Source organism: Dasypus novemcinctus, chromosome 26, assembly GCF_030445035.2.
Source record: "Dasypus novemcinctus isolate mDasNov1 chromosome 26, mDasNov1.1.hap2, whole genome shotgun sequence".
Lineage (NCBI taxonomy): Eukaryota > Metazoa > Chordata > Mammalia > Cingulata > Dasypodidae > Dasypus > Dasypus novemcinctus.
In genome coordinates, this window is record NC_080698.1 from 46,477,299 (window position 1) to 46,549,387 (window position 72,089).

Sequence of the window (72,089 nt, forward strand, 5' to 3'; positions counted from 1 at the left end):
TTAGCTGTGACTACTTCTAGGGGATGGAATTGTGGGTGCTGCTTATTATCCTCTGTTACTTGAGGGAACAAAACAAGAGGAAAGGAGAAATAAGATACCAGACATCAGTGCACCTCAAATCAGCAAGGAAATCAAGGTTTTAAATTTCAGATGAAAACTTTGCTCAATTTTCCAATTTCCTTAAGCTGAATCAGAGGAAGGAAATAGGGCAAGCTACCCTAGTCCTCTTCCCTGGATGGGAATCATGAGATTCTAAAAACTAATAAAAAGTATAAGTCAAGTATCTATTATTTCTTAATGTGGTGATTTAAAGTCAAGCTTTAGTTACTTTAAACAATAAACCCGAAAGTGAATGGCTCTATCAAAATGCACAACTCCCCATTCTCATTAAGTGGCACCTTTTAGTGTTTCCTGGTCCCCAAAGCTAAGGCAACAATTTCCTAGGACAAGGAAACCACGGAGATACAGGCCATAAAAGGACCTTATATTTTTGGAGCCCTTTATAGCTTACCTACCTCTCTCACATACATGGTTTCCTGTATATTACCCCACATTCATTTCCAAGTTTCAATGGATAGAGCGAAGCAAAGTCCCAGCGTAAACACTGAAATGCAGCAGATTATTACTGGGTTCCACAACAGCCTGCAGGGTCCACATCATTGTTCTAATTTTGGAGATGAAGAGAGGGAGGCTCAGAATGGTGACACTTCTTGCCTCAGATCACACAGTAGATATGACTTGAACCCAAGCATTCTAAGCCTTTTCCTTTGCACCAGCTTCTCTCCAGGTGGCTGAGTGGCCTTCAGCCAAGAGCAATGCCTGGAAGCCTCCTGTGAAATGACATGTGCAGCATTCCAGGATGGTGATTTGTGTGAAAGCAGTATGCTGGGCATTCTCTTTGGTTCTGCTTTCCTTTTCTGAAACTTTATCCCATAGGGATCATCAGAGAGGTGCACAACTGTTAATGAACTATTATTTATTACAGAGGCATTTGTAAGAGCAAAATATCAGAAAATAATCTAAATGCCCAACAACAAAGGAACGTTGAACTAGAGGAGGTTTCTCTGGGTAATGGAATACTAGGTAGCCACTTAAAATGCTTTCAAAGAATGTCTAATGGCATGAAATTGAACACTTACAATATAAAGCTGAACAAAAGTAGGTTGAAAAATATGTCAAATTATAATCACAATTATTAAATAATGAATATCTCATGGAAAAATGACTGCTTCTTGCAATGCATAAAACAGGCTCTAAGTAAATATTTGCTTAGTGGACTATTTTCTTTTTTTAAATAAAACAGCTCAGACTCATGAAAAATCTTTTCTTCTGACTTCTACCTGCAAAGCCCCGTTATCAAACCACATTTACAAAATTACATTCGTTTTCATAATAACGTTGTTCCTAATCAAAATTGTAATACATGCACACAGCAGAAAACTTGAGAAAATAGATGAATGAAAAAGCAGTGAAAGCACCAATACATTTCACATTTACCCCACCCAATGTAACCCCAAAGATAGCCACTCAAACCCTCCTGTTTTTCTCCTAAGCTAGTTGCTCTTGACCAAGTCTTTAGATCCTGTATTTAGTATATATATAATTTTATGAACAAGAAGCAAGATATTCCTTAATTTGACAAGCTTATTTCATGACCTCTTGTCTTTTGTTGTTCAAAATGAACTAAAATTTAAAAGTAAATAACCCTATCAACTCACCAATGCTTCCTTCCACAAGTACTATGTAGGTAACTCTTTTTGTCCGATGAATGAATAAATGAATACATAAAAGAAATAAGTCTGAATTAACGAATGCCTGGCCAAATAAATGTTTCCTGGCCTGGAGGAGTGAGTTTGAATGGCCCTGACTGCAGAGCTGTTTTCTGGCCAAGAATCAATTAACAGCAAAGCAACACAAAGAGGTCTTGACATGGGAGTATTGAACTATTGTTGGCAATTCATGGTTTTGTAAGCACAATTAATGCTTTGCAGTACTTTTTTTTCCTTTTGCCTGATGGGCTTTAAACTATTTGGCTTCTAAGTGTACATGTTGAATGAGACAGCAGGGAAGAGAAAAGACACCTGTGAAGGAGGCCTAAACACCTTCAGTTCACTAGAGGCACTCTGCACTGGACCGTATAGCCCATGTTCCTGAGGTCCCTGACCTGGCCAGGGCTTTCTCTATGACATCGTGCTGCCTCCCAGAGGCAAAGACGCAGGTATCTACACACAGAGTTATCCCCCTTACAGCCTTTCCACTCCACCAACACCAGTCATCCTGCTCTCACTCACAAGGATGGAAGTATTAAGAACAGAGTTCCAACATCATGTTGTTCATAGTCTTACCTTATGAAAAATGGCATGATCCGTGATTTGCAAGCTCAGCATTACTTCATGAGACCCGCCATTCCTTCATAACCATCATGTTGATTATCATTAAACATTTACTGTTCATTCATTCAGTACATATGTAACAAATGCTGGAATGGTTCATTTTATGGGTCAACTTGACTAGTGGATTAGTCAGCCAAAGGGGTGCTGATGCAAAGTGCCAGAACTCTGTTGGCTTTTATAAAGGGTATTTATTTGGGGTAGAAGCTTACAGTCACAAGGCCCTAAAGAATCCAATTCAAGTATCATAAGAGGTACTTTCTCATCCAAAATCATTTGCCACATATTGAACAAGATGGCGGGCAATGTCTGCAAGAGTTCAGCCTTCCCTCTTCCTCTTAAGGCTCTGTGGGTCCAGCTTCTTCTGATCTCAACTGTAGGCTGGTAAACCGCTAATCTCTCTCCCTGGGGCTCATTTCTTTCTGGACTCAGCTTCTCTGTTCTCTTCACAAGGTCAGCTGTAGACTCTCAGGCTCATCTCTCATCCTGGTGACTCTGCCGTGTTTAATGAGCTGTCTCTTTCCTCTCTGTTTTATCAGCCCACCAAGTGGACTGGGACCCAATGGTGAGTTGCACTCTAATGACATGGTTCAATCAAAGCCCTAATCTTAATTTAATCAGACATCTCAGCTAAATATAATAAAATCAAAGGTTATCAAGCCCAGAGGAACAGACCAGTTTTCAAACATAATCTCTCTTTTTGGAATTTGTAAATAATCTCAAATTGTCACAACTAGGTTATGGCATCCAGCTGTTTGATCAAAGACTGGCCTAAATGCTGCTGTGATGGTATTTTGTAGATGGGATTAGCATCTACAATCATTTGACTTTAAGTAAAGTTTACTTCCATTACCCAATCAATTGGAGGCCTTAAATACAAAGATCTGAGGGTTCCAAGAAGAAGGAATTCTGCCTCTAGACTACACCCTCCATTCTTTCCTGAGTTTCCAGCAGAAGGAATTCAGACTCCAGACTTCAAATCAACTTACTGGAGCTTCCAGCCTCTAGGTTGCCTGTGTTAGTCAGCCAAAGGGGTGCTGATACAAAGTACCAGAAATCTGTTGGCTTTTATTTGGGTAGAAACTTACAGTTACAAGGCCCTAAAGAGTCCAACTCAAGGTACCATAAGAAGTACTTTCTCACCAAAGATAGTTGCCAATCGCTGCAAGGGTTCAGACTGCCTTACTCCTCTTAAGTTTCCATGGTTCCAGCTTCTTTCGATCTCAGCTGTAGGCTGGCATAGGGCTTATTTCTTTCTGGGCTCAGCTACTCTAGTCTCTTCACAAGTTCAACTAAAAACTATCAGGCGAATGGCTCATCTCTCCTCCTATGTTCTTTCTTGTGTATCTCCTTCTGTGTGTCTTCTTGAGTGTCTATTTATATAGCCCACCAAGGGTGCAGGGACTCTACCTTGAGTCATGCCCTAATGATGTGATTGAATCAAAGCCCTAATCTTGATTTAATCAAATAAACCCCAAACCTTTGAATTTAATACAATCGAAGAGTATCACACCCAGAAGAACAAATCAGTTTACAAACATAATCATTCTCTTTTTTTTTTTTGGAATTCATAAATAGTATCAAACTGCTACACTGCCCTATAAATTGGACTCTCCAGGCTCTACAATCGTGTGAGCCAGTTTCTTATTATAAATTTCTTTATACACAAATATCTCATTGGGTTCATTGTTGTTGTCGCTTTGGAGGACCTAACTGCTAAAATGCCTACCATAAAAGTCCCTATGCAGTGCTGGGAGAGTACAACAGTATAAGATAGACCAGGTCCATGGCCTCATGGAGTCCACAGCTGTAGCAAATCCTGGCCTGTTTGTCATAATCCCACTACCGAAACAGCTCTCTCTCTCTCACTGCTGGCATAAGTTTCCATTTCTCTTCTGTCTACAACCCAGCTCTTATTATAAGCCTATAGAGGGAAACGGACTTTGGCCCAGTGGTTAGGGCGTCCGTCTACCACATGGGAGGTCCCCGGTTCAAGCCCCGGGCCTCCTTGACCCGTGTGGAGCTGGCCCATGCGCAGTGCTGATGCGCGCAAGGAGTGCCGTGCCACACAGGGGTGTCCCCCACGTGGGGGAGCCCCACACGCAAGGAGTGCACCCATAAGGAGAGCCGCCCAGCGCGAAGGAGGGAGCAGCCTGCCGAGGAATGGTGCCGCCCACACTTCCTGTGCCACCGATGACAACAGAAGCGGACAAAGAAACAAGACACAGCAAAAAGACACAGAAAACAGACAACCAGGGGAGGAGAGGGGAATTAAATAAATAAATAAATAAATAAATAAGCCTATAGAGAGAAATTTATTGTCTTAACAGCTCCAGCCAAACCAGCCCAAATTAGCTTTAACCACCAAGATACGCACAGTTAAAAGAAGGTTAACCTAGGAGAAAATTTCACCTAATTATAAGAGTAAAACTCACACTCACTGAAACTGCCAGTGCTAACCCACTAGAATAGTCTCTCCCTCATTAACTTGTTCAAACTTTCACTTTCCTCTTTTAAAAAGAATGAGGGCCTTATCTAACCCAAGAATGAGTTCCTGCTTTCCTCTTTCCCCACAGAACTGAGACTAGTGAAGCATGCACAAAACTTAAAATGACCCTGAGACACAAAATACCCTGTGAGCGTGATCAAAGTGTGCAGGAACAACAGAAAAGAAAACACTGGACCTGAGAGAAAGCAGCAGGTCTGACCTCTGACTACCAGCCCCAAACCCCTCAGCCAATAATAGCCAACTTGCAATCCCTAATCGGAATGTGGGCACAGCCAATGATAATAACCGACTTGCGATCATTAATTTAAATGTCTACTAACCAATCCCACAGTGCCAATAGCCCTGATCTCCCTAACAGCACGTCCCTTTGTTTAATCCAGTAAATATCCCTCGCTTTTCTGGAACAACCCCTCCTGTCTTCACAGGCTAGCCTTTACTAAATAAACTTTTTTTCTTCTCAAATCCCCATGTCTACTGATTAAATCTGAGCACATTGGGCAAGAACTCACTCTTGGTCCATAACACAGCCCAGGGTGGGGAAACAATAATAAAATAAATTATCAGAATTCTCTGACAGAAAACAGTAGGGCAGATAGTGGGTGGTCAGGGAAGTCCACGTGGGGAACATTAATGTGCTTTAAGGAAGAAGGTGGTGCCCCAGCTGCCGGAGTGCTGTCAGCTGTCAGCCCCTCAGGGATTACCCCAAATGTGGAGCCACCTCCCCGAGCTCACACCCATGGAGACTGAAGGAAGAGGCAGTATAAAGGCCTGGCCATCTCAGCCAGCTGGAGATGGTTCTGGAGGCCCATTCCAGCTCCAGGGCTCCCCTCACACAGCCAAGGCTGTGGCCAGCCTGCATTACTCAACTTCTCCCTCTACCCACTGCTGCTGCGTTCCCCTCCATCTCCCAAAATGGAGCCCAAAGATGTAGCTAATGAGCATCCTTCATGCTGAATTCCATCTCAGAGTCGGCATCCAGTTGAAGCTTGAAGGACGAGGAGGAGCCAGAGATGCCAAGAGCCATGGAAAGTCTTCCTAAGGGAACATCAAATATCAAGTCACTGACGCATGAGCAAGTGAATATAATTAAGGCCCAAAGATACAGCCTTTGTGACTTGGGCACAATGAACAAATAGGAGTGCTGAAAGATGGGATTAGAAAACCAGGCAGGACCCAGGTCATGCAGGGCTGTGTAGACCAGGATAAGGTGTTTAACTTTTATTCCAAGAGTGAAAGGAGACAAATGAAGGGTTCTAAGCTGACAAGTGGCAAGTGATGAATATTTTAAAGAGTTGGTTCCAGTGGCTTCCTCTATGCAAGTCTGTTGGAGCGCTGGAAATGCAGAGGCATAAATCACTACTCCAGCTGTTCTCAATACACAAATTTGGACAGACAACAATTTTTTAAGCTTTGTTCCAAAGATAACTTTACAGAGCCAGAGGAGCCAGAAGATGTCTAACATGTAATGAGCAGCTACTGGCCCTAACAACCCTTCAACATATGCACAACAATCTTCATGTAGCAGAAGCAGCAACGGGGGCCAAAGGAAAGCAAGAAGGTGACCCAAATGCACAAAGTTAAACAAAGATCCAGGAAAGGACTCTAGGTCTTCTGGCTCCCCTTCCAACTTCTAAGCTCTCCAAGATAGTCTATGTATTATAAGGCCACAGATGATCTCAGACATTTAAATTACCAGTCATTACCCTTCTATGTAATTCCCCCATCATTTCAAACAGCTAAACTTGCACCAAAATAATGCTCTGCCTGGGGTGGAAAGGATGAACCCAAATACAGCTTACTGTATCCAAATTATTTTCTGTCCTCAAGAATCCTTGGCCTGCTCAGGAGCTTCCCTCCCAGCAAACCCCATCTCCACTGTTTCCTGGGAAGGGCTTCGCCTTACAAGTTGCTGACTGAAGACAAAATCCATTATGTGTGGGTTTGCAATTACCAGCCAGGTTGGCTGTTGAATATATCTTGCCATTCCACCTATTGTAATTCAGTGTAAGTGGCTGAACTTTCAAGAGCTTCTCCCTCTGTTTTCCCTTGATCAGGAACAAGATACCAAGGTCAGTGCCTACAATTGAAGGGCTTTTACAACGTGATGTGAAGGTCAGGAGAGTGTAACTTATTCCCTCTTCCTTCCTTCCGAGGCTTGCACAATGAAGATTTCTAATGCAAATGATGTAAAAGGGCAAAGGTTCCCTCTTCAGAAACCTCTGGGAAAAACCAAGGGCAGCGATGCATTTTATCATTTTAGGAAGTGAGATTCCTGCGATATTGTGAAAGGGAGAAATAGAATTCCAGCCCCATCTCCACCTCCAGGGAAACCCAATCAAGGCATGTTCTTTGCTTTATTAGACATTCTGTGTCTTTTGAACAGAACTACCCGCAAAATCCTGAGCATGCTATCCAGGAGGCGGGAGAGAGTCCTTGTGGAGGTTGCAATGTTCCAAACTGTTTCAAAATCACCATTCATTAATTGTGCCCCAAAAGACCTCGAGGCAGCTTAAAATATAGAATACATACAGAGAGGATAAATCCACCAGGACCTTAAATCGCAGTAAAAAGGAAAGAACTGAGAAATACCCATATGAGAAAAATAGTCAAGTTGCTGGGATTTTCTGAGTGTATTTTCACAGAGTTGGTAGATCATTTTCTAATTTTCCGGAATGGCAGACTTTCTGCTCCAGATGGGCATTTCTTCCAGGGCTGGGCTGCTTCTGTAGGAGTATATGTGTTTTTTTTCAATAAATTTTTAAAATTTCATGCATCACATGTACAGAGGACGGTAATCAATAGAGTGTGCCTTGAGGAAGTTTCACGAAGGGAGCACTCACAATACGCCAAGCAAATTTAGAATTTGGACACTGCCCAGCAGCCAGCAGTCCCTGTCATGCCCCTCCCAGCTTCTACCCTCCCCCACCTCTTCTGCAAATGTAACCACTATCAGAACTTGTATCACTATAGATTAGTTTTGCCTGTCTTTGAACTTTATATTAATGGAATCATGCAGAACGATTTTTTTCTCATTTGAATTCTCTTTATTTCTCCAGAATCAACTCTACTCACCTAGAAAGAGAGGAAAAGATGGAGAGAGGCAGGAGAGGGAAGCAGGGACCCAGGGGAAACCCACCAGTCCAGTCTCTGCAGCCGAGTAGGTGGGGCTGAGTGGCCACCGGGCCACTAGGATCTGCCGACTCCTCCTCCAGTCTCCCAGATGATTCCACTGACCTTTGGAAGCCGAAGCCTCCTAGATATGGAGGAGGCAATGCTTTGAAGTTCTTATAGGTGAGGATATCCTCCAGCGGTGAACCCTGCCAAGACCCTGCTGCAGCATCTGCTGACCCCCGTCCTCCACTGCCCTAAGCCCTTCAGCCCAGCATGCCGCTCATGCCCAGCAGCCTGAGACTGCTTTCCAGGTCCAACCTACAACTGTTTGTGCCCAGCACCTGCTCATCTCCCCCATTGTCTTTTCGGACTTGTGATCTTTTTTCTTCATGGAAAATCTACTGAGAGCAGACAGGCCTCTTTGCATGTTTTGATCACTGCCTCTGCTGCTCACCACGTGAGGCGAGAGCCTCTCCAGGTGCCTTTACTTTCAAGTTCAAAAGCAGAAGCTCTGGAGCACCAGACGCTGACTGGGCTGGAATGTCTTCATTCTTATGGAAGGAGGCCAAGGCTGGTTCCCTCCAAACATCAGAATTTCTGGCTTTGATCTGTGCTGGTGTTGAAGTCACTGTTTCCTGAAGAAATAGGGATGTTCTTCTTCCTCACCCCATTTATCTAGGTTTTCTTTTGTTGCTTGTGCTTTTCCTATCACATCCATTGCTAAATGCAAGGTCGCTAAGATTTATTCCTACCTTTTCCTCTAAGAGTTTTATAGATATAAGTCATATAGTTAGGTCAATGATTCATTATGAGTTAATTTCTGTTCATAGCATAAAGTAGGCATCCATCTTCATTTTTATTATTGGAAATGCAATTATCCAATAGCTATTTCTTAAAGAGACTATTCTTTTTCCATTGAATGGACTTGGCACCCTTTTCTAATATCAATTACCTGTAGACGTATTTAGATTTATTTCTAAACCATCAATTTTATTCCTTTGGTCTATATGTCTGTCCTTAGGCCAATATAACACTGCTTGGATTAGTACAGATTTGTAGTAAGTTCAGCTTTTTTTTTTTTTAGCACAACTTTCTACTTTATTTCAATACAATTTTTCTACATGCAGTCTAGTTTTTCAAGGGATTTGATGACTTAAAACAAATGTTTATAGACTACTTGCAAACAGTAAAATTTAAGTAAAATGCTTACATTTTTATTTGAATGTAGGAAGTTTTGAAATACAAAATTGTTAGTCCTCTGATATGTTACTTTTGCAAAATTGTCTTGGCTATGTAGAATGTCTTTGCAATTTCAAATGGATTGCAATATCTGTTTTTCCAATTCTGAAAAAAAAAAAGACTTTTGGAATTTTGATAGAGATTGTATTGAATCCATAGATTGCTTTGGGTAGTATGGACATCATCCAGTATGGAATTTCCTACCAATGAACACAGTTTGTCCTTCAACTTATTTAGGGCTTTAATTTTATTCATGAATGTTTTGTAGTATTTAGAGTACAGATCTTTCATTTCTTTGGTGAAATTTATTCCCAAGATTTTATTCTTCCAAATGACATTGTATTTGGAACACAATGGCTCCTTATGAGGCCATTGCAAGAAATGGATCAGTCCAGGCTGTGGGTCATCCTCAGTGGTTTCTCCTCACTTTCTGCTTTCAAAACCCTCTACACTTTTAAAAAATATTGAGGATCCCAAAGAGCTTTGTGTTTATATGGATATTAGCTATCTATAGTTCCTTATGAAAAAGTAAAACCTAGAATGCCACAGTGGCTTCTACATTTCTAATTTGAAAACCTGTAATAGATGGCTTTGAAAGAGCTCAGAATGTCTGCACTGGAAATATCCAACTCATTTTTCTGTAACTCTGCACTATCCATCTCAAAGTGATACCACAACTAGAGTGATATCCTGGTTCTCTGTGAAAATGCTCTGTTGCTTAAAGCATAATAAGGTACATTATTAGCATCTATAATGCTGAGGGAAAGATCACTTTCATCATATTTTTATTTCTTATTTTCAGTTTTGCCCAGTTTCTTCGTTGTATGTTTCTCCCTCCCACAAGACAGAGATCTCAACGATATATCATTTTTCACATCTTTATATGTAGACAGTGAAGCTGTGCATTAAGAAAACCAGTCTTCTACCCTTTCTTCTTTAAGTCAACAATCTGTGTGCTCTATGTCCCTCTTATTCAGCAGGGTGATGGTGTCCAGGAGGGGGACATGGCACTGACACCTCACAGGAGGAAACAGAAAAGTCCCTACATGATTGTCAAAAACTTCTTTGAAATATGTTATAGCTACACCGTTTGGTTTTGCAAGTCTTAAGTCTTTTGTATACCTCAATTCTTTCATTATTGATTTGATTTATGAAGTGTACCATTTTTAGTACATTCTCATTTCTTTCTGTGTATATTTTTGTTTGTTTTGTGGTTATAGGGGGCTTAAATTTAACATCTTAAATCTATAACAGTAAAGTTTTATTTGATAACAACTTAACTGCAACTGTGTGTTAGTCCAGGTTCTCTGGGGAAACAGAAGTGATAAGAGATATCTGTAAATATTATGAGATTTTATAAAATTATCTCATGTGACCATGTTGATTTACGAGTCCAAATTCCATTGTATTAGGGGTTCCCTAGGGAAACAAAATCTATTCTTCATTTATTATGAGATTTCTATAAAATTGTCTCTTGTGAATGTGGGTATGTATAGGTCCAAATTCTGTAGGATAGGCTGTAAGCCAGGAATTCTGATGAAGTTCCTTGATGAGTTTCCCAGAAGAAGCTGGTTATCTAAAGTAGAGATGGGAATTCTCTCTGTGACAGCTGAAATCACTTCTTTTAAGGCTTTCAAATTGAATGAGAAGTCTCTTGTTGCTGAAGGCAATCTCCTCAGTTGATTGTAGATATCATCAACCATAGATGCAATCAACTCACTAATTGACTATTTAAGTCCATGAAATGTCCTCACAGTAACAATTAGGCTAGTGCTTATTTGATTGAAAAACTGGACACCATTACCTGGTCATGTTGACAAATGAGCCTAACAATCAAAAAATGCATATAAAATTCTTGGTTGGCAATTATTTTCTTTCAGTACTTTGAATAATTTCATCCCACTGCCTACTGCCCTTTTGCCTGTCTGCATTCTGGTGGGATATCAGCACTTAGTCTTACTGAGACTCCCTTGTATGTGACATTTTGCTTTTTTTTTTTTCAACTTTCAGAGTTCCCTCTTGATTGTTGGTATTCATCATCTCATTATAACATATCTGGTCATGGATTTTTTCAATTTCATCCTATTTGGGATTCTTGAATGTGTATGATCATGTCTCTTGTTAAATATTGAAAGTTTTCTGCCACTATTTTTTTAAATATTCATTATTTCCCTTCTCCTTCTGTGACTTCCATAATGTATATACTTATAAGTTTGATGGTGTTCCTCAGCTCTCTTAGGCTTGACTCTTTTTTTTTCCATTCTTTTTTCTTTCTGTTCCTCTGCCAGATTCATCAATTATCTTGTCTTCAGGTTCACTGAATCTCTCTTCTGCCCACTCAGACCTGCTGTTCAAACCCTCTAAAGAAGTTTCTATTTCACTTATTGCGGGCTTCAATCCTGGTATTTTTCTTGGTCCTTTTGATAAATCATATCCCTTTATTGCGATCTCATTTGTTCATTTATCTTTTTCCAGATATCTTTTAGTTATGTTCCCAGGTTTTCCATTATCTCCTTGACCATATTGAAAATCATTTTCAAAAAGTCTTTTTCTAGTATGTCCAAAGGCTGTTCTTCTTCATTGATGATTTATGGATTTTTATCTTCTTCCTTTTGAATGGGTCATCATTTTCTTTTTGTTTGTCTTGTAATAATTTATTAATTAATATTAACATTTAGTGGGTTAATTCTGAAATTTAGTCCCTGAACTGTCTGTTCCTTAAGTTTGTATCGCTAGTGATATGAAAACTATTTCTTTGAGAGCTAGGAAGTAACAAAAACAAATAAATCAACACACACACAAAAAAAAACACCTTTCACAGTCTTTGCAAATTGGCTCCCCCCTGGCTGCTGCTCTCCTTCAAAGTTTTACCTTCCCATCAAGAAGAGTAGCCTGAGGCAAAAGTGAAATGGAGGTTCCTTTCCATATTTTCTGACCCTGTGTCAGGGCATTAGGAATTCCTTCATTTATTAGAATCCATATGCCTGCTATAACCAAAGAACTAGTCTTTTCCCCCCTCCCTGTTGACATCCTAATATATATCTTTGCCTGTACTTCTTTGCCCAGGCAACTTGGACTTCATTGTTTCTTATACTGTATTAGCTTTCTGCAAGCTGCTACTGCAAATTCTGTCAAGCCAAGCAGAGATGAGATTCCTGGTTCAGTTTTTCAGGCTGCCACCTGATGGATTGGCATTAGCATCCCAGTATGTGCGTAGGGGTTACTCTGCTCCCCATGGACCAGTGCCAGGGATTGACAATGGGAGTACAGGCCAGCTCCCCATCACACCAGGAAAGAGATGGGGAAGGGGCCAGCAAGGTGCCACGGGCTGCTACCATGTTTAAGCCTGTATTTTCTTGATTCAGCACTTATCCAGTTACTGCAACTCTTTACCAGATATTTGGGGAAGATGACTCTGTTGATATTTTCTAGTTGTTCGAACTTCTGTGAGAGAATGGCACCATGGACTGTTATGCTACCACCTTGGTCAATCAGAACACAACATCTTTTTGCTCCTTCGCTCAGTTCTCAGTCTAATGAGATTTTCTTTGCAACCATATGCCAAGCAGGATCTTGCAGTTTCTTTGAGCAACAGATTTTCTTTTTTTTTTTTTTTTTTTTAAATTAATTTTTTTTATTGACTTTGTAATAATGTTACATTAAAAATATATATGTGAGGTCCCATTCATCCCCACCCCCCCACCCCCCCTCTCCCCCCCCAACAACACTCGTTTCCATCATCATGACACATCCATTGGATTTGGTAAGTACATCTTTGGGCACCTCTGCACCTTGTAGACAATGGTCCACATCATGGCCCCCACTCTCCTCCATTCCATCCAGTGGGCCCTATGAGGATTTACAATGTCCGGTGATTACCTCTGAGGCACCATCCAGGGCAGCTCCATGTCCCAAAGACGCCTCCACCTCTCATCTCTTCCTGCCTTTCCCCATACCCATCAGCCACCATGTCCACTTTTCCCAATTCCATGCCACCTCTTCTATGTGGACATTGGATTGGTTGTGTCCATTGCACCTCTATGTCAAGAGGAGGCTCAGATTCCACATGGATGCTGGATGCAGTCCTCCCATTTTCAGTTGTAATCACTCTAGGCTCCATGGTGTGGTGATTGTCCTTCTTCAACTCCATCTTAGCTGAGTGTGGTAAGTCCAATAAATCAGATTGTAGGTGCTGGAGTCTGTTGAGGCTCAGGACCTGGCTATCACATTGTCGGTCCAGAGATTCAAATCCCCTAAATATATCTTAAACCCCAACGTTAACTGCACCTCCGGCACATTAGCATGAAAGACTTATGAAGGGAGATCCCATCTGAGTCCAGATTCATCACACATAAACACCATTTCCAAAGAGGGGCCATCTGCCCTGATAGTTAACCCCATCGGCCATGACCATAACTCTCATGGGTCTCTTTAGCCTTCAAAGGAACCATTATCTGGGGGTTGTATCTGCTTTATCTGTCTCTCTGACTCTGCTCAGTTGTGCATGAGGGCAATCCTTCTGCCAGCCTCCAGACTCTTTTTTAGAAACTCGTAGCCATATAAACTCATTTCTCCTTTCCATTTCCCCCTTACTTTAGGTCAAACAGCATTTTAAAGTCATGGTATTTTATGTAGACATGGATATTCTGCTGATCCGCATTGAACCTTCCGTATAAGGTCCTTTTCCAGTTGCATCATCAGTTGGTATTTGATAGTGGTCCCTCGTTGCCAGGGAGGCTCATCCCCGGGTGTCATGTCCCACGCTGGAGGGAAGGCATTGCATTTACATGCTGAGTTTGGCTTCGAGACTGGCCACATTTGAGTAACATGAAGGCTGACAGGAGGAAATTCCCAGGCACAATGTTGCTCTAGGCCTTGTTCTTATTTTAGGTTTATCAGCTCACAAGCATAGTCATTAGCATCAGGGGCTCACCGTTGAACCCTCACTCCCTCCCGGTCCCCGCCGCTGTACCTGGGAGACTATCGCTGCTCCCCTAGGGACCACGACAGAGCACCACTGGCCAGGAACCCAGTACCCCCCCTGCTGTGGTTTCCAATTGTTGCCACCATGAGTATATCCAATCATTGCCATGCACCCTGGACATATGTTCTGTATAGCTCCCTGTCAGCCATATATCACCTGTCATTGGTATCCCATACCAGTATTCCTCCTTTGCCATTGTTGAAACACTCTGTGATCCAGAACTCCCTGAAATTTGAGGCCCAATATAATGTCATGGTCCCTTACTAGGGAATGGCATATAGCGATGGGTTTAAAGGATAGATAAAGAACTTGGATAAAGTTAAATAAAGAACTTAGATAGAGAATGTTGACTTGAAAAAATTTCCACATCCTATCCTTTTTTTTTTTCCCCCCCCCCTAATTATTCAGCATTTCTTCATAGGAGTCCTAGACCACAGCAATGCATATATACAATATACAGCACTCCCATACATCCATCACAAAACCTTTTCCCTTCCACAGCGATACTCTTACACCCTATTCACATCATATTTACTTAAAGTGATGTACAGAGTCTGAGATATTAGCTTTCTAACAAGGTAATATCTGTGCTTACATTATGGTGCATACTTTAGGATACACAGTTCTTTACATTTTTAGTTATCCTATGTTTTACATTATGGTTTACATTATCAGTCTATCATCTCCTATATGTTATGGTGTAATATTACATGTTTTATATCCATCCTTGTGTACTCTCAAGAAACTCCTCTCTTGCCCCCCATTTACTTTGGTTCCACACATTTAGCGTCCATTTTCCCTTCCACCTTGGTGCCCACAGTGACAGCCAACCTCCGTTTCCTGAGGAGCCACTTCCAGAGATAGATGGAATAGTGTTCAGGGCCTAACCTGCTCAACTGCCCCAATGCCCTGGGAGCCACCCTTTCTCTCGAGGGATAGAGTTCCCTCTATTTGGTGGCATCAGTCCTCCCCAGGATGTGGGTCCACCCCCACTCTCACTACTTGGGATTCTACCCCATGGTGTCACCCACTCTGGCAGAATGAGCATTTAGACATTCCCCAGGAGCCCGTCCTGCTTCAGACCCTCCCCTCCGAGCATTCTAAACAGGTAACCCTCTTTATTATATTTTATTATGATTTTCTCGGCATTTTACTCTCCACCACCTCCTGTCCCTCTCCTGTGTTCGTATGCTACCCCTCCCTCCCCCCACTTTTGGGCACCGTTACCCAACCGTCCCTCCCCAGCCACCCTCAAACCCGTAAAGCCCCAACAAAAGGTAACCCCTTGCCCCCATTTTATCTCTTCTTTGTGTTCATACTTACCACCCTCTCGTCTTAAATTGCACCCCTGCAGACATCGGCTCATATCCTTCCTCCACCCTCCGATTTCCTGTAAGCCTATCGTTCAGTCTCTTGCTATCTAGGGCAGCTTGGTTATTTCATATCATTGAGGTCATGTAGTATTTGTCCTTCAATGTCTGGGTTGCTTCACTCAACATAAGGTTCTCAAGATTCATCCATGTTATCACATGTGTTTGTAGTGTGTTTGTTCTTACAGCCGAGTAGTATTCCATTGTGTGTATATACCACATTTTATTGATCCACTCATCTGTTGATGGGCATTTGGGTTGATTCCAACTTTTGGCAATAGTGAACAATGCTGCTATGAACATTGGTGTACATATATCGGTTTGTGTCCTTGTTTTCAGTTCTGCTGGGTATATACCCAGTAGTGGTATTGCTGGGTCATATGGCAAATCTATGGCTAGTTTTTTGAGAAACCGCCATACTGTCCTCCAGAATGGTTGGATCCTTCTGCATTCCCACCAGCAGTGGATGAGTGTTCCCCTTCCTTCACATCCTCTCCAGCACTTGTATTCTTCTGTTTTTTTCATAGCTGCCAATCTTATGGGTGTAAGATGGTATCTCATTGTAGTTTTGATTTGCATTTCCCTGATAGCTAGAGATTTGGAACATTTTTTCATGTGCTTTCTTGCCATTTGTATTTCTTCTTCGGAGAAGTGTCTGTTTAAGTCTTTTTCCCATTTTTTAAATGGGTTGTTTATCTTTTTATTTTCAAGATATAGGAGTTCTTTATATATGCAAGTTATAAGTTTCTTATCAGATATATGATTGCCAAATATTTTCTCCCACTGTGTGGGCTCCCTTTTTACTTTCTTGACAAACTCCTTTGAGGTGCAGAAGGCTTTAATTTTGAGGAAGTCCCATTTATCTATTAGTTCTTTTGCTGCTCGTGCTTTTGGTGAGATATTCATAAATCCATTTCCTATTACTAGGTCCTGTAGATGTTTCCCTACACTGCTTTCTAAGGTTTTTATGGTCTTGGCTCTTATATTTAGGTCTTTGATCCATCTTGAGTTGATCTTTGTATAAGGTGTGAGATGGTAATCCTCTTTCATTCTTCTACATATGGCTATCCAGTTCTCCAGACACCATTTGTTGAATAGGCCACTCTCTCCCAATTGAGAGGGTTTGGTGGGTTTATCGAATATTATGTGGCTGTATATGTGAGGTTCTATATCAGAGCTTTCAATTCGATTCCATTGGTCTATGTGTCTCTCTTTATGCCAATACCATACTGTTTTCACCACCGTAGCTTTATAGTATGTTTTGAAGTCAGGTAGTGTGATTCCTCCAATTTCGTTTTTCTTTTTCAGTATGTCTTTGGCTATTCGGGGTCTCTTTCCTTTCCAAATAAATTTCATAGTTAGTTTTTCTAGTTCCTTAAAGAATGCTGCGTTGATTTTTATTGGGATTGCATTGAATGTGTAGATCAGTTTTGGTAGGATAGACATCTTAATAATGTTCAGTCTTCCTATCCATGAACAAGGAATAGTCTTCCATTTATTTAGGTCTTCTTTGATTTCCTTGAACAATCTTGTATAATTCTCGTTGTATAAGTTCTTTACCTCTTTAGTTAAATTTATTCCTAAGTATTTGATTTTTTTATTTACTATTGTGAATGGTATTTGTTTCTTGATTTCCTCCTGATCTTGCTCATTATTGGTGTACAGAAATGCTACTGATTTTTGCGCATTGATCTTATAACCTGCGACTTTACTAAACTCATTTATGAGTTCTAGAATCTTCGTTGTAGATCTCTCAGGGTTTTCTATGTATAGGATCATGTCATCTGCAAATAATGAAATTTTGACTTCTTCCTTTCCAATTTGAATGAGCAACAGATTTTCATGCTTTCAAATGCCATTGCTTTCTTTTGTTCCAGACAAAAATACTCCTCTTAAATAATCTCTGAATTTGAAGGGTGAATAAATTCAAGGAATATGACTTTTCATTCAAATGAATAAAAAATAATAAAAGCTAACTCAGAAGTATCACATACTTCATACTAGACTCTATTTGAAGCATTTATATAAACATATATCCATCTTCTCAACAGCCCAATCAGGTGGGTGCTACATTTTTTTCCGAAGAATAATCTGAGACACACAGAGGTAATAGCATAGTTGGGATAAAAACCCAATGCTTCTGGGAAACGGACTTGGCCCAGTGGTTAGGACATCTGTCTACCACATGGAAGGTCCACGGTTCAAACCCCAGGCCTCCTTGACCCATGTGGAGCTGGCCCATGCACAGTGCTGATGCGCACAGGGAGTGCCCTGCCACACAGGGGTGTCCCCACACAAAGGGGGTGCACCCTGTAGGGACAGCTGCCCAGCAGGAAGGAAGGTGCAGCCTGCCCAGGAATGGCGCCGCACATATGGAGAGCTGACACAACAAGATGACGCAACAAAAAGAGACACAGATTCCCGTGCCGCTGACAACAACAGAAGCGGACAAAGAAACAAGATGCAGCAAATAGACACAGAGAATAAACAACCGGGGTGGAGAGGGGAGGGAAGAGAAATAAATAAATAAATAAATCTTAAAAAAAAAAAAAATCCCAATGCTTCTGACTTTCAGTCCATGGGTATAATCATTACATTATGCTGTCTTTTTGAGATCAAAATTAGCTATAAGTTGGCCTCTTGAGAGGTAACACAAATAACGTTTTTGACTGCCTATTTCCTATTTCCTATATGTCAAGAGCATAGTACTCCTCTTTTAGCCAAAAGAGAAGTATTAATATCCTATACAGATATCCAGACCCAAACGTTCTGCAAGACAAATGTTGTCAGTTGCTAGCTTCTCTCCAGATTTAAAGTTAAAATTTTCAATCTTAAGTTTTGACTTAAATGCATGATCTGTCCAGAATGGCTCTAAACCTTAGGTAACCACATGAAGTCTTGTTCCTTCCCCAAAATACCAACAACTGTTTCAAAATGGTTTGTATATATTGGCTAAATAAAGTAAGTAGAGGCATTAGTTGCCCTTCAGCAGGGGTTCTTAACCTTTATTGTTCCACAGACCCCTTTGCCAGTCAGGTGAAAACCATGGACCCCTTACTAAGTCCACACTATGTTGTGTATTATTTAATAAATACATCATACCCACACTAACACGTCCCCATAAGTATAAGTTTTTTTGGAGTTTCAATTCAAGTTCACAGACCCCTTGTTAAGAACCCTACCCTAGAGCATGATAGACTTGTTTCCCATGATATCCATGGATGCCCATTACCTAGATAACTGAGACAAGACCATATATGAAAATGGCAGGGAGACCTTCTCTAGGGCATTTATTCTAGACAATGCCTAAACAATCACCATGAGATAAAAGACCTCTAATCAGAACCCAGAAGGTTTAAAGGATCTGGTAGGTAACTCTGTAAAGATTTAGGAATGATTCATCCTGATCATGCCCTAGAACATCTGGCTTTGGAATACTACTTGAAGAAAGGAGAAAGATTCTGCAGTAAGCGACAAAAAACCTTCAGAGAAATTTTTGAGCCCTGGAAATACAAGATAACTATGGCCCGAAGCCTCTCTTGCCTCCCAAAGAGAGCACCAAGGTGGAAGAATCTTGGATACATGGATGCAAAATCTCCTTATCAGGAGCTAGTATGACCTTCCCAGAAGGTCAACTAAATATCACCCAAAAGTGAAGAAAAAAGCTTAGGTTGGTGCATCCTACCTCCCTACATTCAGTGTTATCACTCCTGACCTTTCTTTAGCCAAAGAAGAGAAAGACAATTGCTGAATGGAAACGCAACAGGTAGTAGCCAAAACAAGAAATCAAGACCCTTGACACTATCTAGTAGTTTTGGGCCCACCAAAATGTGATTGAAACTTGAGTGAAAGTGTCAGAGTGATTCCTATTTGAGATTAGCCTGGAACAAGGACTACAGATGTAGTGACCATATGTTCTGATTTGTGCCTGTTGTTCAGGCATCCAGATGTCACACTCTTTTGGTCTCAAAGTGACACACTTGCCTGATAAATCCAACTATAGACTTCTGACACCAGGCAAGATGGAATAGCCACATTCTTCTCTAGTCCTCCCTCTTACAACAAAAAACTGGACACAATACAATAAACATTGGAAGACTCTGAATGTTGAAAAGAAAAAAGTGAGTTGGCCAAGAATATCAGGACTTGAGGGAAAATGTGGTAAGTTCCCTGTGTCTCCCATATATCCCAAATGGGACACTAAAGAAACCCACAACCAAGAACCAACTGCTACAAAGAGGCTTGCCCCTATAGTCAAAAGACCAGGAAAGGCACAACAAAAACTTGAGTGGTTGGGTATTACCAACCACTCAAGCACCAAAGGAAAGGCTGTAAAAGGTGTCAGAAGGGCTGAACAGGGAGTTGAATGTCCATCTCAGCAGGTACCTCAGCAGAGTGAGGCAGTGCAAGTTGGTCTTTTGCTTTTGTAAGGGTGTGGTCAGCAGGCTGCATCAGGGAACTCAACTCCCACCCTCACTCAGCAACAGTAAGTAGTTAGAGCAAGGCAGTGCTAAGCAACATTTTCCTTCCAGAGTTTCATAATCCCAGTGTTTTGGTTTGCTAAAAGTTGCTGTGAGCAATATTCCAGAAATGTGTTGACTTTTATAATGGGAATTTATTAGGTTAAAACCTTACAATTGAAGGCTGTGACAATGTCCCAATCAAAGCATCATCAGAAATGCTGTCTCACCAATGTTCAGCTGCTGGTGATCCTAGACTCCTTCTACAGGGCAAGGCCCACGGAGGCATCTGCTTCTCTTCTGGGTTTATTGCTTTAGCTTCTAACTGCTCCATCTGTGGCTTCCTCTCTCCTGTTTCTTCTCTGAGCACCTAGCTTCCTTCTCTCTGTCTCTGTGGCCTTGTTCTGTGTGTCTGCTGCTTTCAGTCCTCCATTTATAAAGGATTCCAGCAAGAGGACAAAGACCTAACCTGGACCATGCCTCACTGAAGCAATCCAATTAAAGTCCCCACCCCAAATGAATCCAATCCAATCAAAGGATCCCATAGCCAACAGTCTTTTTTACAGAATTGGAAAGGCCAATTATCAAAGTTATATGGAAGGGTAAGAGGTCCTGAATAGCTTAAAATGTCTTAAAAAAGAACAAAGTTGGAGGACTCACTTCCTAACTTTAAAGCATATTACTTAGTTACAGTGATAAAAACAGCATGGTACTGACATAAAGATGGCTATGTTGACTAATGGAATAGAATTGAGAGTTCAGAAAAAGATACTCAAATTTATGGCAAAGTGATTTTTAACATGGCTGTCAAGCCTTCCCAACTGGGGCAGAACACTCTTTTCAACAATGGTGTGGGGAAAACTGGATATCCATATCCAAAAGAAAGAAAAGAAGACTTCTATCTCATACCTTAAACAAAAATTAACCCAAAATGAATCAAGGACCTAAATATAAAAGCTATAGCCATAAAACCACTAGAAGAAAATGTTGGGAAATATCTTCAAGATCTTGTGATAGGAAGTGATTTCTTGGATGTTAAACCCAAAGCATGAAGAATGGAAGAAAAAATAGACAAATGGGACTTCTTCAAAATTAAACACTTTTGTGTTTTAAAGGAGTTTGTCAAATAAGGAGAAAAGGCAGCCTACTCCATGAGAGAAAATATTTGGAAACATATCTGATAAGGGTTTGATATCCATGTATATAAAGACATTGTACAACCCAATGGTAAAAAGACAAGCAACTCAATTTAAAAATTGGCAAAAGACTTGAACAGACATTTCTCCAAGGAGGAAATACAAATGGTGAAAAAGCACATGAAAAAAATGTTCAATATCATTAGCTTTTAGAGAAATGCAGATCAAAATCTGAGCCTCAGCAGAGTTGCAACACCTACTTTCCGGTTTGTTGGACTTAGCCAGGTCAGTTGACAGAGAGGTGAGAATGGTCAGCCACTATACCAGGGAATTGAGAATGTCTACAACTGCAAGCAGGAGAATCACATCCATCAGTCATGTGGGATCTAAGCCCCCTCTCTATATAAAAGTGGAGTGGACATTGCCATCCCAGAATCCACAGAATGGAGAAATATAAAATGGATTTGAGTGGAATTGCTGGTATTCTACTATAGAACTGTTGTGACTCTAACAATGGAAGTGATTGTATCATTGATGTGGAGATGGTGGCCACGGGAGTTGCTGAGGGCAGGGACATTGTATATCCTGCAGGACATTGTATATCCTGCCATAACCCACTGGATGGACTGAGAGAGAGTGTGAACTACAATGTAAACTATGGTCCATGTGGTGTGGCAGTGCTTCAGGGTGTATCCACCAAATGCAATGAATGCAATGACTGTGCCTTACTGATGAAAGGGATGTTGATGTGGGAGGAGCGGTGTGGCGGAGGGGTGGGGCTAGGTGGGATATATGGGAACCTCTTATTTTTTTAACATAACATTTTGTGTGATCTATTTATCTTTTAAAAAAAGAAGATTAAAAATAAATTTAAAAATAAAAATAAAAAAATAAACTACACAGAGATATCATTTCATACCTTATAGAATGGCCATTATAAAAAAAAAAACAGAAAACTACAAGTGCTGGAGAGAATATGAACAAATAGGAACACTCCTTCACTTGGTGGGAATGTAGAATGATACAACCTTTGTGGAAGACAGTTTGATGGTTCCTCAAGAAACTAAATATAGAACTGCCCTATGATGCAACAATCCCATTACTAAGAATGCATTCAGAAGATCTGAAAGCAAGGATGCAAACTGATATCTGTACACCAATGTTCATAGCAGTATTATTCACAATTGCTAAAATATGGAAACAACCCAAGTGTCCATTAAGCGATGAGTAGATAAAGAAAATGTGATATATGCATGCAATGGAATATTATTCCGCTATAAGAAGAAATGCAGTCAGATGCATATGAGAACAGAGATGAACCCTGAGGTCATTTTGTTGAGTGAAAAGAGTCAGACACAAAAGAACAAATATTGTATAGTCTCACTAATATGAACTAAAATGATGAGAAAACTCACAGAGGCAAACACTAAAGTATAGATTACTAGGTGATAGAATGTGGGTCGAGAATGGGAGCTTATGCTTAACATATGTAGAATTTTTTTAAAAGGCATGGATGGATTTTATTTATCACCCTATATCTACAGTTTAATTTGAGGTAAAATATAAGCAGCACATAAAAATGCCTATTTCTGCTACCATGTAATATAATTCTCCATTGTGAATATTGTGATAGTTAATGAAAACTCTATGCCATCACATACTCTAGGATTTTCATATAGGTGGTTTTTCACAGCTCTTATTATTTGTGAACTCTTAACACATGTAAGATTCTCCTACAACTGGCATAGGTATCAGAGGGTGAAAAATTAGCTTATTGACCCCTTACATTCCGCACTGGAGCCTCAAAATGTTACAAGCAGAATTGTAAAATGATGAAGGCAATGAAACCTCCTTGAGCTTGATCCAAGTTGGCACAGTGTTTCAAAAAATTCCAGTATGTAGAATTTTTAACAAGGTTTATTGTAAATGTGTGGAAATGAACAGAGTTGTTGGTAATATATGATAGTGAGTATAACTAACACTGCTGTTTTATAAATGTGATTGTGGCTGAAAGGGGTAGTCTGTGGATGTAATATTTCAATTGAAAGGAAACTAGAGAATAATGTAGGATTGTATAACAGTGATTTCAGTGGTGGATGAAGATTGTAATTAATAGTATAAGAATGTTCTTTTTTTACAAAGTTTTAAGAATATGGTGATACATGGGAAAAATACAACTAAGGTAATTTATGGACATAGTTAACAGTAATAGCATAATATTTTTGCAGCAATGGCAAAGAAGATATTATATCAGTTCTAAGGGAAAACAATAGGAAAATGTAAGAGAGCATGGGAGCATGGGATTTTTCCTTTGGGAGTAATGAAAACATTCTAAAATCGACTGAAGTGATGATAGCACAACTCTGTGATAAATATGAGAGCCACTTTGAATGGATTTTAAAGAGCATGGGACTGTATAACATAATAAATCCTGTGGTGGAAGATGGACTGAGGTTAAGAGAACAAAAATGAGAACATTCTCTCATGAACTATAACAAGTATATAATACTAATACAGGATGTTAATGACCAGGTTGGTTGGGGGAAAACACACCAAATGTAAGATCCTTGCTCTAGTCAGTAATATTATTTTGATGATGCTCTTTCATAATTTGTAACAATTGTTTCACAATAATGCAAGGTGTTGGTGGTGAGGTAATATATAGGAGCCCTGTATGATAACATGCATGTTTGTTTTGTGAGTTCACAACTTCTACTATATGTTCATGTATGGATGATAAAACTCAATAAAAAAAGTTTAAAAGAAACTTAAAGGACAAAAGAAGTCACTATATACTGATTAAGGTGTCAATTCAACAAGAAGATATAACAATTATAAAATATATGCACCAGATGGCAAAGTACCAATATATATGAAACAAATAATGACAGATCTCAAGGGAGAAATAAACAGTTCTACATTAGGAGTAGGAGACTCAATGTACACTTTCAAGAATATATGAACCTTCTATACAGAAGATCAATAAAGAAAAAAGAAGACTAGAACAATACTGTAGACCAACTAGATCAAACAAACCCATCTATTTAATAGAACACTTCACCCAACAACAGCTTCTCTAAAGCACATGGATCATTCTTCAGGATGGACCGTACGTTAGGTCACAAAAGAAGTCTCACTAAATTCAAAACGATTTAAATCACCTAATGTATCTTCTGCAACAATGGGATGAAACTAGGAATTAATAACAGAGGGAGAAATGGAACACTCACAAACATATGGAAATTAAAAATCAAACAAACAATGGTTCAAAGAAGAAATCACAGGGAAATTAGGAAATAATTTGAGGCAAATGAAAATGAAAAGAAAACACACCAAAACTGATGGGATACAGCAAAGACAGTGCTGAGAGGAAAATTTATAGCTCTGCAGGCTTACATTAAAAAAGAAGAAAGATCTCAAACTAGAGCCTCCTATGAGCCATTAAGAGCACCCTCCTTCCTCTACAATACTAAACCTTTTTGCCCACCTGTAGCCACATCCTGCGTTCCTGCCTCTACTCCTGGGGCATCTCTGTGCCCCTTCCCAGCCCTCGCTGAGCAAAGCAGCCCCCTGGGGCCCTGCTGAGGCCCAGAGACCCTGTGAGGTGACAGTCTAGGTGGTCAGGCAAACGCTCTAGGGCAAGAGAGGAAAAACCCGCCACTTCAAAATAAAACAATACAATCTTGGGAAAAAATCATCGACCCAACGACGATTTAAAACTGCTACTTTGAAAACCTTCCAAGTCAGTCAGTTTTTGTATAAAACTTAGAAAACAGAAGTTTGGGGAATATATGTAAAGATATGAAGAAAGTAGGAAACATGCACAACTTGTTTTTCTGAGCATAATTGTAAAATTCAAAGCATGTGCAAAAAAATCAAAGCATCCCATTTTGCTGTGGAGACTGAAGGAACAAGCGTGGATGTGGGCAGGACAGGGCAAAGGGGAAGGGGCAATGGGGTCTGAAGTCTCCCCCTAGGGTCAGGACAGGGAAGAATCATGAAAGAAAAAGGGCTGGCTGGGGCCCAAACTGCAACCTGTCTTCAAAAAGGTCAAGAGGCACAGATATTTTCTGCAGTTGAGAACTCAGGAAAACAAACGTAAGAAGAATAAATGCCGTCTCCTCAAGACCCTCAGACTCCATCCGCAAACTGTGCTCAGGAGCCTCAAAGGTTTGAGTGACATCTTTTATTTCATTGTTTACTTCAAAGTTGTCTTTAAAACTAAGCACACCGGAAAAAGGAGCCTAGAAAGGGGCTGGCTGTGTGTTCACAGACTTACAAGCACCACAGAGTATGTGCTAGTAGGGCGGCTCAGAAGACAGTCATAAAGAAATGGAATCATAAAGTCAAGTGGTTATTTTACGAAGTTCTAGACAAGTAGATTTTTTAAATATTCTAATGTAAGTTTAAACATCTCCCTTTCAACAGTCATTCTTGCAAAAACAATTTGGTAGCACAAAGAGAAAAAATGAAGAAACAAACATAATACATAAACCAACATAATACATAAAACATAATCATCAAAGGTCAACATAAGGCCAAAGGTAAAAATACAAGCATCACAGAAGCTGAAGACATGGGGATTTGGATGATGTACCTGATGCCACAATGACATGCCTGAGGCAAGACAATGAACAAATGGCAAGCCTCGGAAGCCCCTCTCACTGAGCACGCTCAGTAGGGCTTGCTCTTTCTTATAAGGTTTGAGCTATGCTTTAGGCCGCTTCATGCTGTTCTGAAGCCTTTTATTGGCAGGATGGCAGCTTGAACGGAAACAGGACTGTGGTAACTAACAAAACTGAAGCACTTCCTCAGGTTTATCTGCTTGTCTATGAAAACCTTGTCAGGCACGGCATTCCCAAAGGGCATAACCATCTGTAGCAGGTCCAGCAGCACCAGGACTCTGCTCTGTCAGCAGACTCTGGTTGTACAGAATAAGGAGAACCAGGGCAGAATATGGCTGGATCCCCAAAAAGGCTGAGTGAGAGCCTCCATCGTGCTCCCAGTGCTGCTGGAAAGGCTGCTGCTGCCCAGGCCGCCCTCTAAAGCAGCCACTGCTGCCACAGAGCCAGCATTGAGGCCAGCTGTCCTTCCAGCTAATGTCTTCAGGGCTCCAGGAGAAGCTATGTGTTGACCTACCTGCTGCTGGAGCCAGGTGAAGATCCTGAACTGGTGAGATCGCTGAAGGGACGCTTGAGTGTAGTGAAAGCAATGATACCACTTGGTGTGTTGTGAGCTGCACTAGCTGCTGCAGTTAGGGCAGTCAAATTCTGTAACTGCATTGCATCTAAACCCTCCCATTGAGTGGAAGCTTTTCAGGGTGTTGGGGTTCTCAGAAAAGGGGGAATGCTGAATGAGTGCTAAACACTGGGGTCCAAGAGTATTTAGAACACCAAGGTTTCTCCACACAGATACTACGCTAATTTGCTGTATCTGTGACTGGAGCTGCTGTGGCATTCTCTTCTGTTCTTTGTCCTTCTTTGTATCAGCAAATTTTAACCTCCAAGGAGATGAGCATCCTTCCATGGTCTGTGCTTTGTGCATCACCTCAATTGCCATCTGTGCCACAGCTCTAGTTGTAAAGGTCACGAATGCACAACCTCAGCTCAGGCCATCAGGTCCCCGCAGTATCCAGCATGTATCAATCTGTCCAACTGAAGAGAACATGATGTGGATGTCATTTTCAGTGTACTTCTGGGAAATTATACCAATAAGCAGCTTCCTGTCTTCCACTGCATTGTTCTCCTCACTATCAGCAAGTTTCATCTGTATAGGATGATGCAACCCTGGGAGGACTTCCATGTTGTGAAGGGCATTCTGTGCATCTAAAGCAGCTTTATGGGTGTAAAATAAAACAAAATGGCACCCTTTGCTCTGGGAAGGGTTTGGCTCCTATCCTTTAGGACACTGATTTCATAGACAGCACCATACTGTTGCTGCCTCCCTTCACCCCTCCTCCTAGCCTTTGTTATCTCCCTTTTCCAGCCGTTGCTATCCTTCACCGCCTACCTCATAACTGCCTGCACAGCTCCGCCTATCCACTACCGCCCCGTAGTTCATCCGCCCCCGTTCCTACCCCTCCCTTGACCCGACCTTATATAATCAAGTGTATTTCCGCAATAAAGTGGACTAGCTCACTCTCACAGGCTGTCTCCGTGGTTTTTACCGCGCGTCCCCCACACCTGGAGAACCTAGGCCTACGCGCTGGCCTAGGGGCTCACCGCTGAGCCGTGGAAGCCCGCCCGGTCCTCGTGGGTTGCTAACTCAAAGTAGCAAGCTCAAAATAGCAAGCCCACAGTTGGGGGCTCGTCCGGGATCCTTTCCTTCCACCGCCCTCCGGCCCCTCTCTGCTGCTGCTGCTGCTGTCTACAGGCGACCATTTCAGCTCTCCAGGTAGGGACCCCATCGCCGTCTTTTCTTCTCCCACTATGGGCGCCTCTCTCTCCTCACACCATACCCCTCAGGTTCGGCTTTTAGCCGCCCTGCTTGATACCAATGGAGTCTGCGTTTCCCTGAAACAGCTCCAAAAATACTGGGACCTGCTACTCCCTTTTAATCCGTGGCTCGCCACCTGCCAGCTCTGGAGCCCAGACACATACTCTCGACTCATAGATCGAGTCACCTCCACCATAGAGCATGAAAAGCGGTCTTTTCCGCCCGGCCTGCTGCCTGCTCTAGTAGCCATACGCGCCTGTCTCCTTGGTGCGCCGTCAGAAGCCATCCGAGACAAATCGGTTAAGCAACCCAATGACTATGAGCCCGATGATCCTGGCGACACAAATTCTCTGTCTGACAGCTCGCCGCCGCTCTCGAGCGCGAACCTCCCCGCCCGCGCTCCCCATGACCCGCAGAAGCCGCTTCAGTAGCTCCTCAAAATAGCAGACTTTCTCCCTCTTCTTCCACCTCTGCCCAAAATGGCGCACTTCCGGCTTCTTCTTCACCTATATCCGAGCCCGCCGGCGGGAACAAAGGCGCTTCCTCTCACCTTGACCCGCCCCTCCCTGTCCCGTCATCTTCCGGCCCTGCCCCGGAAATAATGCAGCCGCCATCTTGGCCGGAGCCCGGAAATGACGCGACTTCGCCGCCATCTTGGCCGGCGCCCGGAAATGACGCGACTTCGCCGCCATCTTGGCCGGCGCCCGGAAATGAAGTAACTACACCGCCATCTTGGCAGGCGCCCGGAAGTGATGTAGCCGCTCCACCATCTTGTCCAGCGCCCAAAAATATCCCGCCGCCAGTTTGTTGCCGCCTTGACGCTGCTAAGCCATCATTCTCTCATCTGTTTCCCGCTACCATTCGTCCCTCGCCACCACCGTATGGCAGCAGCCCCCCACCTGCTTCTAGCGAAGCACATTCTCCCGCCCCCCAGCTATACCCGCTCAACCCGCTGCCCACGCAGCAACGCCCTCAAACTTGGCTTCCCTTCACAGCAGAAGAAGTTAAAACTCTTCGTAAAGCCGTTAAAGAAGACAGCATTGATAGCCCATATGTTCAACAACTAATAGAAGAGTTGGGGGTTCAGCTTGTTCTTCCCTATGATTGGATTTCTCTAGCTCGTTCCATCCTTCAGCCAGGCCAGTTCCTTGAATGGCGCGCTCACTATCAAGTAGCTGTTGATCAACAAGTAGTGGAAAATGTTCGAGCGGGTGTCCAAGATCCAGCTGATGCCTACACAGGGGTTAACAACTATGCTGACCCTCGTTCCTATGTGAACATAGACCCAGGGTTTTGGCTCCGAGTGAAAGTTCTCGTTCAGCGGTCATTCTCTTTAATTTCCACCAAACAACCCACCAAGTTCGCGCAAATGCTTCAAGACTCGCAAGAAACCTTTCCGGCATTTGTCGCCCGCGTTATCGAAGCATGCCAACGTAAAATTACTAACGAAGATGCTCAGTTTGCGTTAGCAAAAGAACTCATTCTCGATGGGTGCCTCGCACCCTTCCGAGCTGTCATCCTTCCTATCCGCGACAAGCCGATGCACGAATGGGTCCTAGCTTGTCGAGACATTGACCCACAGACTAAAGCACTTACTGCTGCCTTCGCTTCCACCATGGCTGTCTCATCTGCCTCCACTTCTGCCTGCTTTCGATGCGGTCATCCCGGTCATTTTGTTTGCAAGTGCCCTCAACCGGCAGCTCCCCGCCCTGCCGTAGCACTGCACAGACCAAGAGGTCCCCCCACGCCATGCCCGCGCTGTGGTAAAGGGTATCACTGGGCCCGCGACTGCCGCTCAGCGCAACGTTTTTCTCAGCCTTTAAACTTCCAGTGGGGCAGGCCTCAGCCCCTCCCCCAAGAGGCCCTCCACAAAGCTCCAAAACCCTAATGTGGACCATGCCTATCAAACGTCACCAAAAACCTTCACTAGAACTTAAAATAGAGGGACAATGGCTTGACAGACTCTTAGACTCGGGTGCCGAAATCTCTTGTATTCCCTTCGAAATCGCCGCTTTTAATCACTAGCCCCTCGAAACTGGCCCTCAAGTCATCGGCACCACAGGAGCTGCTACTTCTTAGAAAACATCTCAGCCTCTGCATTGGAGCGACCGAGAGGGTAACGAAGGTCAAATTCGTCCACTTGTCCTCTCTTCAGTCCAAACCATCCTGTGGAAAAGAGATGTACTCAGCCAGCTAAAAGCTCGAATCACCACAGAAGCCTTCTTAGCTGCGCCGCCCCCCCCCCCCCTTATAGGGGCCACTGCTCCTGTTTCAAAACCTGACCCTATCCCTCTGGAATGGGACACAGAGGAGCCCATCTGGGTCGAGCAGTGGCCCTTGCCAACTCACAAACTACAAGCTCTCTCTGCCCTCGTTGAAGAGCAACTATAGGCAGGGCATATTGAGCCGTCTACCAGTCCCTATAACTCGCCAGTTTTTGTCATCAACAAAAAGAACACAAGTAAGTTTCGCCTCCTCCACGACCTTTGAGAAATTAACAAGCATATTAAGCCAATGGGGTCACCTCAGCCTGGTTGCCCGCATCCCACTGCAGTCCCCCAGCATTTTTATGCAGCCACTATTGACATCAAAGATTGCTTTTTCTCCATTCCTCTTCACCCGCGAGACTGTCCACGGTTTGCGTTTACAGTCCCGCGTACCAACAATCAAAGAGCAGCACTCCGATTCCAATGGCGAGTACTACCACAAGGCATGCGGAACAGTCCAACTATATGTCAGCTCTATGTCAATCATGCCATTGAGCCGCTACGCTCTAAGTTCCATCCAGAGCACACATACATCATCCACTATATGGATGACCTTCTTTTAGCAGCAAGTTCTAACACACTTCTCAATGATTTACTTTCTGCAGTTATGACAAACCTCTCAAGTCTTAGATTAATAGTGCAACCTGACAAGGTCAACCCCCAGCCACCTTTCCAGTTCTTAGGCTTTCATTTTCATCAATATATTCGGCCCACCAGCCCGCAAATCCATGTTTCTGATCACATGACGCTGACTGAGCTCCAACGGCTTTGCGGACAAATCAATTGGCTTCGATCAGCACTCCCCATCACAACAGCGCAAATGCAACCCCTTTTCGAGCTCCTGCAGACTAAGTGCAGTCCATCCGCTGCAGTCGTTCGCCCCATCACCATCACCCCAGCTGCCAAAGAAGCCATCCAACAAGTAAATGCTGCACTCCAGCAATGCCGCCTAGAGCGATTCTCTCCCGATCTCCCAATCCTTGCCTTAGTTTTGCCAACACCAGTCACCCCAACGGGTCTCCTATGGCAAGATGGTCCTCTTCTCTTTCTACACACGTCAAAAAGTAAACTCCCAAAAATCTGCCCATTTACAAGGGCTTGGATCACATTAGCCACTGACTTAGTACTTCTCTCCATACAAACGTACAGCGTCCCGCCACACACCATTGTTTGGCCCTTTGATGAAAAAGAAGTTACTTCCCTTATCATGAATAATGCTCAAATGCTGAGCCTGATAGAGTTCTTTCGTAGCTCCTTCGACAACCACTATCCTCATCATCCACTGCTGCAAGGTGTATCTCAATTAGCATTTTTCAACCCGTTCCGTCCGCTGCCCGCAAGAAAGCCAATCCCCTTTGCCATCACTGCTTTCACTGATGCCTCAAAAAGGGGCTTCGCTGCTGTCATATATGTGCCAGGAAAGCTTGAGCCATGACAGTTGATGTTTGCCAATCACCTTTCTGTTCAAGTGCGTGAACTCTTAGCTGTCGCTGCAGTCCTCAATCTTTACCCAGACCAGCCTCTCAACATCTTTACAGACAGCTTGTACACCTTACAGGTATGTTGCAGCCTCCCACTTGCTACCTTTCTACCCAGCGACTCATCTATAGACCAAGCACTCGCCTTTGTACAGCGACTGCTTGAAGAAAGGCAACAACCCTGGTTCATCGCTCATATCAAAAGTCACTCTGGCCTGCCAGGACCACTGACTCAAGGAAATGCCCTTGCTGACGCCTTAGCGTCCGGCCGCCATGTATACCCAGCTGCCATTCGAGAAGATTCCATTGACAAAACAAGACTAGGAGACTTCGTCAACCAAGCCAAACTTTTACACTCTCAATTCCACTTCTCTGCGCGATCTATCCAGAGGCTCTTTCCAGACCTCCCCATCGAAACATGCAAACATCTTGTGCGTTCCTGCCGAACATGTGCACCTTTGCTACCCCTTGGACCCTTGCAGCCCCGCGGAGCTAATCCCCGCGGCCTGCGGCCTAACTCCCGCTGGCAGCTAAACGTCACCCATGTTAGTGCTTTTAGGCGCCTTAAATATCTTCATGTTGCAGTTGATACCTTCTCGCACCTATGCTATGCCGTGCCCCTCACAGGAGAGAGTGCCAAACATTGCATCAAAGTGCTTCGGCAAGCCATTCTATTCATGGGAATTCCCTGAGATCTCAAAACCGACAATAGACCAGCCTATCGCAGTGCCACCTTTGCCAGCTTTGTGCAGATGTACCACATCACACATCATTTCGGCATCCCCTACAACCCGCAAGGGCAAGGAATTATTGAGCGTACTCACCAGCAGCTCAAGCTACTCATTCAAAAGGAAAAAGCTTCCTCTCCCCACAAGGCCCCTGCCGACATCATTACTGCCTGCCTTATCCATCACAATCTCCTGACCTTCGATGACAAAGGACTCTCCCCAACCCATAAACATTGGGGACCCATGTGGCAACCTTCGCAAGTTCCCCTTGTTCATTGGAAAGACCCCGCCACAAACCTTTGGCAAGATCCAGCTCCCTTGCTAGCACAGGGGAGAGGTTTTGCTTGTGTCTTCCCAGACTCCGAGCCACAACCGCTCTGGGTTCCTGGGCGCTACATCCGGCCTGCCACCGACCCCAAAGTTCCACCGAATGATGAACACACTATGCCCTCCGTAAGAGACAACATTGACTGCAGAGGCCCAGATGTCGCCCCATTCGCTCAAATCCAGCACCAACCAGCCCCTCCCTGAAATGTTTATATTAGATAAGTGCTCTCTCCGAGTTTCCTTCTGCTGATTGTCCCTCCCCTATGAGGGCTCTCTTCTCCTTTCTTTGTCTTTACAGATTCCCCAAAAGGACTCACCTCTGCACAGTCTACAAGAAGAGCCTTATTGCCGCCTCTACAACCTGCTGCTGACAAGTGCCTAACCTCCACCGAAACGTGCCTTACAACTTATCAGAGAAGAACTCTCAGTGCAGATGCTCTTCCCACTCCCCTCGCACCCTCACCCACTTTTATACTTCTTTTTTATAGTCTTCATTTTTTTAACAATCTTTTCAGCTGTCTGTCTCGCGGCTACAGCCCCAGCAGATTGGAACCTCCGTCAACGCTTTCTCCTTGCTGTCGCCTTTCTACTTCTAATTGGCGTTTTCACCTCCCTCGTCGCCCTCCTCCCATGACCACCATGCGCCCCCAAGTAAATTCACTCGAGCCTACCTCTCCAACACCACCGTCCGTGAGAACCACACCAGCTCCTTCTCGCCACGAACGACGTCGACAACGCTTCCTTGCCCGCCGCTTAAGCCGTCTTTCCCTTGAAGATGATGACCCCATCGAGCGCCAAGTTCTCCAGCTCCTCCGACAGGCCCGCTCTCTTTACACCCCCGCCTCCTGTTCCCCTACCCTTCCCTACCTCATCCATCTCCTCATTCTCATGTTGTCTCTAGCCTCCTCTGCCCAAAGCTCCTCATCCCATCAGCCATTCAACTGGACCTTGCAGAAATTCCCAGAAAAACGCATTCTCGCTTATAATGTTACTAGTGTCGCTCCCTCCTTTCTCACACACGTCTGCCCTCTTGCTGGAATTTCCTTCCGTCCCGAATGCCAAGTAAGCAACATCAGAAAAGCGAAAGTAGGCCACCACTCCTCCTCATCCTGTCGAGGCGGGAATACAGCATGCCTGCTTTCTCGAAACAACCGTCTCCTTGGCCCTCAATTCAACCCTGTGTCTGGTTTTTACATCTGTCCTGCTAGTGCTCGAGGTTGTCATGACCCATCACACTTCTACTGCCCTTCTTGGGGATGTGTGACCATGGCCCATGGATGGTCCGGCACCCCCAACAGAGACCCGTATCTCTCTCTCCAAGTAGCCAACAATTCCCGTTGGGACTTCATTTGGCTGACAGTAAAAAACCCAAACGACGATACATGGCTGGCCGCTCGCCCCTATGGACTCCGGTTGTATATGAGCAACTATGATCGTGGCGCTTTGTTTGAAATCCAAAAGCGTGTTGTCTCCGCCCCACCCTCTGCTATTAGTCCCAACCACATCCTTAACCCTCCTCCCTCACCCACTGTTCACCTTCTTCCGTCCTCATCTACCCCCCTCAAAATCTCTTCCACCTCGGCCGCCGTCGTCCCTTCTACAAGCCCCACTTCCCCCCCCCCGCTTCAGGTATACAACCACATCCTCTCATCCCCTCTAGTCCCTACTTCATACTCCTAAACGCCTCCTATTCCTCTCTCAACGCCTCCCACCCCAACCTCACTCGCTCTTGCTGGTTGTGTCTTTCCCCCAGCCTCCCCCTCTATGATCCACTTGCTATCCCTTCACCACTCTTTACTTCCTCCACCGACGATTCCCCCTCTTCCTGCAATTGGAATCAATCTACTCATGTCCCACTCACTTTTACGCACATCTCTTCCAAAGGTTTATGCATTCACCCCCATTCCTCCCACACTCCTAGCCTTACTGCCTGTACCAACTATACCTCCCCAAACATCTCTGCCAAATACTTAGTTCCCCTAAACACCACCCAATGGCTCTGCTCTTCCACCGGACTTACCCCATGCTTATCTGTTGCCACACTTAACAAGACCAAAGAAATGTGTGTTCTCATCCTCCTCACGCCTCGAGTCATCTATCACACTCCTCTACATTTCTTTGAAGCCTTTGACCACACTCAAGAAGCTATTTACCTCCACAAACGCGAACCTATTACTGCTGTACTCACTGTCACTTCCCTCCTAGCTACAGCTGGAGCTGCCACTGGTGTTGCAGCCCTAGCCACACAAGCCTCCGCCCTCCAAAACCTCAGACAAGCAGTAGACTCTGATATCATCTACCTCCGAGATGCAGTCAAATATCTTAAAGACTCCCTCAATTCCCTTTCAGAAGTTGTCCTGCAAAACCGCCGAGGCCTTGACCTCCTCCTCCTCAAAGAAGGTGGCCTATGTGCAGCTCTGGGAGAAGAATGCTGTGTCTATGCCAACTATACCGGTTTAGTAGACTCCAGCTTAAAAGAACTTGAAAAAGGTCTCAACCAACGCCGACTTGAACGAGCCCAAACTGCTGGTTCCTGGGGCTTCCTGCAGCCCCTCCTCCCCTATCTCCTCCCGCTAATAACCCCAGTTCTGCTCATCATCCTAGGTCTCACCGTTGGTCCTTGGGCCATTCGACGAATCATCCGCCTTGCCAAAGATCACGCTGACAGTGTATTTTCCTCGTTTGTTCAAATCCATTACCACCGTCTTGCTACCTCTGATCTCGCTCCTCAATCTCGCCCTTGTCCTCGCCCCCCTTCCCACCGTACTTCCCGCCTGTGAAGATGCTTGCTGTGAAACTCCCTGACCTTAGCCGCCGGCACGGGTTTGTTTCCCTCAGCGTAAAGGGCTTGGGTGCACCCTCCGCCCCCCTTTATTGCTATACGTCTGAGAGTCCTTCGCGGTTAAGCCAGCCACACCGCTATCCACCCCAAAAAAGCGTGCGCAACATCATGTTAGATATTTCGTCTAGCACCGGCACGCACCGACCCTAAGGGCTATGCATACATTCTGGCCAAATGATATGTCATTTGCCCATCGCCAGTCAATTCTACCCCCTTTTTCTCTCACCCTCCACAGCCCATCCCCCTACTCTCTCACGCCCCTTTTTTTTTATAAAACAAAAGGAGCAATTGTTGCTGCCTCCCTTCACCCCTCCTCCTAGCCTTTGTTATCTCCCTTTTCCAGCCGTTGCTATCCTTCACCGCCTACCTCATAGCTGCCTGCACAGCTCCGCCTATCCACTACCGCCCCGTAGTTCATCCGCCCCCGTTCCTACCCCTCCCTTGACCCGACCTTATATAATCAAGTGTATTTCCGCAATAAAGTGGACTAACTCACTCTCACAGGCTGTCTCCGTGGTTTTTACCGCGCGTCCCCCACACCTGGAGAACCTAGGCCTACGTGCTGGCCTAGGGGCTCACCGCCGAGCCGTGGAAGCCCACCCGGGCCTCGTGGGTTGCTAACTCAAAGTAGCAAGCTCAAAATAGCAAGCCCACACCATACGGTTCAAAGAGTTCCCTCAAGTCTCCTAAGGGCCCTAGAGACATCCAGACTCTATAGGCAGGACAGACTACTCAATAGTTTGGCACCCTGCCAGTGGGTCTTACCTTGGAATTTATGCTCCCCAGTGTGAGTTGGACTCATTTGTGGTTTCCCTGCACATGGCTCTTCTGCCCCTTCTATTTGAACCCAAAGTTAGTACTCAAGTTGATAGGTGTATGTCCAAGAGACAAATCTTTGAACTGCCCATGTGCCATTTGGGCCCTGAATCTCAACAGAATTGCAACACCTACTCTCCAGTTCATTGGACTCATCCAGGACAGCCAACAAGGAGGTGATGATGGGAAACACCCATCCTAAGGAACAGAGAGAGTCTTCAACTGCAAGCAAGATAGTCCCATCCATCTCCTCCAATGGATTTTAGCCCCCTCTCTATTAGAGGCAGAATGGGCATCACCATCCCAGAATCCTTAGGATTGCGGAATGAGCATTGGACTAGAGTAGACTTATACTGTTATTCTATTATAGACTTACTGTTATTCTAGCAATAGAAGAAATTTTATCATAGATGTGGAGGCAGTGGCCACTGAAAGTTCTGAAGGGAGGGAGAGGGAAAAACAGATGTAATATGGGGGCATTTTCAGGACATTGGAATTGTACTGAATGACATTGCAATGATTGATACAGGCCATTATATATCTAGTCATAATTTACAAAATTGTGCAAGAGAGAGTTTAAACTTTAATGTAAACTATAATCCACACTTAGTGACAATGCTCCAATATGTGTTCATCAATTGTAACAAATGTACCACACTAATGAAGGATGTTGTTAATGTGGGAAAGTGGGGGAGGGAGAAAAGGTGGGGTATATGGAAACCTCCTATATTTTTTATGTAACATTTATGTAATCTAAAGGTTTTTTTTATTTTAAAAAAGTACTAAAAAAAAAAAAAGTTCCCTCAAGTCCTTCTCAGACCAGGTCCTTAGAACCTGGCCCACAAACAGCTTGATAGGATCAAGATCCAGTTGGTCTGAGAGGTGATTGATCTCTTTTGCTCAATAAAATGATTGTGAGATTCATCCATATTGTTACACGTAACAGTAGTTCATTTTCATTACAATAGCATATTCCCTTTTGTGAATATACAATAACCACCCTATTGTGGATGTACACATTTTGGTTCTTTTTTTTTTTCCAGAACCCAGCCAGCATGAATAATGCTTCTATGGACAAACTTGTGCATCTTTTGAAGCATAACTGTATGCATTCCTATTGGAACAGAATTGCTAGATCCCAGGGTATGTGTACAATCAGCTTCAGTAGATATTGCCAAAGAGTTTTCAAATAAGATTGTACTAATTTACATTCCCACTGACAGGGTTTGAGAGTTCCTATTACTCTAACATATATTTTTAAGGTTTGACTGGTTTTGAACTTTTATCAAGTAATGCGTGTTCATAGCTTTAAAAAAAAAAACAAATAATTCCATGCAGCTTATTATGCAAAATAGCAGTTCTCTGTCCTATCCTTAAGTTGTGCTCCCCAGAGCCAAGCATTTCCAACTCTTTTAGCTCTTTGTGTTTCCATATACATTTATTTTTCTCAATGGATTTTTAAAGAATTGTCTATTGTTTTCCTTCTATGGAAAAATTAATTTTCAGCATTCTCACACCCTACCTCCTCACCCTCCCCGCATACATTTCCCTTATGCCACAGCTTTATTATAATGGGGGTTATATTAAATATCCACTTTTTAAACAATTACTGTATAATTGTTATTCACCGATAAAACCACTTGCATATTAGGATTGCATTTCCTTTTTCATACAAATTTTTGTTTTCCTGAAAGTTAGCAATTGCCTTCATTTGTCATCTGCTTAGTTTTCCATCACCTGTTTTTTCTCAAACTCTCTGACAGAATTATAAAGTCACCCTCAATCAGGTCCACCTCCTTCGGGAATCTATTAGTACTGCGTTTTCCCTTTGAAGATTTGCTGCTGTTGTTAAAGGCCCTGTCCTCCTGCTTTCTGAGCCTCCAGAACAGCTGTCCTCCTAGAAAAACCCTTCATTATTATCCTAGAAATTCTGCAAACATTCTCCAAGCTGGAGCCCCACCCCTGAAATCTCACGTTTACTTTCTTTCTTAATTCCCCTCGCTCATTGAAACAAACCATATACAGTATTTACATCCCTGGATATAATTGTTTTGAGTCCTTTTATCCTGCCTTGACATTTGATCAATAATTTGGAGGTATATGGATTTCTAGGTTAGGAATCATTTGTCTCATTTTTAAAAATATTGTTTCCTTGACTTTTAGTTTCCCAGTTTGCTGCTGAGAAGTCAGGTCTCATCCTGATTCCTGCTCCTTTGATGTGTGCCCAGTTTGCTCCTCTCTGAGAACTGTCATCATCTTCTGTTTTTCTCCCTGGTGCTCTGATGTGGACTTGGTGTGAACTTCATGAAGGAAACTTTTCAACATGTAACTCAAGTTCTTCAGTTCTTTCTCACACACACATAGTTTTAATCCCTCCCCTTGTGTCTCTGTTGGTTGGAGTTTGAACTTACTGATTTTCTTAACATTTCCCTCCAATTATCAATGGCTTTGTTCTTTTGTCCTACTTTCTAGGAGATTCCCTCAACATTAACTTCCAACTTTCTTTTGATTTTTTTTTCATTTCTGCTATAAATTTTTAATTTCCAAGAACCCTTTTTGCTCCAGTCCTTTTCCTAAATACCATCATATTTGTTTCATCAGTGAAATGTCTTCTCTTTTCTCTCTCAAAATATTAATTTTAACGTTTTTATTAAGTTGCCTTCTGCTTGCTGCACTGTCAATATATTCACCAAGTTCATGTACTCTCAGTGTTCATTTTGGTCTTTCTGACTTGGAATAAAAGCTTTCCTCCAAAGTCCAGTGACCCCTGCACATCCACTGACATTTAAGAGAGAGACAGTACAAAGGCTGATTGGAAGTTCTTTGTGAGTAGAAGGGGCTTTGAAGACTGCTGGGCATTACTAGAAGGTGATTAGGTAGAAATGTGGCTAATTCATTAGAAGTCTTTCTCTCAGAGTGGTCAATTTCTCCAGAGAAAAATTCTCTCATTTCTGCTACTGTTCTGCAAATGGAGAACTATCTCCCCTTATTCCATTTTTTTTAGTTTTTTTTAATTTCTCTCCCCTTACACACTGCTCCCCCCCCCGCCACCCCCATTTTCTGCTCTCTATGTCCATTTGTTATGTGTTCTTCTGTGTCCACTTGCATTCTTGTCAGTGGCACCAGGAATCTGTGTCTCCTTTTGTTGCATCATCTTGCTGGGTCAGCTCTCTGTGTGTGCGGTGCCACTCCTGGGCAGGGCTCACTCCTTGCACATGGGGCTCCCCTATGCAGGGGACACCCCTGCATGGCACAGCACTCCTTATACACATCAGCACTGCATGTGGGCCAGCTCACCACATGGTCAGGAGGCCCTGGGTTTGAACCCCAGACCTCCCATATGGTAGGCGGATGCTCTAGCAGTTGAGTCAAATCCACTTCCCCCCCGTATTCCATTTTAATTCCTCAACCCAGCTTTCTGTTGGCCCTAATTTCTCAAGTCTGGGTAAGATGGAAACCTAAGTGTCCGTCAACTGATAAATGAATGAACAAAATGTGGTATAAACACATGATGGAATACTCTTCAATTGTAAGAAGAAAGGAACTAAGGAAGCACATGACAACATGAATGAACCTTGAGTAAACTTATGGAGTTAAACTACAGGTACTGGTTATTTGGAGACAGAATGTGGGCTGAGAAGGGGGAGCTGACCCTGAATGTATGTAGGATATTTAATAAGGCCAATTGTAAATATGTGGAAATGGATAGAGTTGATGGTAGCACATTATAATGAATATAACTAATGCCGTCGATTTATAAATGTGAATTGGCTGAAAGGCGGAGTCCAGGGGGTTAATGTTAATTGAAAGGCAGCTAGAGGGTAATCTAGGACAGGGGTTCTTAACAAGGGGTCCCTGAGCTTGAACCGAAATTCAAAAAAGCATTATTCTTGTGGGGATGTGTTGGTGCGAGTGTGATATATTTACTAAATAATGCACAGTATAGTGTGGACTTTGAAAGGGGTCTGTGTTCTTCACCTGACTGGTAAAAGGGTCCATGGAACAAAAAAGCTTAAGAACCCCTGATCTAGGGACTATATAAAATAGAGATGAGGACTGTGGTTAATAATATAAATACAAGAATGTTCCTCTATTACAGGGTGTTAAGACTATGATGATATATGGGGAAATATAACAAATGTAACTTACAGACTAGTTAATAGTAATATTGTGAGATTTTTGTAATAAAGGCAAAAATGGTACTATATCAATGCTAAAGGTTAAAAAAAAAGAATATGGAATTTGGTTTTCTGAGATATGAATATGATCAAGCATTTTTTTCCTTCATTTTCCTCATTGACAAGGAGACCTTGGTCATGTCATTTAGCCAATATGTGCTCATTAATTTATCTTTCTGAACACTAGAGAAAGAACTGAGTTTTATTTTATGATTAAATAAGAAAAATGTGCCTGAACAGAATTTTTGAAAGAATTGCTTCCATAATTTGTTAAGCTGCCTTTTGTCTGTTATTTTATTTTTTGAAGTTGAAAATAGAGTTTACTTTTTAAAACATGCCAGTATAGCCTCTTGAGAAATTAAAGTTTTCTCAACGGGTTAGACTCATCAAGGCATTCTGCTGACCATCTTCCACCACCCTAGGCAAGTAGCTAGACCTTTGTGTCTTTAAGGAATGGACTTTCCACTCCAAGAATTTTATGTGTTTAGGAGTGAAAAAGGAGAAATTGGCAATGTGACTCTCTTTGTTGAGAAAGTTGGCAAAAGGCAGCTTATAGCAAATCTCCTTATGGCATTTTTCTTTCTAGAGTCAATCTGAAAATCTCAGGAAGGATTCTGACCCCCCACCATTGTCCAGAGGGATAAGGCTCCAAACAGACCCAACCTGGGTTACTCTGTGGCTAGAGCATGGTCTGTCGCAGCAGGAGGTTGGTGGAGTGCAGCAAGGCATTCTGAGGCAAGCAGCCACTGGATTTGTGTGTACTGCCCTGCTGCACAATGGACTTTTCTAGATATCAAGCGATTGTGGAAAGATGCATATACAGAAAATAAACTGTGGTAAGTAGAATAATGGATTCCCAAAAAATATCCACATCGTCATCCCTAGAACTTCTGGATATTATGCCATCTGGCCAAAAATGACTTTGCAGTTGTGATTAAGTTAAGGATAGCAAGCCTGGTAGATTATCCTGGATTATTTGAACAGCCTTGATGCAATCACATGTGTCCTTATAAGAGAGAGGCAGAGGGAGATTTGACACACAGAAGAGGAGACAGAAGTGTGACCACAGAAGCAAATATTGGAGTGATGTGGCCACAAGCTAAGGAATGCTGGCAGCCACCAGAAGATGAAAGAGGCAGCAAATGGATTCTCCCTGGAGCTTCCAGAGGAGCGTGACCCTGCGGACGCCTTAGTTTCAGCCAGCCCAGTGAACCTGATTTTGGACTTCTAGCCTCCTTAGCTGTGAGAGAACAAATTTCTATGTTTTAAGCCACCAAGTTTGTGGTAACTTGTTACAGTGGCCATGGGAAACTAATACATATTTTGGTCCCTGGAAGTTGGATGCTGCAATAACAAATACCTAAAAATATGGAAGTGGCTTTGGAAGTGGGCAATGGGTAAAGACTAGAAGAATTTTGAGACACATATTAGAAAAGCCTAAACAAATTGTTGTTGTAAATATGGATGTTAAAGGAACTGCTGATACAGGCTCAGAAGGAAATGAGGAACATGTTCCTGGAAACTGGAGGAAAGGTGATCCTTGTAATATAGTGGTGGAAAGTTTAACTTATTTGAGTCCTGCAGTTGTGTAGAAAGCAGAACTTGTAAACAATAAACTTAGATATGAAACTAGGAGATTTCAGGGCAAAGTGTCAGAGGTAGGGCCTGGTTTGATTCTAATAAAATGAAAGAGTAAAGAGATAAGGGAAGAACTGTAAAGCAAGAGGAAACCAGGACATGATGACATGGGAAATTCTCAGCATATCCTGATTCCAAAAAAAAAGATAAAATTAGGAGATTCACTGTGAGGAAAATATGCCCTGGAGAGAAGGTCAAGGGTGTGGCTGGATAACCTTTTGCTAGTACTGAAGAGATTTGGCCTGCAATTCCTGGATCCCCTTGACCATTTCAGCAGTAGTCAGGCATTGAGATGGGTCCCAGAAAGATCTATGGAGGGCCCTCTTGTCTAATGGCTTGAATCCCTGTGATATATACTGGAAAGCCACAAGGTTTTTGAAAATGTTCTATGAGCAGAGATACTTAAGGCTTGGACTAGAAGGGACAGAGATGAGACAAAATAAAGGAAGTTTACCAGACTCCCAAAGTTATACAGACAGGAAGCATCCTGTTATAACCACTCAGCTATAAACATGTACTACTCCAAGAAAAATGAAGGAGCGGCTCCCAGGATGGAGCCCTGGTTCCAGAGGATGGAGCTGCAGGCCACAGAGTGTAATTCCAGGCCTTGAAACCTTGAAATAGGCTAATGGAATTTGGTTTGCTGGATTTTGAAATTGCTTGGGCCCCACGACTCCTTTCTTCCTTCCATTTTCTCCCTTTTGGAATGGGGATGCCTGTAACTGTTATTCTGTGCCTGCCCCACCAGTGTATCTTGGAAGGAGATAACTTGTAAGCAGGTTTCACAAGGTCCCCAGGTGGAGAGGAATGTTTCCGGGGTTGGATCCTACCCATCATCTCACCCATAACTGATTTAGATGACTTCATTTATGAGATTTGGGACTTTTGAGATGATGATATTTATGTGGCATTTTGGACTTCAGTAGATGCTGTAATGAGCTGAGGTTTTTGGAGATGTCAGGATAGAGGAATTAATTTTACAAATAGGATGGATGCTAATCACGGGTCGAGAGGGCGAGCCATTTTAATAATGACACCCTCCCAAAAAAGAAGCTTATCCTGGGTGAGCTCTAAATGCATTCACATGCATCCTTATCAGACGGAATGAGGGAGATTTGACCACAGAGGAGAAAATAATGTGAAGATGGAGCAGAGAAACAGGGGATTGGAGATGCTACATGGTTGGCCTTGAAGATACTGGGCCAACGAATCTAAGGAACTCATCTGTGGAAGCTGGAAAAGGCAAGGCAGTGGCTTCTTCCCCAGAGCCTCCAGAGGGAGAGTAGCCCTGCCGGTACCTTGATTTAGCCCCATAAAACTTAGTTTAGATTTCCAATCTCCATGACTATAAGAAAATTAATTTCTTAAACAGAAATAGTGAAAGCACATCACAGTGCTTTCAGCACTAGGAGTGCTAATATGTGGGTATGACAATGGTTGAAAGGGAAAATCTAAGGTCATGTATATTGCTAGAAGGCAAATTAAAAATGTAACACAGAATTGTGTAGTATAGCATAGAAAAACCTCATGTGAAATATGATGGGTAATATTGCATATATATGACTGTTTTTCTTTAAAACTGAATAAATGTACAGTTTCTTAGTTTGTTACATTCTGTACAAATGTTACAAGATGTTAATATTAGGCAAAAATACAACCAAAGCAAACTATGGACAGCAGTGTATAGTAATATATTAATAATCTTCCAAATCTTCTTAATCTTTTAAAAAAAGGAAATACACTAAATAAAAGAAACTAAACGAAAGGTACCACATATTGTTTGACTCCATATGTGCAAAATATAAATACAAGTAAGTTATAGAGACAGAAACAGAAGAGCATCTATGTATGGCAGGGGAAACAGCGAGATTGAGTGGTGATTATTAAAGGGTAGAGTTTTCTTTGTCTGTTTTTTGTTTTTCATTATTATTAGTGGAGTAATGAAATAATGATTGAAGTGATAAATGCACAACTATGTGATTATAGCAAATACCACTGATCATACACTTTAGATGGATTGTATGCTTTATTAATATGTATTAATATTAATTGTATGCTTATATTAATCCTGACATCTCCAATAAAATCGATTTAAAAAAGAAAGTGAGTCACTGTAAATGGATTCAGAATAAGCCATGTTTCTCAAGATGTCAAACTCACCCCAATATCAAACTCAAGAATTCCCTGAAATGGACTCCAATACTGACAGTGATGCTTTCTAAAATGGCTATGTTTTTGCTGACCCAGTCACATTCTCTAAATGACTCACACACACACACACACACAAAAGGCAAGACTAATAAACAGCTTTGTGTGGCCTTCAACCAGTATAGCAAAATGGATTTAGATCATTGGATAATGTATGTTGTACTCATACTAAGTTAAAATTATAGGCTGGGTGTTCTAATGCAAATCTTATGGCATAATATACAAACACACCACCACATCAAAACAAAGTTAAAAATGGATGACATAAAATCGTACATGAATATTCATAGCAAAATTATTCACAATAGCCACAAAGTGAAAACAACCCAATGTCCATCAACTGATGAATGAATAGACAAAATGTGGTATACCTATATAATGGAACATGATTCAGCAATAAAAAGGAATTAAATTCTGAAATGTGCTACTACCTGGATCAAGCTTGGAAACAGTAAAAGATGTCGGTCAAAAAGACCATTTACAGTATGATTCTCCTTATATGAAAAGTCTCAAATAAGCAAATCCACAGAGACAAATGGTTGCCTAGGCCTGGTGGGGATTGGGTGGGGAAGTGTTAGGGTGAGTAGAGAATGACAGCTAAGGGATACTTGGCTTCTTTTTGGGGTGATGGAAATATTCTAAAATTAGGTGGTAGTAATAGTTGCACAATTCTGTGCATATATTAAACCCCAGTGAATTGTAGACTTTAAATCTGTGAATTTTATGGTATGTAGATTATATCTCAATAAAGCAGATTTTTGAAATGGGTGATGCACACATAAGCTGAGGAAAAATTAAATGTGGAAGTCAAACCTAAGCTTCCTCACACAGGGAAGATGCAAGGCAACATACCCTGAGTTTCTCCACTACAGACACATGTATCCAGTTCTTACCTCTGTCCTGAAGCACAGATGGAACTAGTCCTTTCCTCCTGGCTTTGTTTCTGTGAAAAATCTGACTGAAAATATAGCAATGTTCTTGATTTTAAAAAAATTTATTTTAATTGGGAGTTCAGACATTACTGTCATATACTTCGAGAGAAAATATTCATCATAAACATAATTCTGTGTAAATGAAAATAACATCAGAAAAAAAATTCTGTTATTTTAAGCCATCAATTTCGTTGAAATTTGTTACAGCAGCAATAGGAAACTAAGTACAGAACTTGAAAGAGTTAATGATCTCTGTCCAAATAAGAGAATAAAACAAGAGGAAGAGGAATTTAATATATTATAGAGGAAAGCAATTGAATGCCCCAGACACTGCCACTTATTATGAGCCTTGGATCAAATGCAGTCTCTTGAGTCACCCTTTCCCTTATCTGTAAAATGGGGAAATACCTGATTCACCTTATTCACTTGGGTGTTTTGAAAATCAAATAAGGAAACAATAGGATACACTGTGCTTTGCAAATTATCAAGTGCAATTAAAATGTATAAGGATTAGTTTTAGTAGATTAACCCATCCAAAACACTGTCATATGCTGAAAGGCAAATGTTAAGTATAGTAAATGTGGGTTAGTTGGACTTTTGATTCTTAAAATGTAGACCAATGAAATCCATTTGAATTCACTTGGGAGAACTTGAAGTCTTGAGAATTTGGCTAATGGAAACCTGAGTCCTGGGTAAAAGGTTGATTTCTTTCCTTCACCCAAAGCCAGAAACTACAACTACTTAGGCCAACCAACAAGCATATTCCAAGCTAAAAAGTTCTTAGCTGCAAAAGACTGGACATAATACGCCACTTCTACCAGGCATGATAAAATGAGAATTAAAAAATAATCATTTTCCCTGGGAAATTCAACATATTCAAATGGCGCTGCCACTTCAAAATATCTGGGGAATGATGGCACTTTAAAAATTTGTTTTTCATAGGCAATTTCAACAGCAAAACAAACAATTCACTAATTCAAGCTCAGCCTTTGCTTTGGCTCCAAAATGATATTTCCTAGCATAATTTCCCACCTCATTCACAAGGTTTGGCTATGAAAGTATTTAGGGTATTTCCAAAAATGAAATCAATCCTCAAAGGACCAAGATTTGCCAACATCAAGAATACTCTTAAAAAAGCATTACTCTGGAGGTCATTCCAAAAGAGGCATTCCAAGAGAGTTCTTTTTTTTTTTTAATTCATTTTTTTTCTTTAAATATTACATTCAAAAAATATGAGGTCCCATTCAACCCCACCACCCCCATCACCCACTCCCCCCACAGCAATACTCTCTCCCATCATCATGACACATCCATTGCACCTGGTAAGTACATCTCTGGGCATCGCTGCACCCCATAGTCAATGGTTCACATCATAGCCCACACTCTCCCACGTTCCATCCAGTGGGCCCTGGGGGGATCTACAATGTCCCGTAATTGTCCATGAAGCACCACCCAGGACAACTCCAAGTCCCGAAAACGCCTCCCCATCTCATCTCTTCCTCTCATTCCCCACCACCCAGCAGCCACCATGGCCACCCTTCCCACACCAATGCCACATTTTCTCTGTGGACATTGGATTGGTTGTGTCCATTGCACATCTATGTCAAGTGGGGGCTTAGATTCCACATGGATACTGGATGCAATCCTCCTGCATTCAGTTGTAGGCACTCTAGGCTCCATGGTGTGGTGGTTGACCTTCTTCACCTCCATGTTAGCTGAGTGGGGTAAATCCAATAAATCAGAGTGTAGGAGCTGAAGTCTGTTGAGGCTCAGGGCCTGGCTATCATATTGTCAGTACAGAGATTCAAATTCCCTAAATATATCTTAAACCCCAACACCAACTACAATTCCAGTAAAGTAGCATGAAAGTCTTGTGTAAAGAGATCCCATCTGAGTCCAGTTCCATCATGCAGAAACAACAGCTCCAAAGAAGAGCCATCTGACATGACAGTGAACCCCATCTGCCATGACCATAGAACCCGTGGGTCTCTTTATCCCTCAAAAGAACCAATACCTGGGGTTGTATCTACTTTATCTGTCTCTTAGACTCTGCTCAGTTGTGCATAAGGGCGATCCTTCTGACAACCTCCAGACTCTTTTTTAGAGACTCGTAGCCATATAAACTCATTTCTCCTTTCCATTTCCCCCTTACATTAAGTCAAACAGCATTTTAAAGTCATGTTATTATATGTAGACAGGGATATTCTGCTGATCGGCATTGAACCTTTAATTCAAGGTCATTTTCTAGTTGCATCTTCAGCTGGTATTTGGTAGTGATCCCTCGGTGCCAGGGAGGCTCATCCCCAGGTGTCATGTCCCATGCTGGGGGGAATGCACTGCATCTACATGCTGAGTTTGGCTTCGAGACTGGCCACATTTGAGTAACATGAAGGCTGTCAGGAGGAAACTCCCAGGCACAATGCTGCGCTAGGCCTTGTTCTTATTGCAGGCGTATAGGCTCACAAGCATAGTCATTAGTATCAGGAGCCCACTGTTGGACCCTCATTCCTTCCTGGTTCTTACCATTGCACCTGGGGGACTGCCACTGCTCCCCTAGGGACCACGACAGAGTCCCCCCGGCCAGGAACCCAGTACCCCCCCCAGCTGTTGTTTTTAATTGTTTCCACTATGTGTATATCTAAACATTACCATGCACCCTTGACATATGCCCTGTATAACTCCCTGTCAACCATATATAGTCTGTCAATAACATCCCATACCAGTATTCCTCCGCTGCCATTGTTGAACCACTCTGTGATCCAAAACTTCCTGTAAAGTGAATCCCAATATAATGTCAGGTTCCCTTACTAGTAAAATGGAATACAGCGATGAGTTTAAAGGTTAGATCTAGAGTACATATTGATTTGGAAAAATTTCTACATGCTATCTTTTTCTTTTCTTTTTTCCTAATTATTGAGCTTCTCTTAACAAGAGTCTTAGATCACAGTAATTCATATATACAATATACAGTACTCCCACACATCCAACATAAAACCTTTTCCCTTCCACAGTGATAATCTTTTAACTTATTCATATCATATTTACTGAGACTGATGTACAGACTCCGAAACAATAGCTTTCAAACAAGGTGACATCTGTGCTTACAATGTGGTCCATACTTTAGGATATACAGTTTTCTAAATTTTTTAGTTATCCTATGTTTTACATTATTGTTTACATTATTAGTCTGTCATCCCCTATATGTTTTTGGTGTAATATTACATGTTTTATATTCATCCTCGTGTACTCTCCTGAAACTTCTCTCTTGCCCCCACATTTACCTTCGTTCCATCCATTCAACATCCATTTTCCCCTCCCCTTGGGGCCCACAGCGACAGCCAATCTCCATTTCCCGAGGAGCCACGTCCAGAGATACTTGCAACAGTGTTCAGGGCCTGACTTGCTCAACTGCCCTAATGCCCTGGGAGCCACCCTTTCTCTCGAGAGATACAGTTCTCTCTATTTGATGGCATTAGTCCTCCCCAGGATGTGAGTCCAACCCAACTCTCACTTCTTGGGTCTCTACCCAATGGTACAACCCACCCTGGCAAAATGAGCCTTCAGACATTCCCCAGGAGTCTGTCCCACATCAGACCATCCCCTCTGAGCATCCTAAACAGGTAACTCTCCTAATTATATTTTGATACGATTTTCTCAGCATTTTACTCTCAACCAACACCTGACACTCTCCTATGTTTGTATGTTGCCCCTCCCTCCCCCCAATTTTATGGGCAATATTACCCATCCGCCCATCCCCAGCCCCCCTCAAACCCACAAAGCCCCACCCAAAGGCAACCCCTTGCCCCCATTTTATCTCTTCTTTGTGCTCATACTTACCGCCAGCTCATCATAGATTCCACCCCTGCAGACATTGGCTCACATCCTTCCTCCACCCCCTGATTTCCTGTAAGCCTATTTTCTAGTCTCTAGCTCTCTGAGGCAGGTTGCTTATTTCATATCATTGAGGTCATGTAGTATTTGTCCTTCAATGCTTGGGTTGCTTCACTGAACATAAGGTTCTCAAGATTCATCCATGTTATCACGTGTGTTTGTAGTGTATTTGTTCTTACAGCCGAGTAGTATTCCATTGTGTGTATATACCACATTTTATTGATCCACTCGTCTGTTGATGGGCATTTGGGTTGATTCCAACTTTTGGCGATAGTGAACAATGCTGCTATGAACATTGGTGTACATATATCCGTTTGTGTCCTTGTTTTCAGTTCTGATGGGTATATACCCAGCAGTGGTATTGCTGGGTCATATGGCAAATCTATGGTTAGTTTTTTGAGAAACCGCCAAACTGTCCTCCAGAATGGTTGGATCCTTCTGCATTCCCACCAGCAGTGGATGAGTGTTCCCCTTTCTTCACATCCTCTCCAGCATTTGTATTCTTCTGTTTTTTTCATAGCTACCAATCTTATGGGAGTAAGATGGTATCTCATTGTAGTTTTGATTTGCATTTCCCTGATAGCTAGAGATTTGGAGCATTTTTTCATGTGCTTTTTAGCCATTTGTATTTCTTCTTTGGAGAAGTGTCTGTTTAAATCTTTTTCCCATTTCTTAAATGGGTTGTTTATCTTTTTATTTTCAAGATATATGAGTTCTTTATATATGCAAGTTATAAGTCTCTTATCAGATATATGGTTGCCAAATATTTTCTCCCATTGTGTGGGTTCCCTTTTCACTTTCTTGACAAACTCCTTTGAGGTGCAGAAGGCTTTAATTTGGGGGAAGTCCCATTTATCTATTAGTTCTTTTGCTGCTCGTGCTTTTGGTGTGATATTCATGAAGCCATTTCCTATTACAAGGTCCTGTAGATGTTTCCCTACCTTGCTTTCCAAGATCTTTATGGTCTTGGCTCTTATATTTAGGTCTTTGATCCATCTTGAGTTGATCTTTGTATAAGGTGTGAGATGGTAATCCTCTTTCATTCTTCTACATATGGCTATCCAGTTCTCCAGGCACCATTTGTTGAATAGGCCATTCTCTCCCAGTTGAGAGGGTTTGGTGGCTTTATCGAATATTATATGGCTATATATATGAGGTTCTATATCAGAACTTCCAATTCGATTCCATTGATCTGTGTGTCTCTCCTTATGACAATACCATGCTGTTTTCACTACTGTAGCTTTGTAGTATGTTTTGAAGTCAGGAAGTGTGATTCCTCCAGTCTCGTTTTTCTTTTTCAATATGTCTTTGGCTATTCGGGGCCTCTTTCCTTTCCAAATAAATTTCATAGTTAGTTTTTCTAGTTCCTTAAAGAAGGCTGTGTTGATTTTTATTGGGATTGCATTGAATGTGTAGATCAGTTTTGGTAGGATAAACATCTTAATAATATTCAGTCTTCCTATCCATGAACAAGGAATATTCTTCCATTTATTTAGGTCTTCTTTGATTTCCTTGAACAGTCTTGTATAGTTCTTGGTGTATAAGTTTTTTTACCTCTTTAGTTAAATTTATTCCTAAGTATTTGATTTTTTTATTTACTATTGTGAATGGTATTTGTTTCTTGATTTCCTCCTGATCTTGCTCATTACTGTTGTACAGAAATGCTACTGATTTTTGCGCATTGATCTTATAACCTGTGACTTTACTAAACTCATTTATGAGTTCTAGAAGCTTTGTTGTAGATCTCTCAGGGTTTTCTATGTATGTCATCTGCAAATAATGAAATTTTGACTTCTTCCTTTCCAATTTGAATGCCTTTTATATCTGGTTCTTGCCTCAGTGCTCGAGCAAATACTTCTAAGACAATGTTAAATAGGAGCAGAGACAATGGGCATCCTTGTCTTGTTCCTGAGTTTAAAGGGAAGGATTTTAGGATTTCTCCATTGTAAACAATGTTGGCTGTAGGTTTTTCATATATACTCTTTATCATGTTCAAAAAATTTCCTTGTATTCCAATCTTTTGGAGTGTTTTTATCAAGAAAGGGTGCTGTATTTTGTCAAATGCTTTTTCTGCATCTATAGATAGAATCATGTGATTTTTTTTCCTTCAATCTGTTTATATGGTGTATTACATTGATTGATTTTCTTATGTTGAACCATCCTTGCATACCTGGAATAAATCCCACTTGGTCATGGTGTATAATTCATTTAATGTGTTGTTGAATACGATTAGCAGGTATTTTGTTAAGTATTTTTGTGTCTAGGTTCATTAGAGAAATTGGTCTGTAATTTTCCTTTCTTGTGGTGTCTTTGTTTGGCTTTGGTACTAGGGTAATGTTGGCATCATAGAAGGAGTTCAGCAATGTTCCTTCTGTTTCAATTTTTTGGAATAGTTTCAGCAGGATTGGTGTTAGTTCTTTCTGGAATGTTTTGTAGAATTCACCTGTGAAGCCATCTGGCCCTGGGCTCTTCTTAGTTGGGAGATTTTTAATGACTGATTCTATCTCTTTGCTTGTGATTGGTTTGTTAAGATCATCAATTTCTTCTTTCGTCAATATGGGCTCCTTATGTGTTTCTAGGAATTTGTCCATTTCCTCTAAATTGTCATTTTTGTTGGAATATAGTTTTCCAAAGTATCCTCTTATGATAGTCTTTATTTCTGTGGGGTCAGGGGTGATATCTCCTTTCTCATTTCTTATTTTGTGTATTTGCATCTTCTCTCTTTTTTTCTTTGTTAGTCTCACTAAAGGTTTGTCAATTTTGTTGATCTTCTCAAAAAACGAGCTCTTGGTCTTGTTTATCTTTTCAAGTGCTTTCTTATTTTCTATTTCATTTAGTTCTGCCCTTATCTTTGTTATTCCCTTCCTTCTTCTTCCTGTTGGGTTACTTTGTTGTTGTTTTTCTAATTCCTTCAAATGTGCAGTTAGTTCTTCAATTTTTGCTCTTTATTCTTTTTTGATATATGAATTTATGGCTACAAATTTCCCTTTCAGTACTGCTTTTGCTGCATCCCATAAATTTTGGTATGTTGTGTTATCATTATCATTTGTTTCAAGGTAGTCATTGATTTCTTTTGAGATTTCCTCTTTGACCCACTGTTTTTCTAAGAGTGTGCTGTTTAATTTCCAAATCATGGTGTGAAATCTGGGCCTCCGTCCCTTGCAGATTTCCAGCTTCACTACACTGTGGTCAAAGATATTGTTTTGTATGATTTTGATCTTTCTGAATTCATTAAGCCTTTCTTTGTGGCCTAGCATATGGTCTATCTTGGAGAATGATCCATGTGCTCTTGAGAAAAATGTATATCCTGCTGTGTTTGGGTATAATGATCTATATATGTCTATTAGATCCAGCTCCTCTAATATACTGTTCAAATGTTTTGTTTCTTTAGTGATTCTCATTTGAGATGTTCTGTCCAGAGTTGATAGTGGTGTATTAAAATCCCCCACTATAATTGTAGATGCATCTATTTTTTCACTTAGTTTTTCCAGCGTTTACCTCACGTATTTAGAGGCACCCTTGTTAGGAGCATAAATATTCATGATTGTTCGATCTTCTTGACAGATTGTCCCTTTCACTAAAATGTAATATCCTTCTTTGTCTCTCACAATTGTTTCACATTTAAAGTCTATTTTGTCTGATATTAATATAGCTACTCCTGCCTTTTTTTGGTTATTGTTTGCTTGTATGATTGTTTTCCAGCCATTCACTTTCAACCTCCATGAGTCTCTGGGTCTAAGATGTGTCTCTTGTAGACAGCATATGGATGGGTCATATTTCTTTATCCAATGTCCCAGTCTGAATCTTTTGATAGGTGAGTTTAATCCGTAGACATTCAATGTTATTACTTTCAAGGAATTATTTGTGTTAGCCATATTTTTATTGGATTTGTGTTTCTCATATTTTGTTTTTATTTTTTTCCTTCTATTTTTGTCTCTTTTGTTGCTCTTACACTCTCCTCCAACTCTGCCTGTCCTGTTTTTTCCTTTCTTCCTGCAGAATTCCCTTTAGAATTTCTTGAAGGGGAGGTTTCTTATTGGTATACTCTTTCAGTTTCTGTTTATCTGCAAATATTTTGAACTCCCCATCATTTTTGAATGCTAGTTTAGCTGTAGAGTATTCTTGGTTGGAAATCTTTTTCCTTTAGTACCTTGACTATATAATACCACTGCCTTCTTGCCTCCATGGTTTCAGATAAGAAATCAGCACTTAATCTTATGGAGCTTCCCTTGTATGTGATGGTTTTCTTTTCTCTTGCTGCTTTTAGAATTTTCTCTTTGTCTTGAGCATTGGATAATTTGACAAGTATATGTCTTGGGGTGGGCCTGTTGGGGTTTATGACCAGTGGAGTGTGCTGTGCTTCTCGGATATGTACATCTGTCTCTTTCAGTAGATTTGGGAAGTTTTCAGCCATTATTTCCTGCAACACTCCTTCTGACCCCTTTCCCTTCCCTTCTTCTGGAATGCCTATAATACATATGTTTGAGCATTTTGCATTATCATTCAGGTCCCTAAGTCCTAGCTGGATTTTTTCTATCTTTTTATCGACCACTTCTACTATGTTTCATTTCCGATGTACTGTCTTCCACATCACTAATTCTCTGCTCTGCCTCTTCTAGTCTGCTGATACTTGCTGCAAGTGTATTTTTGATTTCTTGAACTGTGGTGTTCATTTTCATCATATCTGTTATCTTTTTGCATATGTCTGCAATTTCCCCTCCAAGTGTTGTCTTCATGTTGTTAACCTCTTCCTTTACTTCATCAAATTTGTCAGTGATAAATGTTCTGAGATCTTTCATTGCTTGTGTGAAGGTCTGCTCCCCTTCCTGATTTTTAGTTTGTTCATTGGATTCAGCCATGTTTTCCTGATTACTGGTTTGGTTTGTAGATTTCTATTGCTGTCTGGTCATCATTTTTTCTTGACGGGTTTAATCAGTTCCTTAGCTTCTTTGTCTAGTCTTGGAGATTAATTAGCTGTTGTTTTTGCATAAGTGTTATATCTTCTCTTTGTCACTTTGTTCTTCTTATTCTAATTTCTTATTGCTGGTTAAGTTCACTATAAAGGAAAATATTAGTGCTGGGGAAAGGCAATTGTGTAAGCAAGGAAAAAGTGTAAAGTAGTATTGGTGATATATGTTAACAAAGCAACCATATGAGATCTGGGAGGATGGAGGTTAGATTCATGTAAATTGTGTAGAGTTATAACAGTAGGTAGAGTACCTATAATGAGGTAGATGACTGAATATGGGAGGAATATGGTATGAACTAAAAAGCTATTGTTATTCATGAGAGAGGGAAAGAGAAAAGAAAGGTAATAGTTTCAAGAGTGGATAACAGACAGAACACAAAACAAAGGTATTAGAAATTAAGAGTTAGACACTTTGTGGATCAAAGAAAGGGAGGTGGAATATAGGAGAGATAGTAGATGATGGTGAATATCAAGATGTAGGGGAAAGCGGATAGTGTAGATAGGCAAAATCTATTCACACAGAAATGAGGCAGTGGAGGATGAGGAAACCCAGCAAATGTGAGGTGTTTCGGCAGCACCTATTGTATAGTTAAGATAAAATAGAATAAGAAGAAGATGGGGGACGAGAGAGAGAGAGAAAAATAAAAGACTTTGGAGGATACGCTGGGAGAAACGACTAGGGGATAATGCAATGTTAGCAATCAGAACATTAAAAAATAAAATAAAAAATAAAAATAGAATAAAAATAAAAACAAAACAAAACAAAAAAGAAAAAACACAAACGTTGAGGGCTAGGACATTCAAGGACCTCAGATGGACCTCAGGGCGTGATGGATTCAGGATGGAAAGTCTGAGATATTGAAGACTCAAGAGGTGTGAGTCTCTGGGGTGTGGGCCACCAGGGTTTAGGGGACTCAGACCTGGCAACCTCAAGTCCGGTTAACAGGAAGCCTGGGAGCACCACAGTGCATCACAGCCTTCAGGGATCCCCGCAGCTGGGTGCCAGCCCTATGGGTGAGGTCACATCCACAAGCTCTATCCTGTGTTTTGTACCCCACAATTCACTCTCTCACTGGGGTCTATTCTGTGGATATATCACCAATTGACTTCAGGACCCCTCCCACCCTGTGATCCCCCAGAACGGCCACCTGGGGGCGCCTCTAGGCTGCAACCAATTTAATGACGCAGATCAATAGCCTGGTCCGGGGGAGGGGCTCCAGCCGGAAATGCTAATAACAGAGTCAAAACCCAAAATTCCCACGCTTCGCAAAATATTCCCCTAATCAGTTTCCAAACGTCTCCCACCCTACCAGACCCTGGTGGCGTCTCTTTATTGCTATCACTTTAAGTCCACTGTAGATCGGCAGCCGGGTTTGGGGCGGGGTGTGGCTCTCGGCAGAAGTGCTATTGTTTGTGTCCGCAATCAAAAATTCCCCCCGGTTTGCCATAAAACTCCCGTTTGTCTCCCCAAATCGGTCTGCAAGCACCTCCTGTCCTATTAACCCCCCAATAGGCCGCTCAGGGCTTATGAATTCCCCAGTACTGCAGAACCTCCAAAAAAACAAAACCACCCACCCAAGGAGGGAACTTTCCACGTGCAGCCAGGACCTCTGTGTATATTTTATAGACGTATTTTCTCTGTTACCTTCCCACCAAATCGATGTCCAGATACCTCCCGACCCACAAAATTCCCGAAACAGCCTGGTCCCGAAGAGGCTCCAACGCCGCCCAGCTGCTTCCCTCCCAAGAGAGTTCTGAACAATGATGACATCACCCAAGTGAGTGTCGAGGCCCCACCCCGCCCGCCCCCCTCAGAGGCTAATGGTGAGGGGCAGCTTGCTCATTTGTCTGTATAGGAAAGTAGAAGCCTGTGGCAGAGAGGCCTTGGGCATCAGAGACAGATTGCACCGGGTCAGAATCCAGCTCTGTAACTCACCTGCTAGGTGACCTTGGGAGAGTCATTTACCGTCTCCGCGTCTCAGTTTCCTCCTCCCTAAATAAAGATTATGTCTCGAGTGACCATAACATTTATCACCCAATTTAGGGCACTTTTGACAATGAAAAGGGTTTCTTTAATATTTGTACCAGACACAGATTAGAACTATCATAAGTAAAAGAGATGACTGTTCCTCCTAAGACCCCACTCCTTTTAGGGCTTTTGTGAAGATTAAGTAAGATCATAGCATGTGTATAAACTATACACAATTTTTTTTTAAATCCTATCACTTGTTGGTGATGGCTGTTTGATCCATTGGGTCTTACTTTTCAAATGTCAAAGTTAATTTACAAATCTGTGTAGTTCTGGCAACTTGCCAGGTTTGGTATGATAAATGGGTGTGCATTTTGCACCAACTGTTCTGCTGTGCAGCTGACAGCCCCTTTCCTCCTTGTATATGAGGGGCACCACCATGGAGTGGCAGGTTTCCCTTTGAGCCCAGCCAGGGAGGAAGAAGCACGAGGTCCATTTATCATTTGTTCTGCATCTGTGGAACTGACCGTAGCGTGAAGCTTTCGGAGTTTTTAACAGCCGCACGTGGATGAGCTTGCTGTTCAACGGTTCAGCTTGCTTAAGAGAAGGCAATTAATCCCCACGATACCCAACAGTATCCAGGCCTCCATATTTCCACATTTCACCTTTGGATTGTAGAAATTGCTCCGAAGAAAAAAATTATTAAGAGCTATCTAAGTCCTGTGCAAGCTTTTACACACTTTAAGACCAGTACCTAATTCAGGAACAAATACATCCAATTATCTTAATGTGAAATCAGTTTTCTCCAATGTGCTCCCATACCTGATTAATCCTCTTCCTAATCCTGAGAACTCCCTGGGGAAAAATGCAATAATAAAAATAATAAGCCCAACGACAGCAGCATAGTATAGAGGACAGGAGCACAGCTTCAGGCACAAGGCCACCAGGATTTGAATCCTGTGCTGCCATTTATTAGCTGTGTGAACCAGGGAGACTGCCTTCACCTCTCTGTGCCTGTTTCCTCACCTGTAAAATGGAAATAATAATAGTATCTAATTTATGGGGTTATTAAAAGGATCAAATTAGTTAAATGAACGATTTTTAGTAAAGCGTTTGGCATAGTCCCTGGCACATAGTAAGCAGTAGATAAGTCTTGGTTAAATCGATAAAATAAAACAGCAAGAGCATTATAACAATATGCACTTCCATGTGTTAGGTCCTTACTGAGAACTCTTTTAGTATGCTATCTCATTATTAGTTATTTTGAGGATGGGGAAGTTGAACCTCAGGGAAGCTGAGTGACTTACCCAAGGTCACGCAGCTGGTAAGAGCTAGGATTTGGGCCCCGTTTGTCTGAACTTAAGCCTTTTTGCACTTTCTCCCACATCATAGTTGAGCGAACTTTTTCTGTAAAGGGCCAGATAGTAACAATTTAAATCTTTATAGACTAGATGGTCTCTGGCACAACTACTCGCCTCAGCTGTTATCGGGTAAAAGCAGCCATCAATAATACGTCAACAAATGGGTGTGGCTGTGTTCCAATAAAACCTTATTTACACAAAAAGGCACAGGATTGGATTTGGCCCCAGGTCCGTAGTTTACTGATTCCTGCTCTATAGCAATCACCTTTCTGGTCAATAAAAACTGTGCCTTGGTGATGGTGGGTGAAAGCCCTGTGGTCTAGCTGCTCATGGGTTTAATAATTTAACCCAATTGCCAACCTGGTGTCTTTGATCAATACCCTCAAACACACTTTTTTGTACCCTCTCTCTTTTCTAGTTTCTTATCATCTCCCCAAACTCTCCACAAGACCCACCTCCACTACTCCAGCTCAGCCCTTGGATGGCTTCTCTCTTCACAAGCTCACCCCCTGCGGGACCTCATCCAGTTGCATGTCTTGAAGTGGGCTGATAACCCCAGGTGCACATCTGAGGCCTAGACCTTAAATAAACTCCTCAGATGGACAAGCAACTGCATTCTTGACCTGTCCATTTGGAAATCTAACATCCAAAAGTAGGCTCGTATTCTTCTCTGATCCCTCCCCTCAAAAAACAACAACAACAATATCAAAAACCCTCTTCTCACACTGTCTTGCCCACCTAAGTCAAGAGCTACTAGCCGCAGGCCCAAAGACATTGTGTCTTCCTCACATCTCTCTGTCTCTCATACAGCCAGGCCATTGGCAATCCTAATGGCCCTGCCTTTAAGACAGAGAGAGAATCAATTACTTCGTCCACATGGACCATACAGTAGTAGGGGATGTTCCACTGCTCCCGTGGTGGTCCATGTTCCCATCATCTCAACTGAACCATTGCAACAGCTTCCTAACTGGTCCCCCTGCTGCCACCCTTTTTCTCCACCAGTCTATTCACAACACAGCAACCAAAGTGATCCTTTAAAAATATGTCAGATCCCATCACTGATGACACCCCATCTCATGTGGAGTCAAAGCCAATGGCCTTACAATCATCCCTCAGCTTCTCTGAACTCATCTCACCCTCACCCCTGGCACCCCTGGTTCACTCCACTGCAGCGACACTGGCTGTCTTGTAGTTCCTGAAATACTCCAAGACACTGAGGCCTCAGAGCCTTTGCATTTAATGTCCCTCAGTTTGGAATGTTCTTTCCAGATATCCTCATGGCTTCCTCCCCCACATCCCTTCTGGTCTCTGTTTAAACTACCAGTACACTCCCCCCTTCTCCTTCTTGGCACTCCCTAGGCCCCTTCCTCTGGTTTGTTTTGCTCATAAGCACTTACCACCATCTAACACATATTCTTAATTATTTTATTGTTAAATGTAAATTTTGAGAAGAATAAGAATTTGTTGTTGTTGTTCTCCACCATATCCCTTGCGATCAGAACAGTGCCTGGCTCTTGGAAGCACTTAATAAGTATTAGTTAAAAGAAGGAAAGAAAGCAGAGGGAGAATTGGGGTGGAGGGTCTTATTAGTGAAAATGCTATGATAGTGTAGCTGGGAGAATAGAAAAGGATATCCTATCTTGAATCCAAACTTTATCTATCTCTGAGGTTCAGACAGGTCTGGGTGGGTGTTTCCAAGGGGTGGAGTAGACCAGCCAGAAGTCTGAGGAAATGAAGGGCTAAGGAACCTCCTGGAAGAACTTCATTATAACAGGAGTCGAACACCTGGGCTTGACCTGGCCCCAAAGACCAGTGGTCAGAGAAGAAGGGTGAGACCCAATGAAACAGGCTATCTCTCACTCCGACTGTCCCAAGCACAGTCCCATGGAGTCACAGGTCAGGCCAATGGTCACAGGTCATCAAAACTAAAAGAGCTGATTCACTGGTGACCCTTAGGAGCATAGTAATATGGCAGCCACCCCCTCTAGGTACAGAGTTTAATGCACAGAGAGGAAAGCAACTTTCTCCTCACTGTACAGAAGTAAGACATACAATTTTGGAAACAAAGAAGGTCCTAGGCCTGACTGTGGAAACAGCAGCTGGGCCTCACCAAACACGGCAAGTCCCTCACGGACATGTCAGCAACCACAGCAGCAGAAAGAAATGGAAACTGCCATGTAGCCCTGACCTTGTGGATGACGTGACTTGTTCCGGAACATGTGAAAATTCCTCCCCAAGACTCTCCAAAATGCTTGGGGGTTATTTTTAAAGAACAGGGCCTTGTGTAAGCAAGAAGAGACAGGAGCCAGTGCAAATGATAGTTGACTCAATATGGAACCACAGACTGATAATATTGGGCCATGATAAAATCCAACCTCAGATTCTATTTCAGAAGAGCAACCATTAATTGAAATAAGATTAATTCAATTGTTGTATTTGGCATCAAGTCAAGCCATCCAAAAACCTGTCTTACTAAACCCAGACAATTGGTTTGTATGTAGAGATGGCTTTTGAACAGCCATACTCTGTTGTCATTAAAATAGGGCCACAAGTGTCCTTCCCCAGATAAATGATAGGGCTGCAGGGAAAAATCCTCATCCAGGGAAATGCGCACTGGAACCACATAACAAATAATGAAAATACTGCTCCAGATGAAACAATAGAACAATCAGAGGTTCATTAGCATTACTCCTGACATCTAAGAGTAAACAGCAAACTGGAAACTCTGCCAAGGCTGACCTATCAATTAGGGACCTAAAGAGCTGCTCGTTTAACTGAATGATTTAGGGGTCTTAACACATCAAAGGAGCTTTAAAGGAAATAAATAGTCACCTAAATAATTCATATGTGAGCTCTGTGAATGTAAAAACTTTGTTAATATTTTTTCAGGTTCAATTTTATCTTGACTTAGCACCAAGCAAACATTTTTTAGGATCAACTGCACCTTGAATGAAGCCATTTACCTTCATTAGGCAAACATGAGATTTGGAATATGTGTCAATACAAAAATGATTTGCTTTATTGATTGTCACACTGACTAGAACAGATTCTCATCTCATCCTTGCCCCTGGGCCAACTTGTATATATCAGAGTCAGCTTGTTTTAACCTCAACACACACACACACACACACACACAGCTCCTGTCCATCAGAGAAAACTCTCAGTTCACATGGTTTGTCTTCTTCTTCCTAAGAGCTGTTATGGCAGAAATGGGGGAGCTTGCCTCCACTTTGCTTCTTTTCTCTTAAGACCCAATCAGAAAAGGAGGTCTCTGTTTTAGTTTCTTAGCTGGCAAAACAAATATGCAATGGGTTGGCTTAACCAACAGAAATTAATTGGTTCATGGTTTTGAGGCTAGTAGAAGTGCAAAACTAAGGTCGTGTTTTCTCCCAGAAGACTATGGAGTTCTGGGGATGTCTACTGTCACATGGCAAGTACAAGGTGACCTCTTCTGGCTTCTCAGTCCTTGCCTTCCAATTCCTGGCTGTTCCCTGTGATTGTCTCTCTCTCTCTCTGGGCTTCCCCACAATGCATTCAGTAATAGGATTAAGACCCATCCTAATTGAGCTAGGCCATACCTTAACCAAGTAACTTCATCAAAAGGTCCTATTTATAATAGTTTACACCCATAGGAATGGATTATGCTTAAAAATACATTTTTCTGGGGGTTAAAGCTACAAACCACCATAGTCCACCATCTGGACCCCGAAAAGACAAATTCTTCCCACACACAAAATACTTTCATCCCATCACAACATTCCGAAAGCTGTAAGTCATTTCAGAAACAATGCTAAGTAAAAAAGTCTCATCAAAATCAGTTCTGGGTGTGGTCTGTCATGGGGCAGAATTCCCCTCTGTCTGTAGACCTATGAATCCTAGAAAACAAGTTATCTGCTTCTAATACACAATGGAAGGACAGGCATAGGATAAATATTCCCATTCCAGAAGGGGGGAATTGGAAAGAAACCAGCCATCACAGGTCCCAAAAGACTCCAAAAGCCAACAGGACAAACTCTGTTAGATTTCAAGGCCTGAGAGTCATCTATGGACCAATGTTTTTCTTCCAGGCCCAGTGAAGAAACAACCCCACCCCCTGTAAATGCTTGTGCAATGATTATGCTCTCCCCAAACGCTGGAATGAAGGCCCCACCGTCTCCAAGCATTGGATGACAGCACTCTCCCTGAAAAGTGGGTGAAAGGCCCATCCCTTCCAAGCATCAGGGAAGATGGGCTGCCCCTCCAAACACAGGGTTGAATCTATCCTTTCCATCCACATGGGTAGACCAGCTCTCTTGGCCTGAGGGGATCTCTTTGATCCAGTCCTCAGCCTCCATGGTTCTGCTCTTGAAATCATTTTTCCTTTAATTCATCCCCTCTCTGGCCCTTTCATTCTAGGGTGACAGTGATTCTACTTATAGAAATTTTGCAAAAATCTTGTCGGCTTTGTGTGCAGTTCACAGGGGTCCAAACCATCAGACAGGAGAACTTTCCAAAGATCCTTCCTGCATAACTGTATTTCCAATTCTGACTTTCACTGAAACAACTGTCAGATCCCTGTTTAGTTAAACCCTGACGTGGAGCTCTATTCTCCAAGGACTTGCTTTCTGGAAGCTTAAGGAGGTCCCTGATAGAGCCACTTCTGGCCCTAGTTTCAGAGAACACTATCTAGATAGGCTCAAATTTTGCCAAACCATCATGTCTAGTTCCTTTTTGCTTAGGAGCTCATTTCTCAGTTTATCCCCTTCCTCTCTCATTTCACTATAAGCTGCAAGGAGAGACCAGACAGCATCTTCCATACTTGTCTTGGAAATCTCCTCTGCTAACTATCCAAGTTCATTGTTTTCAAGTTCTGCCTTCCATATGATATCAGAACTCAATTTCACCAATTTCTCTGCCACTTCATAACAAGAATAGCCATTCTTCCAATTTCCAGTGACACATCATCATTTTCTTCTAAGGCTCCAACAGAAGGACCTTTAAAGTTCGTATTTCTACAAACATTTGGTTCGTGACAAATTATGCAATACTCAAACATGATACAAAATTTCTCTACAGCTCTCATTCATTTTTTTTTAAGATTTATTTTTATTTATTTCTCTTCCCTTCCCTCCCCCTCCCCAGTTGTCTGCTCTCTGTGTACATTTGCTGTGTGTTCTTCTGTGTCCATTTGTATTCTTGTCAGAGGTACCTGGAATCTGTGTCTCTTTTTGTTACATCATCTTGCTGCATCAGCTCTCCATGTGTATGGCACCATTCTTGGGCAGGCTGCACTTTTTTCACACTGGGCAGCTCTCCTTATGGGGCACACTCCTTGCGTGTGGGGCTCCCCTACGCGGGGGACACTCCTGTGTGGCACGGCACCCCTTGCGTGCATCAGTACTGTGCGTGGACCAGCTCGTCACACGGTCAGGAGGCCCTGGGTTTAAACGTTTGGCCTCCCATGTGGTAGGTGGACGCCCTATCTGTTGGGCCAAATCCGCTTTCCTCTCATTTATTTTTGAGCCTTCACAATTCTTCCAACCTCTATCCATTACCCAATTCCAAAGCCATTTCCACATTTTTTTGTATTTGCAATAGCAGCACTCTACTTACATCGTACCAAAACCTGTTTTAGTTTCCAAATTGTCAAAGCAAATACTATGCAATGGGTGGGCTTACTCAACTGGAATTTACTGGCTCACAGCCTTGAGGCTAGGAGAAGTCCAAAATCAAGGTGAGGCTTTCTTCCAGATGATTGTGGCAAACTGGGGCTGGCTGCTGGTGACCCTGGGTCCTAGGCTTTTCCGTCATGTGGCACGTACATGGTGGCCTGCTCTGGCTTCTTAGTTGACTTCCAGCTGTGGCTTTCTCTCTCTGTAGCCTTCCCTGTAAGGCCTTCATTAATAGGATTACGATCCATCCTGATTCAGCTGCCCCCACCTTAACTAAGTAACCTGATCAAAAAGCCCTATTTATTAGAGTTCACACCCACAGGAATGGGTTAAGTTTAAGGACATGTTTTTGTGGGGTTCATAGCTCCAAGCTACCACAGAGTTTAATTTCAATTGGTTCAATTATCTTTCAGAAGGAGACAAATATAATAAACATCCCACTGGCTACATAGTATGTCAACAAGTATAAAGTTATAGTTGTTTCATAGACTAATTCAAGTTCAAACATTCTTACTGTCTGAACTGTAATCATTAGTTGTCATTTGTTCCTGTTTTCCAAAGACTTGCTCTAACACTATTCTGCATAGCAAAATTCACACACAGGAGCCGACAGCTGTTCGGGATTTTCCATCCTAACCTAAATCACAAATTCACACTCGGGACTTAAGAAGTCCCCCCTACACTTACTTCAGTGCTGAAGATGAGGCTCATGGCAAGGAATGGAGAGAGCGTGTTTTACCCAGTGCAGGCTTTCTTAGCTACGGCCTTCGTCCACAGCCGTTGGCAGGTACTTATGCTGCAAGGCTGATCCGCCCATGGGGGTGGGTGGGCTGCAGAAGTCAGGCCCCCAGCCACCTATGGGGAATTTCTGGTAAACTTTTAAGGATTTATTGCAAGTTAAAGACGGTCGCAAATTCTTTAACATTCCTCCCTCAAGAGGCGGAGTCCGTTTATTCTCATCTTGAACAAAGAGAACAGACAGGCCTGTGACTGCTCTGAACAGCAGAAAGTGGCCAGAGTAACATGTCAGCTCTGGGTCTACAATTTAAGAAGACACATGGTTTCTACCTTGATCTCTTAGAAGCCAAGAGCCATGTGAGAAGTTCAAATACTCTAAGACCTCCTCTGGCAGGAAGCCCAAGCCGTGTGGGGAGGCTCTGGAGAATCAGATGCCAGACGGAGAAGAGAGAGGCCAAGGAACACCAGGGTCGGACATGTGAGCAGAGAAGCTGCCTTGAAAGTGGATCCTCCAACCTCTGCTGATCCAAGCGTATCAAAGACAAACTGGCCCAGCGAGCCTTCCCCAAACTTCCAACACCCCCCCCCAAATTGTCAGCAAATTAAATAGGATATTTAAAACCATTTTAATAGCTTACTGTGCAGCAATAGATCATTGGAACTGGATTAATCCATGAAAGATGCTTTTCTTGATCATTATTAGTTTTGCACTCATTTTCCCTCTGCCTGGGATGCGCTTTCCTGGATATTTGCATGACTGATGTTCTAGCCATTCGGGTTGTAGATCAAACACCTCTAGCTTAGAAAAGCTTTCCCTGACTACCCTCTGCAGAGTAGCCTCCCTTCCTGACCCCCACTACAAGTCACCCTTTATACTATCACTCAACTGAAATGACCTTACTTGCTGATTTGCTTACTATTACTAGTTGATACTGTTTCTCCCTGCTCCCTTAAGGATAGTTTGTCATCTCTGCCCATGGCCTTATTTCAGTCCTCTTGAAGAGTGCATGGCACACCTCAGATGCTCAAGAAATATTTTTGACCAAATGCAAAGATAAATGATATACTTAGCCAACATTTCTTAAATAAAAATAATAAATTGCCAGAATACTTGAATAACCATAATAAACATAATGGATCTCCAAGAGGAAAAAGTTATAAATTATGATAAAACAATGTTGCGGTAAAGCAAATACAGAAGCATGTATTCCACATTTACCTCTTTCTTGTGGTTTTCATGTTTCCAAATTAAGAGTTGAAAGGATTTAAAATTTTCTTCCCTGATTCCCCAGAGTGAAACCCTAGACATTAAAATATCATTTAAAGCAGACATTGCTCTATTATAGAGCAATGTTCCCCGCATAAATGCAACCCATTTTTCTCACCTGAAGATTTCAACTTCGAAGTTACACTGATTGCTAGTTTGTTAAGCTAAATCACAGAAATCAAACATGTTGTCACAGTGTCACCTTGTGGCTAATGCCAATTCTGCACATTGCTTTCCTTTAGATAGCAAGTGAGAAAAAAGGAAAGGGCCTCTTGTACCTCAGGTAACAAAGTGCTCAAAGTATATGAGCATATTTGAGATGCAATGATACTGCGATAAATAATGTTATTTCCATGTCTCAGAGGCTAAGAGAATTAAAAGGACTGTAATGCATATTTATTGATAGCTAATATGTGCTGCATTATGCTAAGCTTTTTAAGTAGGATTTTTAATTAATATTTAGAAGACTCCAAGGATGTTGATACTACCCCCATTTTTGCATTTTTTCATTCATCACGTGCACAGTGATATTAAACATCTTCTCTAACATCTCACCAACAGAGATGGGAACCCAAAAATGCAGATCTCTGGAGCTCTTTTACACAGCACAGCCTCTTCAGCATGGTTAAACATCTTTGCTAAGTTTGCTGAGCCTGTAAATTTTGGCAACAGGACAGACGTCTGGTACCAACGTTCATTCATTCATTCAACAAACTTTTACAAGCTGCTGTGGGCCAGGGGACTGGGCTGGATATCATGGATACTCCAGTGAACATGAGCCATCCTTCACCCCTAGAAAGTCAAGTCTCACCCATTTCTTTCGAACTTTGATCAACATATCAAACTCTGGTAGGTTCTAGCCAAATCCGGATGATGTGCTCATTAACTCATTCATACATTCACTCATCCCACAAATATTCACTGAACACCTCCTCGAAATGCATTTGGCTAGTTGGGGACAGATATTAATAAAATAATCACAATAGAATGCAAAATTCTCATAGTGGTAAATACCACATAGGAGAGAATATACAGTAATAGGGACTGTTGACCAGTTCAGAGGTCAGGAAGTGACGATCAAGCCAACAGTATGAGTAGGAGTTACAGAGGCAAAGAGGAGAGGGAGACCACAGTGTGCAAAGTCCTGAGATACTAGAGAGATGTGACGTGTATGATCCTAAATCCAAAACTCCTTTCCGCTGGACTTCTGCTTTACATTAGAAAATGGAAGTACATTCTCAGCCCTTTGACTATTCTTCCAATGTACTCGGAATTTTCTAGAAACCTATGAAAATTGGAAGAACCCCACAATGTCCATTTTGCAACCATGAACTAATTGGAAGACTCCCAAACATGTGGTATTTTGCTTTCAAGATACTATTACATTCATATTACGTTTGCTTCTTCCCCAAGTTATATGAGTCCAGCAAAGGAGAGGGAGACCCAGAAGGCAAATGTTTTACTCAGTCTCTATCCAGTTGTCTCTCCACCACATTTCCTCACAGTGTTACTTTGTCCCTGGTTATCTATGACTTACCACATTGCAATCAGCAGGTAACCATTTTACAGCTAAGTCAGAATTAATTCTGATTTTCATATCATTCCTGTTCTTAGCCTTTGGAAAATTTTGCCTCACTAGTTTCTCAGCCAGCAATGCTTTGGTTAATACTTTGGTCTTGAAAACAGATACCAGTCTTGTGTCTTCTTGGCTATCAGATCAATGCTCAATTGGGAAACTTAACAACTTATCAATTCAGATTAACTTAATTAATTTTTTCCCACTGACTTGCTCTGCTCTTTATGGATTTTTATTAAATTGATTAGCTATGTGAGAACTGGGGAAGATATAACTGGAAAATTCAGTTAATTTTCAGTTTAGTGGAAAAGAGTAAAAGCTGCCATTTGCTATTCTGTAGATAAAATTTAAACCAACGGTAAATTGTATTCCCCGAAACAGCTACCAGAAAAAAGTAAAACCACTTCATTCATTCATTCTTGCATTTGGTGTACATCAGGTTTTTCATCTAAGACGTGCCAGACCTGTGCCAAATGGGATGGTACAGAAATGATTAAGAGGAGTATACAGCACAAGAAGGCTCCAATTATGGATTTACTGCCTCTAAGCTCCAAATTCAAATTTCATTGCCTGCTCTCTGAAAATATTTCTCCTTTGAGGTCGGCATAAGGTTACACTTTATCAGCAGACGGCACTGGAGAGACATTGCAGGAAGCAGGGCTTCTCCGGTCCACCCGCACCCAGAAGGGGCTGTCTGTTTGCTAGTCCCTGGCTTGGTTTTCTGCTCCCCTACACCCAGAGGACTGTTTTCTGTTTGCCTGGATCTGTAGGCAAGCTCTCACCCAGGGCAACCCAGAAAACATTTCCATTCAGTAGACGGCAGCCAAACCTTACCCTACAAGTTCTGAAGTGCAGCCTTGGGGAGGAGCTGCCTTGCAAATTTGTTCCTTCTGTGGGTACTCTCTCAAACCTAGGATGTTTGTTAGCGGCCCTTTACCCCTTTACAGATAATCCCTGTTCGCGCTAATAATTCTTTAGAGCAGTAGTTCTCCACCAGTGGTGATTTTGGCAGCCTGGGGACATTTGGCAATGTCTGGAGATGTTTTTGGTTGCCATGCCAGCAGGGGCGGGAGGATTTTGTGGTAGATGCCAGAACGCTGTTTAACATCCTACGCAGCACAAGGCAGCTCCTGAAAACACAGAATTACCCAGCCCAAGATGTTGCTATCCCCGAGGTTATTATGAAAATCAATTCCATGTTCAAATTACTATGTGATTTCTTTTACCTGGTTGGACCCTGACTGATGCAGAGGGTGAGAAAAAAATGAAGGCAGATAATTAAATTACACTATGGTAAGGTACATCAGGAAGCTTTTTTCTTAGCAGTTCTGTCTTGTCCAAATAACCCTGCTTTTCCTATTTGACCTGATGTTGCTTATGAAATCAGGCAAAATACAAGTGCTGGAGACTGAGCAAACACAAGGAGTATTTTTTTTTACGCTTAGAATAAATTTTCCTAATGGATGAATGAGGAACCCATGAACTATGTGCTACTGTCTGCTAGAAACAGATGGTGGGGAGAGGGTGGTAAGGGCACCCCAGGAGGGCAGCCCACATGTTCATTAACAAAGAGGTCTTAGACATGGAAGCCCGGAATATAATAAATGCAAGAAATTTAAAATGTAATTCAAAATCACCTTCCAGTTGAGTGGGAAGGACCTTGAGAGACCACCAACCCAATGGTACTCAAACCTGGAGGAAAAAATTTGGTGGGGGGTATGTGGCAATAGAATCCAACTCCTTTATTTTAGACAGGGTCACTGCTAGCCCATTAGCTTTGTGGACACTAGAAAAGGTGTCCCTCCCTGGCACATGATTTGGCAGATGAAGAGTCTGGGTTTTAGCTCCCACCTACTCCTGCAGAGAAGTACACAACCCACATAACTGTACATGGGAGCCCTGATTTGCTAAATGAAGAATTTGAGACCCAAAGAATTAAGTTGCCTTTATTTGGAAAATGTATTCTCTTGCCCATTCATTCACATATTCATTCCCTCAACCATCATTTACTGAGCACCTGATACATGCCAAGTTCTCTGGAAATAAGATAGGACATGGTCCCTGCCCTCAGGGAACATACAAGCCAAATGGGAAATAACTTCTTATCAAATGCTTTTGTTTCTATCATTTCATCCAATTTTTCCATCAATGTGGAGTGGTAGGTCATACTATCATTATCCCTGTTATGCAAGTAGAGAAACAGGGACTCTGAGACATGTCCAAGATCCCATACCCAGCCTGAGATGGGGTCAGAGCGCACTCACTCTTCTCCAAGGCATTGCCTGCTCTCAGGCGCCACCGTGTGGTGTCTGCAGACCCCAGCCTAGCCTATTCCCCCGAACTTGCCAAGGGTACAGGTTTTCTTTCCGCTTAGTGGCGTTTGTAGGATGGGCACCAGCAAACACTTGATGTCCTCTCGGTTCCAAAGACCACATTTGATAATGAGTAAGAAACTGCAGGGAAAGTGGGATGGACATCAGGGCATCTGTGGTAGTTTGAGGCTTTAATGGACCACAGAAAAGGTCACGTCCTCCGAGTTAATGCAGTCCTGTGTGTGTAAACCTGTTTTAGGTGGGACCTTCTTCTTGATTAGGTTACTTCAGTAGGCTGGGACCCAGGGTGGGTCTTAATCCTCCTACTGGAGTTCTTACTAAACGGGCTGAACACAGAACGAGGGAGGCAGAGAGAAACCTACTGAAGCTGAGAGAAGAAGGCCCGGAAACCAGGAGGCTGAAAGCAGCGAGAAGCGGAGGAGAAGGGGGACACTGCCGTGTGCCCTCCCATTTGATGGGGGGCCCAGGATCGCTCGCAGCTGAGAGAGCATCACCTGTGGCCTTGATTTGGACATTTCCCTGGTCTCAGAACTGTAAGCTTATAAATTCATAAACCCGTATTGTAAAAGCCAACCCATTTCTAATATATTGCTTTGGGCGGCTTTTTCACAAACTCAAACAAGTCACAATAAACTTTGACAAATAATCCATTTATTAAGAGAGCAACATTTTTATCCTTTTTATAGAAAAATGGATCCAGTGTTAGTGACCAACCCCTTTAATAAGTAAGTTTTTTTTCTTCATAGCACGAATCACTGGTTGGTACTATATGCGTAAGTCTGAATTTGTTTCTCCCACTAAAATGTCTTCTCTGTGAGGATGGAGATTTGTCTGTCTTTTTCAGTTCTATATTCCCAGGACTAGAACAGCGTTGGGCACTTAGTAAACACTCACTGAATAAATGAAGAATGAATAAATAAATGCTATAGAGCTCATGAAGTCAGCCCAACCAAACATTTTCCTGCCTTTAGCAGAAAAGTCAAAGCAACGTGGTTCGGTAAATTTCAACAAAAAGCCTGTAAACTCCTCCAGCTTCATAACTCAGGCTTTTATTTGTCCAGAAACTTGAGTATTTCCTTTACAAACCTATGCTTTTATAGTTAAGACATTTTTGGCTTCATTGTCAGTAAAGGGATTTTTTTAGAGTGACACTAGCCAGTTTACGGTCTGTTTCTTTTTATGTTGATGGTGTAAAAAACGAATCCATCTCGTTATCTTGTGCCTCTCCAGTGGTCCAGAATAAATCGTCCAAATCAAATGTGGACAGAGTGACCAACATTCTAGTGATGCATCACAGAGTCACAAAATACTAGAGCTGGGGGAAATATTAGACAGTGTGTGTCTTGGGCTTATAGTCTTCAATATGAGATAAACTGCAGCCCAGAAAGGCTAAGGGAATCACTGGCAAGTTGGTGTCAGGACTGGGACTAGACTCCAGCTCTTGCTGATGGTTAATTTCTTCTGTTGAGGTGTTTGAAATTAGGATAACAGCATTGTGCATCTGTGACACAAACCTGCAGAAATGCACTCTCAGGCACAATACATAAGGAGACATGTGGTCCCAACACAGCTACCCTGTCTTCTGTCCCTCATCTCGATACCCAATTCTGGGATGAATGGACGTGACTTGAAGCTAAGTGTATCAGTTAGCTTTTGCCACATAACAAATCACTCCCCAAATTTTGTGGCTTGAAACACTTATTAAGCCATTTGGACTGGACTCAGATGAAAGGTTCTTCTGGTTACAATTCACTCGGCAGCAGCAGTCACATGCCGGTTAGCGAAGAAGCTTTGCTTCTGGTACTTGACTGGTGGATTTAACTAGTGGGATGAGGGAGCCTGGACCACATGGCTCTCCCCTTCTGGTAAGCTAACTGGGGCTTGTTCACATGGCGGTGACGGGGTGCAGAGGAGAAGAGAGGCATGCGGGGTCACTTGGGGCCTTGTCTTGGCAGTGGCACCCCGTCCCTCCTGCTGTGTGCTTTTGGTGTGGCAAAGCCCAAGGACAGGCTTCATCCAAGGGGCAAAGAAAGAGACTCCACCTCCGAATGGGAGCAGCTACCGGGCCACGTGGCACAGGCGTGGAAACAAGGGGGCCAAGGGTTTGTGCCCTTTTTTGCAACCTACCATTTTGGTCCCCAAGACAAAAATGCCCCTCGGCTCATAGCCCTAAAATCTAGTGCACCCTGTTTTGCAACCATCACCCAGGCAATTCTTCCTGGTCATTCATTTGCATCTTTATTAGTTTTATGCAGGCAAAGCTGTTGAGAGACAAAGGAGAGGCTCATCCACACAGTAGGGGGTTCGGGAAATCAGCTCAGAGTCCGCACAGTGGGTCCTGGGGCTGCCTAGGTTTGACCACTTACCTTCCGTGTGACCTCACACACCCCACTTTCCCTGTTTTCAAAACAGGACCAGGATACAAGGTCTACTTCACATGACTGTAGAAGACTGGTGAAATAACGCACAGACTTAACACCCACCAGGGGCTACATACACGTCAGCGATGGCTGTCTTATCTACGATTACAACCAAAGAATGAGAGGCGCACTTGGCCTCTTCACCACCCCAGCCCCTGCCCCGCCATGGGCATTTTTGTCCTGGAGGTCCTGGTTTTCCTCCCGACAGGCTGAATTTATCATCGGGGCTGTGTTGCCCGCACGGGTGGAGGCTCCTGCGCGTGAAGAACGCAGAGGCCGGGCTGGGGAGGCGTCAGACACCCCAATGTCAGGGGCTGGAGGAGAAGGCGGCAGGGCCCGTGAGGAAGGCGGTGGGTAGGCAGGGACTCACCCCTAAGCCCCGCTGCCCCTCAGACCTCAGCGGAGGTCCCAGGCGGGGACCGTGACCCAGGAGCCCAGGGCAGGGCCTTCCCAGGCTTTCCGGATCACGTGAAGGCACAGGCTTCCCACCCAGCCCCAGGGAGGCAGGGGCTGTCCCACGCTGACAGGTGGGACAAGAGTCAAGCCAGAGGCATTTGACATAGAAAAACAAAGAAACGGGCTACCGTTTCTTGGGCCAGTTCCTGGGAGGATAGCAGCCAAGGGTCCGTTTCAACTTCCCCGGGCACGGGCCCGGCTAAGAGACCCCCGAGTTGGGAGCTGGCGAGGCCCCCCACAGAGGCCCGAGCACCGGCTTAGGGCTGCGGGGAGGCTGGTGGCATCTCGGGGGTGCTTCAGGGAGGGCCCGGGGCCCAGACCACAGTGGGCAGAGGCGGGGACGTGAGGGCCACACACCCAACCGCCCCGCTCCCGGGGCCCCTCCTTAGAGCTGCGTGGGGAGCAGGGAA

General features: G+C 42.6%; 1 pseudogene; it reads right to left on the minus strand.

Annotated features, from left to right (window-relative positions):
• Positions 1–25,924: 25,924 nt before the first annotated feature.
• On the minus strand, positions 25,925–36,977 carry LOC101433706 (CUGBP Elav-like family member 1 pseudogene; annotated as a pseudogene).
• Between the last annotated feature and the right edge of the window lie 35,112 nt (positions 36,978–72,089).